At 45.4% G+C, this 67,097-nt stretch overlaps 3 protein-coding genes across 3 annotated transcripts in view; 2 read left to right on the top strand and 1 right to left on the bottom strand.

Moving 5' to 3' along the window:
* Positions 1 to 6,790: 6,790 nt before the first annotated feature.
* Positions 6,791 to 43,864, bottom strand: TRIP4 (thyroid hormone receptor interactor 4). Its single transcript, XM_015818452.1, has 13 exons — positions 43,750 to 43,864; positions 42,940 to 43,106; positions 42,304 to 42,440; positions 41,500 to 41,727; positions 40,294 to 40,372; positions 38,893 to 39,022; positions 36,461 to 36,676; positions 34,797 to 34,920; positions 33,222 to 33,409; positions 29,319 to 29,443; positions 26,995 to 27,086; positions 13,495 to 13,597; positions 6,791 to 6,884 (listed from the first exon to the last, which is right to left on the bottom strand). Exons 1-13 carry the CDS (start codon positions 43,839 to 43,841, stop codon positions 6,817 to 6,819), a joined length of 1,749 nt encoding a protein of 582 aa, XP_015673938.1. The 5' UTR covers positions 43,842 to 43,864; the 3' UTR covers positions 6,791 to 6,816.
* Positions 43,865 to 49,984: 6,120 nt separating this feature from the next.
* On the top strand, positions 49,985 to 55,224 carry PCLAF (PCNA clamp associated factor). The gene is made up of 4 exons (XM_015818451.2): positions 49,985 to 50,067; positions 51,136 to 51,213; positions 53,045 to 53,210; positions 54,484 to 55,224. Exons 1-4 carry the CDS (start codon positions 50,016 to 50,018, stop codon positions 54,542 to 54,544), a joined length of 357 nt encoding a protein of 118 aa, XP_015673937.1. The 5' UTR covers positions 49,985 to 50,015; the 3' UTR covers positions 54,545 to 55,224.
* Positions 55,225 to 63,443: 8,219 nt separating this feature from the next.
* CSNK1G1 (casein kinase 1 gamma 1) overlaps positions 63,444 to 67,097 on the top strand; it is a 20,537-nt gene continuing 16,883 nt past the window's right edge. Inside the window, exons 1-4 of the mRNA XM_015818443.1 lie at positions 63,444 to 63,830; positions 65,384 to 65,424; positions 65,734 to 65,803; positions 66,530 to 66,681. Of these exons, the coding sequence (XP_015673929.1) occupies positions 63,653 to 63,830; positions 65,384 to 65,424; positions 65,734 to 65,803; positions 66,530 to 66,681 (441 nt within the window). The 5' untranslated portion in view covers positions 63,444 to 63,652. The remainder of the gene's footprint in view (positions 63,831 to 65,383; positions 65,425 to 65,733; positions 65,804 to 66,529; positions 66,682 to 67,097) is intronic.

The following is a 67,097-nucleotide window of genomic DNA, read 5'->3' as shown; positions in this document are numbered from 1 at the left end:
TCACGTGATCCCCTTTTGCAACTTTTTGACAAGCGAAGTCAATGGGGAAGCTGGATTCACTTAACAGCCGTGTTACTAACATAACCTGCAATGATTCACTTAACAAAATATGGCAAGGAAGGTCGCAAAATGCTGCAAAACTCACTTTAGAACTGCCTTGCTTAGCAACAGAATTTGGGGCTCAGTTGCGGTTGTAAGTCGAGGATTATTTGTATTAGAAGGACAATACCAAATCGGTCAGACTATAGTAGTCCTGGGTGTGTTCCTGCCCTGTTTACCCACATTTTTAATATCTATCCCACAGTATCACTGCGTGCCATCAGGTGGCATTTAGGTGTAAAGCACTTTTAAAAACATAATTATACCTATCAGCAAGTAATGAGCCAACTCATCATCTTGTATTTGTTTGGAATTCATTGCAAGATGTTTGAGTTGTAGTTGAGGTGCTGCAACAGAAAATTAGGGCGGTGTTTTGTTTTGTTTTAATGAGGATTGCTTCATTTTACAAATTCATTTGCGGGAGGAACTTTTTCACCTTCTCCTTAGGAATGCTAACTTAGATAGTTCCGTGGGGTACAGCTGATCGGTCTCTAGCACAGGCATTAAAAAAAACAACACCACCACACAAGTCCTTAGGTCTGTCCCTCAATGATGCAAGAATGTTGGTCTGGTTTTATTTATGTAGAGTATGGCAAAAATGTTAAAACACCCATCCCAATTACATTCTCAGTGAGCAAATCTGAAACTATTTACTCTAGAGATTCAAAGGTAGCTGATTCATATAGTCAATACGTGATGGAGTTGCATAAAGTCTCTAGGATTTCCTTGATATGTGGGACAAAGAAGACTCCCTGAATTGTGCAGGAACCCTACACTTGGGCATCCCCTGGGCAACAGCATAGAATCGGCTCATTCTTCCACAAAGGCAGCCAGACAATCCTTGTGATCTTCTGGCTTAAAACACATCACGATGTCAAGGCCTCAGGAAAACAGCTCTTCCGAGGACGTAGCATAGAGAGGTCTCAGACCAACCATCCAAATAATGGAAATCTTGGTGTGGGTACAGGAAGCTATAACGTTACTGAACCGTGTGCCCATCCCGGCTCAGCACCCCGATGCCCTCTGTCCAAGATCAGGTGCTGGCACTGAAAAGAAGAGGGGATGGAGACTTGTCCGTTTTCCTGACTCAGCATTGAAGACTGCCCAGCTGAGAGCCCCTTCAGGGCATGATTTACAAGGCTGATTGCTGATTAGATTGTTCTGTCCAGTTGCACCATAAATAAAAACTGCTTACTCTCCTAAGGGGAGTCATGTGGGCCGGCCTGACCTGCAGCTGCGTGCCTCTTCATAGCCCTGGGAGATTTATTGCTGTTCCAGAACTCCACCGGACGTCTTTAAATTAGTCCCGTTTGGCCTTCCTTCAGCTGGCAGTCCATTATCCTCTCTGGCAGCCGTTTGGGGGAGTTCTGATCTTGGCATCCCCTCCTAAGTGCTCTTGGCCCATGGAAACCTCTTCAACCAGCACCTCACCAAATCTATTTCGGGTGCTTGAAACTGAAGTGGAGGCCACAGCCTTAGTGCAGGTGGTCCTCGACTTACAACTGTAATCGAGCTCCAGATTTTTGTTGCCAAGGGAGACATTTGTTACGGGAGTTTTGCCCCGTTTTACGACTCCTCTGGCCACAGTTGTTAAGTGAATCATTGCAGTTGTTAAGTTGGTAACCCTGTTGTTAAGTGAATCTGGCTTCCCCATTGACTGATGGTCAGATGGTTGCAAAAGGGGATGACATGACGCCGGGACACTGTGACCGACATAACTACGAGCCAGTTGCCAAGTGTCCAACTTTTGATCATGGGACCACGGGGGATACTGCAATTGGTCATAAGCGTGAAAAACGGTCACAAGTCAGCAAGAATAATATTTGCGCCATATTGGAAAAATGAAGGAATACCACAGGATGAAGAAATAATTAAAAAAAAATACTAGAAAGCACAGAGATGGATAGATTGACTATGGGCCTGAAAGAAAAAGAAGAAACAGAATATTATCAAACTTGGGATTTATTTTACCGATGGCTAGAGGGAAGAATAAAGGATTAGGAATTAAATATGTATTAGCTTGTTCAAACTCAGACAGCACCTTGGTGGAAAAAGTATTATTGTATGTATGGAAAAAATTAATAAAAGCTTATAAAAAGAAAAGAAAAACGGTCATAAGTCACTTTTTTCAGTGGCGTAACTTTGCACGGTCACTAAATGGACTCTTGGAAGCTGAGGACCACCTGTACCTCCGAGTAACCGGCTCTCCATTTGGATGGATGTATCCCAAATGAGATCAGAGGCGTTTGCTGTCCTGTCAACCTGGGTACGATGGCCGCCCAGCATCACTTGGACAGCGTGAGAGGCCTCCTGCAAATTTAATAAATGTGTTCGGTGTAGGACAGGCCTGCACGACAGCGAAACATTCAGCTTTTCGTGTCTTGCGCACCTAGCTTGCCTGCTCAGTTCGTGGTTTGTGTGTGAAGTGAAACCACAAAAATGGGGTTGGGTTGGCTGTGATTGAGTTATGTGGAGAATGGCACGGGTGAGGGCAGATTTTTGTGGGCTTTCTTTCAAAAGCGCTGGCAGCCACCTCGGTTCAAAATGAAACGAACACATAGGCTGTTATTATGTAAGCAAACAAAAGTTTAAGGAAGCAAACTAACCTACATACCTGAAGCGCATCGGGTGACAGCTGGCTTGGAGCCGAGGCAGTGTCTAGGTCAGGGGTAGGCAACCTTGGCTCTTTTATGACTCGTGGACTTCAACTCCCAGAATTCCTCAGCCAGCAGGGGTGGGGAACCTTGCTGATCGGCCATAGTGTGGCCAAAACATTCGATGGTCAAAGCTGTGGTACCCCACCAGTGTCTATTTGTGTATTGTAGAGTTATTCTTGTCCGTGAAAACTGATGTGCGGGTTCTTTTCCAGGCACAATTGATCACATCGTGGTCGTCAGCCCCCTGATCCCCACACCCTTTTTTAATGTGCAACTTTACTTTTTTAGGAACGCAACCAAAATAAATTCGTATTTTTGGGGGGGTAACTTAAGGTCCTGTTGATTCTTTTTCAGAGAATCATAGTCAAATGGGACCTAAGAGGTCATTACGTCCAACCCCCTGCCTGCTGGAGGATTCACTACACCAAGGGTCCCCAACCTTGGCAACTTTTTAAGACTTGTGGACTTCAATTTCCAGAATTCCCCAGCCAGCATGGCTGGCTGGGGAATTCTGGGAGTTGAAGTCCACAAGTCTTAAACGTTGCCAAGGTTGGGGACCCCTGCAGTACACCATCCCCAATTTTCTTTTAATTTTGCAGATTTTCAAATGGCTGCCAATCGCTTAGCCCCCATGTTGTACAAAGATAGGAAGAGATTCTTGCACCGTAGGCTGTATTGCTTCCTGGCAGTGAAATTGCTTGTCTCAGGAATCTGATGCCCACATGAGTGTATTCATTTATCATTCAGGTAAATCTATTTTCCCTTCATGGGAAGAAAGCCTATTGCAGAAGAAGCAATTTGGGGGGGGGGGGCTGTAGAGGAAAGGACATTCAGAGGGGGAAAAAATGCTTTTTGTTTTTGTTTGATTTCACATTCTCTGTCTCCTCTCCCAAACACTATCAACCTTCTGTTGGGAATTCCATACAGTATTGTCATTTAAAATAGTGTGTGTGTGTGTGGGGGGGGGGGGAATCAAGCAGATTGTCTCTCCTTGGAAGCATTTTGCAAAAGGACTCCCCCTCTCCTTTTTTTTTAGCATCTTATTTGTGAGTCTTCCCCAACTTTCTGGATAGTTTAAAGCAGCATTCATTGGGATCCAGATCCTATGGGGCTGCTTGGAGGGCAGATCCATGCACACCATGCAGCAGTAGGGATGTTGTCAGAACATCTGTTTGCTCCCCTAAAACCATCAGCGCATAGTATTATCCATCGGATACTCCTGAATTTCTGAACCCCTTCCTTGTGTCCCGGCTTTCCTTCGCTTTTTTTTTTTTTTAATTACTTCAAGCCATGTTTGGCTGTTAACACCCGAACTGGCTGGATTGCATCCACCATCTGGAGCCACAGCTGGTTTAGTAACTTGGTTTGGTCACTCAGGAGAGCAGATCATGTACTGCTTTGACAATAAGGAAGGGGAAATCTCTGTCCTTCTAGACCTGGTTGAGCCATAGCTCTTTGCAGACCCTAGCACTGATGTTTTTACCTAGTTTGGTAATGAAACGTCTGCAAGAAAACAAACTCAGAGAGCACCAAGGACCCCACACTTCTGCTCCTTCCTCCATGTCCTCAAAATCTCCCCCACCTCAATAATAATATATAATAATGGACCTTGGAGGTCATCTAGTCCAACCCCCTGCTCAGGCAGGAAACCCTGTACCATTTCAGACAAATGGCTGTCCAGTCTCTTCTCAAAAACTTCCAGTGTTGGAGCATTCACCGCTTCTGGAGGCAGGTTGTTCCACTGGTTAATTGTTCTAACTGTCAGGAAGTTTCTCCTTAGTTCTAGGTTGCTTCTCTCCTTGATTAGTTTCCATCCGTTGCTTCTTGTCCTGCCTTCAGGTGCTTTGGAGAATAGCTTGACTCCCTCTTCTTTGGGGCAGCCCGAGATACTGGAAGACTGCTATCATGTCCCCCCTCGTCCTTCCCTTCGTTAAACTAGACATCCCCAATTCCAGCAACCGTTCCTTGTATGTTTTAGCCTCCAGTTCCCTGATCATCTTTGTTGCTCTTCTCTGCACTCTTTCTAGAGTCCCAACATCTTGTGGATGGAGTTCACGGCCCATGGCATTGGAAAGTGTAGTCTCCAATGCAAAAAGAACACTGAACCACAATAGGCAATTACAGCCCTTAAGCCCAATAATCAATGTGCCTCACAAGGCCCCTCACCCTGTCCTTCACAGCATCCCGCATATCCTAATAGTTGTAGCTTGTGAGAAATGGCACTGCGGCAGTTTCGACAAGGCAACCTTCCGACTCTTATTTGGGGAGGGGAGAAGAGTTGGGGGGGGGGATATTTGGAAGGAGTGTCTGGATAAAGGGTGGCAAAGGCTGCCAAGGGGAGGCAGCGTGCCCGTGCACACGGGTGTCCATAGTAACTCCAAATGTCACCAGGAGGCAGAGAGCATCGGCAGGAGTAGCTGCCAAGGGAAGAATCTTTCAGTTCAGCTCATCCGGCTGCGTTTTGGCTGGCAGCACTGGATCCTCTCCAAATGGGCAGGTTGGAACGGCAACCTTGCCATGAGCTGCAGTGGGCAGCAATGGCACTTGGCCTGAACATTCATTCCAAGAATCCAGGCGGAGCTGTGGGGAGGGAGTCTTCGGTTTCCTTCTCCCCCAAAAGTTCCTTCCTCAAAACATCACCCAGCCCTTGGCCCCATCGTTCCCAGTCCGCCACCCCTCCTCACACAGGCTCCAATTCCCTGCTTTCCCGCCGTCTTCCAAAATTGGGAGTTGCAATCCCAACCTAGTGCAAGGATACCGGGCTAAAGAACACCGGTGCGAATGAACCAGAGCGTATCAACCCTCAGTCTCTTGCAGAACAGTTCCGTGAATCCATCCGTTGAAGAGAGGGAGCGAAATGCACTTTTCCACCTGCGGTGCAGGGCATTTCAACTCACACGCACAAATCCACCCTTAGCCAGCTCTTCCAGGCTTCTCTGCCGATGCCCACGGGCACAGGGGGTGTGTGTGTGAATAAAAGCAAATGATTTAAGGCGAGGTGTCGGGTTAGGAACAGGAGGAGAGCCGTAGACAGCCCACCCTCCACACTACTCTTGACCCGAGTCCCACTCTGTAAATTAATGAAAGGGATGAAGGCAAGTTGGCTGGCTGCTGCATTATACAACTCTGACACGTCTTCCCAAGCCAGGCGCTGTTGGGATCCCCTTTGGCGACCCTCTGACAGGCAATGTCAGTGGGGGAAGGTAGATTCGCTTTACAGCCATGTTACTAACTAGCACAGTGGTTCTCAACCTTTTTAATGCCGCGACCCCCCAACCGGTCGTAAGTCGAGGACTAAACCGGTCGTAAGTCGAGGACTTTCCCTGCCCGGGAGCGCCGCACATGCGTGGTTCCGCCCCCTGCGCCGACCGAGGCGTAGCGGGCAAGCGGCAGAGACGGAGCAGGCCGACCACCAGCTGGCCCAGCCCAAGGGAGGTAAGGCACCCGCCGGAAAAGGGGAAAAAAAAAATGGCGGACAGCCTTGCTTGGCGACTCCCGTGAAATGGTCGATCGACCCCAAATGGAGTCGCGACCCATAGGTTGAGAACCGCTGAACTAGCAGCTATAGTGATTCACTTAACAACTGTGGCAAGAGAGGTCGTAAAATGGGGCCAAGCTCACTTAACAGCTGACTCGCTTTGCCACGGAAACTTTGGGGTCAATTGTGATCGTACGTTGAGGACTACCTACATAGATCCCAACGTCCGTAACTAGGAGAAAGGTGGAAACTATAATCCAAAGAGGACCCCGAACAGTGTCCAGCTGGTCTAAGACCACCCCTCTAAATCCTGGGGGAGATGTTGAGGCATAATTCCACCCTCTCCAAGGACCCCCTTTGGTCACAAACAATTCAGCACATTTTTCTTTTTCTTTTTTGGCTGCGATTATAATGATGCAAGATAACAGCAATTTCCTTCTTTGTTTTCTTCTGCTTGGAAGCCTTCAGTTCCTAAGGGGCTTCCTCATCAGCCCTCCTGGGGCCTCCTCTCCTGTTCTTCTCTGGGGTCCAGGAGAGTAGGGTGGGGACTGTAGTAGAGGAGGAGGAGGAGGATTTGGGAACTCAGATGGCTGCTTTCTGCTTCATTAACCCTTTCTTGGCTCCCTGGTGAATCTTGGAATCCAGCTTCCCTGAAAAGAGAGATGGGAAAAGAATGGGGATGGGAGGGTGGGGGAAACTATTCAGTACTTATTCTTCAAGGCTGTTTGTAATTCAAATCCACTGCAGGCACTAAGATCTCTCTCTCTCTCTCTCTCCCAGCCAGTGGGCTGCTATCATTGGATTTTTCCCATTTCAGACCACAGGGCAATTCCCCAAATCCAGCTGTGGAGCAGAAAGCCTTGAGAAGAAGGCAAGAAGCAGGGAAGAGCAAGAAAGAGGACTGAGGCTGCCTGTATGCCAGGCAAAATGGAATGAAAAGGGGCAGTCTTTGCAAAACAGGTCCCAAAAAGCGAACGTGCCACTTAATAAAGCTTGGAAACAGCAGGCAACAGAGGATTCTGGATGCAAACATCAGGACAAAAACTTTCATGTACCCTTACAGTTGCATTCTGAAAGTCTATGACAGTTTTTCTTAACTGTGGCAACTTTTAAGATGGGTGGGCTTCAACCTGCTTGCTGCCTCGGGAATTCTGGGCGTTGAAGTCCACTCACCTTACAGTTGCCACGGTTGAGAAATGTATTTAACTGAATCCTGAAGGAGGCCCTCCAATTTTTCCTTCTTCGCCATCTCTTCTCTTCGTCTCTCTTCGCTAGGCTAAGCCAACAAGTAGGTTTGTTCCACTCCACTCAGGACGGCGAACCGTAACCCGATGATTTAGCAACCCAACCAACTCTGGCTCAGTCGATAAGCCACGGTGAAAACAAATCTGGCTTTGCTCACTGTCAGGTCCCATTTCTTTTTCATCTCCCTCAAGGCAAGCTGCTTACTAATTTCACACATTTGTCCTTCTTTTGCTCAAACCCCCAAGTTGATTCAAAGCCGGCAAGATGAAGCAGTGGAGAAGAATGAAAAGCCGATGAGGGGGGCGTGATGCAGCTGAAGTCCAAAACATCTCCTGGGGGAAAACACTTGTTATCTGGCGGAGATTGTCGCCAGCTTAACCACAATAAGCAAATGGCCCTATAGATGCGGGTTTGAAGGACAAAGCATCCTATACAAAGAGGATTAGGGGACTGGAGGCTAAAGCATATAAGGAACGGTTGCTGGAATTGGGTATGTCTAGTTTAATGAAGAGAAGGACGAGGGGAGACAGGATAGCAGTCTTCCAGTATCTCAGGGGCTGCCCCAAAGAAGAGGGAGTCAAGCTATTCTCCAAAGCGCCTGAAGGCAGGACAAGAAGCAACGGGTGGAAACTGATCAAGGAGAGAAGCAACCTGGAACTGAGGAGAAACTTCCTGACAGTGAGGACAATTAACCAGTGGAACAACCTGCCTCCAGAAGCAGTGAATGCTCCAACACTGGAAGTTTTTCAGAAGAGACTGGACAGCCATTTGTCCGAAATGGTGCAGGGTTCCTGCCTGAGCAGGGGGTTGGACTAGATGACCTCCAAGGTCCCTTCCAACTTTATGATGATGATGATGATGATGATGATGATGATGACAAATTACAGGCTGCCGGTGCCCTGCCAGGAACTATCACCCGGTGCCATCACACCGTTCAACCAAGCAGTCTGCCTTCTGCTCTCTTGGACCGCGCAACTGGACCCTCTGCCATAGGGCTTCTGCCTTGCAATGCCCCACCTCATCTTCCTCCCCCACTAGAAGGATGGCCCCGCCATTTCAGTAGCTCTGCACGGCACGTCAAAGGAAAGGGCTGCCAAGAGAAGATCCTGATATTGCCTAGCTCAGTGGTGGCGAACCTACGGCACTCGGAGCCCTCTCTGTGGGCACACGTGCCGTTGCCCCATCCTCGCCTCCCCCCGCGACCCCTTCCTCTCCAGCAGCCCCCCTGAAGGAGAGTCGCCCTCGAGCGTGGCCCACGCGGAGCAGCGCAGCCAAGGACATGGCAGCCAGGCAGCGTAGACAAGACTCTGCCCTCACACCCCATCGTGCACAGCTGATGCTGCAGGGCATGGGCAGAGGGCGTGACCGCCATAGTGCTGCTGGGCTGCTTGGGCGATCTGCCGTGGGCCCTGGAGGCGGTGAGTGGTCCTGTGGGCAGGCGGGGCGGGGGGTTGAGTGGGTGCAGGGCAGGGGGTGGAGCGGGGGCGGGGCCAGTTTTTGGGCACTCGGTCTTTAAAAGGTTCGCCATCATTGACACCTAGCTCTTTTTTTCTTGCTGGATGAAAGGCAGATAAGAACCTGCTGGCCCGAAATGACCGGCCATCTGGCGGTTCGAGCCCTGGTAGCACCGTGGGACGGGGTGAGCGTCCGTCCCTCGCCTCTGGCTCCTGCCCTGCCCACCCAGCAGTTCGAAAGCATTATTTGCGAGTAGATAAATGGGCACCATTCTGGTGGGAAAGGCTAGCTGTGCGAGGAGAATGGGAGCCGGTGTTGGACCTGCCTGAGTTCAAGGCAAGATTGGCGGAAGAGGCCCTGGAAGATGTCATCAACCTGAACGCCGCTAGCCAGCTGGGGCAAGCTACTTTGTGCAAGGGACACACAGTGGATAAACATGCAGGCACAAAAGCGAAGGAACTAGCAATTAGGCTGCCAGGACTCCTCTGTAAAGTGTAAAATCTCCTTGACAAATGTATGCCAGGGCAGATATTTCCCTACAGGAGGAAGAGTGGTGGGGGTGAGGAAGGCACAGAGTGGGCCTTAGTCCACATCCTTGGTGCCCAGGCTTTAATTTTTGCATGCTGGATACGTACTTCCCAATGCTAGCTGTATTTTTTTCTCACCTGCCCTAAGCAACGGTTGGTTCTTGGCCCGATGTCTGTCTAAAACGGAGCCAGGAATATCTGTCAACAGCTTGCCAGGGACCCTCCTGTCAGAAGCCAACCAAGCCCTCTGGGAGGTGAGGAAAACCATCACCGACTGATAGATAACAGACAGGAATTTGATTCTGGAAGGGAGAAAGTTGATCTCCCAAGGAGAGAGGCATGCCACACACTCACTGCTTGAGCAAACAGGCGGGATCAAGATTTGCCAGGCGCATTCCTGTTCAGGGCTGTCTCGCCACAGCTGCCTGATCAGCTCTCACAACAACAGGCTCTCTGCTTCGCGAGACAAAGCCACAGTGGACGTCAGGAAATCAAGCCACATCAAGTCACACATACCAGTGTGTCTACTACAAACACAGGAGGGCGAGCCAGTTGCTGTAAACCAGGCCACCCCTGCAGAGGTACCAAGGCTGTTTCCCAATAGTGGAGACTGCAGTGATTTTACCATGCGCGTTTTTTTGACTATAATAATATAATGGCAGGGAGGGGGATGCCTACAGCAGGTTCACTAACAGGAGCAATAACGAAAAAGGAACCATGTATTCCACACCAGAATGACCTCCGATGTTCACGTAACACCTCGGACTCACTATTTAAAAATCCCCCCTCCTCTGAAAGCAGGAGGAGGTGATATTTTGCTGATTGCCCAGGAATTTGGTTGCTTTGAGGGCTCAGAACAAAAGGCCACGGATTTCGACATTCAAACACTCTGGAGATGCGGAAGGAGAAGCAGCCTTCTTTGGAAATCAGAACTTGGCACTTACTGAAATCCTTTCTGGCATTATTCATCATCTCCTGAAGGCAGAGAGCATTCATCACTCTTTAAAGGCAGAGAGCCAAAAAAAAAGGGGTGTGTGTGTGATTGGGTCATCTGTGCACCAGGGAAATTGGAGATTAGGTGACACAGCAGATTAGAAGTCAAATTCGGACATCTCAGCTGACCCTCAGTGGGTTGTTTTCCCCTCTTAAATAAAGTCAACAAAAATTACTTCTCCATCAGGCAATGGTTAGGATTGAAAGACCGAAAAATCCTGACCCCTGAAGTTACACTGACTCCAGTTCCTCAAATCAAACCACGTGATTGTATAATGTCCTTTAGAGACAAATGATAGTCCATCATTTGTCCATCATTACGAGTCCAGTTCTACAATTACCGTGGACCAGAAGTGAGACACGTTCCTTTCTCCCCTTCCCTTTGAGGGTCTGCCTTCAAGGGACATTTTGTGGTTTGTCAAACCCCCGTTTCCTGCAATTTCTAAAATAGGAAACTGCTGTAAGTACCACTTACAAACCAAGCCAGAATTTTTCTTGAATTAGGACACCTAAAGATGAAAAGAAAGAAAAAAGAAAGAAGGGCTTGCGGAAACCCAAGGCTTATTTCTCAGGACTAAGATCACCCCATTTCATTTAGACCACCAATGTAGGAGATGAGCAGGCTGAGTTTGAGGAAGGGGTCAAATGCGTCATCAGTCACGAGTCCCTTCCCGCCCGGTAAGAGATTTAAGTCCAGCTTACCATGAATTCCTTCTACTCTTATCACCTGCTAATTTCCCTCGGCTGCTAGTAGCTGAGATTCTTGTAGAGAGCTTAAGCTTACAACAAATCTTTATGCCCTTTTTGAACTGCCTGAATCTCCTGGTTTTCCAGGCATTTGACAACTGATTAAACGGGAAATCTGCACGCTTCTTTCTTTCTTTCTTTCTTTCTTTCTTTTTCTTTCTTTCTCTTTCTTTCTTTCTTTCTTTCTCTTTCTAATAATAATAATAATGATGATGATGATGATAATAATGATAATAAAGTTGGAAGGGACCTTGGAGGTCATCTAGTCCAACCCTCTGCTCAGGCAGGAAACCCTATACCATTTCAGACAAATGGCTGTCCAGTCTCTTCTTAAAAACTTCCAGTGTTGGAGCATTCACCGCTTCTGGAGGCAGGTTGTTCCACTGGTTAATTGTCCTCACTGTCAGGAAGTTTCTCCTTAGTTCCAGGTTGCTTCTCTCCTTGATTAGTTTCCATCCGTTGCTTCTTGCCCTGCCTTCGGGTGCTTTGGAGAATAGCTTGACTCCCTCTTCTTTGGGGCAGCCCCTGAGATATTGGAAGACTGCTATCTTTCTTTCTTTCTTTTCTTTTCTCTCTCTCTCTCTACTTCCTTCCTTCCTTCCTTCCAGGACAGTGGTGGCGAACCTATGGCACAGGTCCCAGAGGTGGCACTCAGAGCCTTCTCTGTGGGCGCACGTGCTGTTGCCCCAGCCTTGTCTTCCCCCACGACCCCCTCCTCTCCAGCAGCCCCCCTGAAGGAGAGTCGCCCCTGAGCGTGGCCCACGCGGAGCAGCACAGCCAAGGACATGGCAGCCAGGCAGCGTAGACAAGACTCTGCCCTTACACCCCATCGTGCAGTTGATGCTGCAGGGCGCGGGCAGAGGGCGTGACCGCCATAGCGCTGCTGGGCGATCTGCGGCGGGCCCTGGAGGCGGTGAGTGGCCCTGCGGGCAGGCGGGGCGGAGCAGGGGCGGGGCCAGTTTTTGGGCACTAGGTCTCTAAAAGGTTTGCCATCACTGTTCTAGGAGATGATTTCAGTTTTGGGAAGTTTCACAGTTTTGTGGCGAGCAAAGAATATGGATTGTCCTGAGGTACTTGGTACATTTGAAATTTGGGTCAGTGTATTTCTGTGTGTTCTAAAGTGCAACGTAGATATTAAAGTCCTTTTTAAATTGTAATGCGAAATTGGACACACCATGCTATCCAAAACCACCGTCTTGCTCCCACATCTCTATAGCACAGTCCTGTTGAGTTCTAGATTACAATCATGGGTCTAGAGATGTATTTTGAGCAAAGCCTGCCTTCTTCATAAATACAGGTCTCGGAGGACCACTTAATGTGCAATATATCGTTGCTTCCTCAGAGCAAGAAAGCACAGGGATAATCTCACATGTCAATAACGGCAGACAAATCCTTTTATGTGCCATCAATGCTGGGTTGCTTTGAGAGTTTCCAAGGGATGCACAACAAAACAAGGTTAACTCACTACGCAAGGAAAAATTAAACACGGTTTAGTTCTGCAGAAAGGATATCTGTGTCAGAAACTGTCACAAGTGGAGTAACTCTGGTGCTTCATAGGAAATATAAGACCAAATATCTTGTCTGAGATGGTATAGGTTCTCCTGCTTGAGCGGCGGGCTGGACTAGAAGACCTCCAAGTTCCCTTCCAGCTTCTATTCTATTCTGTTCTGTTCTATTCTATTCCATTCCATTCCATTCCATTCCACTCCATATTTTCTATTCTATTCTATTCTATTCTATTCTATTCTATTCTATTCTATTCTATTCTATTCTATTCTATTCTATTCTATTCTATTCTATTCTATTCTATTCTATTCTATTCCATTCCATTCCATTCAGGCCAGCCCCTGAGATATTGGAACACTGCTATCATGTCCCCCCTCTTCCTTCTCTTCGTTAAACTAGACATACCTACCCAATTCCAGCAACCATTCCTTATATGCTTTAGCCTCCAGTCCCCTAATCACCTTTGTTGCTCTTCTCTGTACTCTTTCTAGAGTCTCAACATCTTTTTTACATCACGGTGACCAAAACTGGATGCAGTACTCCAAGTGTGGCCTTACCAAGGCCTTGTAAAGTGGTATTAACCCTTCACGTGATCTTGACCTGGGTGTCTGGGGAAGTTGCTGGCACCACTGCTGCTGCCTGCCCCTAGTCCCACACTGCCTGCCAGGACTGTGTAGCTGTCAGGTAAGTCTAGGAGACCCCCTGAAGAAGGAAGGACACCCACCCTCCACCCCCAGTCATTTTGCCAGCCTCCTCCCTCCTTCAGGAATAGAGACCCGCTACTTACAGATTTTATGTTTGCCCTTGATGGGAAACTTAATCACCATCTCCTGGGGGTTAGAACAGATGAAGACAAATGGAGAAGCCGACTCCTGGCTCAGCTGGGGATACTAGAAGGAAAAAAGAGGAGGGAACAATAAAACATCAGCATTACAAATAGGTTATCAGCAGCCACAATAAATGAAGGGAGGAGAACTACCTACCAGGGAAGACTACAGGAATTGAGGGGAGAAAAATGTTTCAAGCCCTGCCACAACATTTCTTGAAATCTATTCAGAAGGAAGGCCAAGATCAAAGGGGACCACACTGTGCATAGACAAATCTCAGCAGCCTCTTCAAAAACAGCGCTAGAATTAACCTTAGGAGAGATTTTATACTGCAAAATTGCAGCCTGGCGGGGGGGTGGGGGGGGGAGAGCCGGTGCACCCCTTCCTTTCTTCCGAGCGTCTTCAAAATAACAATAGCAGGCGTAATTATCCCCAGCCTTCTGATTAAGAGAAGGTCTTTGGGGAAAGAAGCAGGTTGAGCTAAACAGGGGCAAAGATGCCACCAAGATGATCCATAATGATCAAGTGGGCACCTTTTAAATACCCCAAATGGTATCACAGAAGGGGAAAGCTGAGAAGACTGTAGTTCCGTGATCCCTGACAACACAGCGTAGAATAAATTTAAACGGCAGGATTTAAAGTTACAGGAAGACAAGAGTCTGGCTGAATAGCAGAAGACCTGTTCCAAACACAAGGAACAATTGTGTTAGCATCAACCGCCCAAAAGTGGTGGCCTCCCTTTCACCCAATTTATCCAAGCAGAATGGAGAATAGTTTAACGAAGAGAAGGACGAGGGGGGACAGGATAGCAGCCTTTCAATATCTCAGGGGCTGCCCCAAACAAGAGGGAGTCAAGCTATTCTCCAAAGCACCTGAAGGCAGGACAAGAAGCAACGGGTGGAAACTAACCAAAGAGAGAAGCAACCTAGAACTAAGGAGAAACTTCCTGACAGTGAGAACAATTAACCAGTGGAACAACCTGCCTCCAGAAGCGGTGAATGCGCCAACACTGGAAGTTTTTAAGAAGAGACTGGACAGCCATTTGTCTGAAATGGTATAGGGCAGTGATGGCAAACCTTTTAGAGACCGAGTGCCCAAACTGCAACCCAAAACCCACTTACGTATCTTCAGGTGCTGGGTGGGTGTGGCCCATTGGGTGGGCGTGGCTGTGATGGTAACGGCAGACTGGGTGGGACTAAAAAGTTTAATCAATCAATTCCAACTTTGCGAGATCTTTTTTTCCCCGCGAAAAGTTCAAATTGATTGAACCTTTTTTTTTTGCACACGGCAGCGGAGGCCTAAAGCGAAAAGGTTTTATAAAACCCAGCTGAAGGCCTAGGACTGGGGCGATGGCGTGCGTGCCCACAGAGAGGGCTCTGAGTGCCGCCTCTGGCACGTGTGCCATAGGTTCGCCACCACGGGTATAGGGTTTTCTGCCTGAGCAGGGGGTTGGACTAGATGACCTCCAATGTCCCTTCCAACTTTATTATTATTATTATTATTATTATTATTATTATTAATTTGAATTTAACTTGGATTTGTGCAGTGAGTAAAGGAGGGGACTTCTCAATTTAAAGTGTCCTTTCCAACCCTATAACTCTACAACCACTAAAAAAAATTAAATGCTATACAGAAACAACGGTAGTTTGGTGCCATCATCACCATCTCCTCCACCTATTCCAAAAGACCTGTGATTCTTAAAAAAATGATAAAAAGGTAAGAAACAGATGGCTATTCTCCCTCCCCTCCCCAAAACTGGCCATCTTCTGAGGTTCTTCTCTGGCAGGGACATTTCCTACAGAGCAGGCACAATCCTGGGGGGCAGCAGATCACCCCCTCACCCCACGAAGGACATCCAATCTGATGCTTCTTTGGGGCAAGGAGCACTGCAAGGGTGAATCTCCCTATCCCGGCCACCCTACTGCCAACTTCAGAAGGTCTATGCGCAGGGTGGTTATGGAGAGAGGACCTTAATGCTTGGCCAGATGGCTACAGCAGAAGGCCCCCATCAGGCAGCTAGGCCTCAAGCCACTGGGAACAGGAAAGTCTCTTCAACTGTGAAATGTCAGCTGGTGGAACGTCACGTGCGGGCGGCCTTCAGAGCCCCAACGGGGAAGCTGCAAAAGGCAGCTGCGTTGTGAAGGCCCACTTGGTGAGATGGCTTTTCACTTCTTCTCCCGTGGGGAGATGGTTAGACCGCGGGTCTTCTCCACAGCATATGCAGAGAACTGGCTCGTGGAGTGAGCAGGAAAAGCAACAGCAGTTAGCACTTACATACCGCTTCATAGCCCTCTCTAAGCGGTTTACAGAGTCAGCATATTCCCCCCCCAATAATCTGGGTCCTCATTTTACCGACCTCAGAAGGATGGAAGGCTGAGTCCACCTTGAGCCGGTCAGGATTGAACTCCTGGCAGTGGGCAGAGTTTGCCTACAATGCTGCATTCTAACCACTGTGCCACCAGATAGATAGATAGATAGACAGATAGATAGACAGACAGACAGACAGACAGACAGACAGACTAGATAGATAGATAGATAGATAGATAGATAGAGCAATAGCCCTTAGACTTATATACCGCTTCACACTGCATTACAGCCTTCTCTAAGCGGTTTACAGAGTCAGCCTCTTGCCCCCAATAATCTGGGTCCTCATTTTACCGACCTCGGAAGGAGGGAAGGCTGAGAGTCAACCTTGAGCTGGTGAGGATCAAACTGTTGGCAGTCGGCAGAGTTAGCCTGCAATACCACATTCTAACCACTGTGCCACTTGTAAACCATTGGATTTTTTTTGGGACCATTTCAAAGCAAGTCAGCTCTCAAAAAGTTCAAGAGAGGATCTGATAAATCCAGGCAAAGGCCTGCTTGGATCAAGGTTCTGGATCACTCCTGGGATAACTAGAAGCACGTGTGAAGCCCAGAAGCAGAGACTCCTTCAACTCCTGCCCTCAGCAACTGATTGAGATACGTTTCCTGTGCATACGGTGGAAACCTGACTTGGTTAATTCAAAGAAGCATTTCAGGGGAACAAAAGAAAGGGTGCCACCCCCAAAAGGCAAGGAAGGAATCCATAAAACGGAGCAACTTTCCACAAGAGAAAAGAATATAATTTTGACCGTTGGCACCAGTGAGCTCAGCCAGAAAGCCTCAGCATACTAAAATCACCCCCTACAAGAGGCATTTCAGAGCTCGATGGATTACTGAAGGAATTCATTTTAAGACAGAATCCCATACTTAACTGCCAAACGCTGCAAGGAACAAAGTCTGAATTCCATTAACCTACGATTCCCCCAAATCATCCTACTTCTCCAGGGCTGGCTGCGTTAGTCTTGTGCGCGTCTTCAAGGCTAACTGATTTCGGGTGTCAGAACTTCAGAATCAAAATCCTGCCGGCAACTAAGCTGCTGACTGAGCACAACAAAAGCAGAATTTCCACCAAGGCAGAATTTCTGTGTCACACATCCCTACTCAGCAGCATCGGCACAAGTCGCCCCCCACAGCAGGTCTCCAGCCAAATACCGACTATAGCTTGAGAGGAGAAAGAGATGAGGGTTATCCCCTGGTGGGCACCTGTCCGCTACTTTAGCTGGCACCATTCTGAAGTGATCCACCAGCTCTCCCCACCGGAGCTCTTTTGTTGGACCAGAGATGACCAGAACCACGCGCCATGAAAACTGCTCAGCCAGGGTAGCGAAAGGAAGCCTGGGGCTACCCATTCTCAGAAAAGGACAATTTCTTCTCCGATGTCCTTTTGCTTCTCTCAGCATTAGTCAGGCCTAGAAGCCAGGCACCCAGACTAAATGAAGCGAAGGGTTTCCCATCTGGGGAAGAATATTCTATTCTGCCAGTGTCGTTTAAATTTAGCCCGCAGCCGGCTTTCACTCTGTCCACAAGCCAGCTTATAAGTTGGAACCTAATCTAGTTTACAGCACATCAAGACAGAAGAGAGTGACAAACCCTATTCCCCCCCCCCCAAAAAAAGAATAAGAATTGGCAGAGGGTGACTGACGTGTACCCCAGGTTTTGGTAGTCTCTTTCTTGCAAACTGAGTAGGTGGGCAGGAGAGAGAAGTCCCGTTTCACGCCCCATAAAGCTGTGCAGCTGCCAGGCTAATATTTCAGGTACTTAATTACTGAGTAGGTATTTTCGCCTCTGTTCTGGCAGGAAATTGCTTGCTGGTCCAGCAAGAAAATTGCTCTTTTGCTATCGAGCAAAATAAAAATACAATGAAGGGTCCCGTTCCTGCCCCCGCCTCTTTTAGCAAGCAGATTAAAGTGCTGGCGCCAGGGACAACTGTGTCCACCTTTCCAACCAACAAGTCTCTTGAGAAGAAGCAGAATCGACCTTCCAGACAAAGAAGGAACTTGGCTCAAGTCCACTGGATCCTCTGGGGAAGTCCGCATTGTCAGGAAAATGGACTTTCTTGGTGCTTTCTTTTGCTTTTTTTTTGAAAACGCTTCGCTTTTCATCCAAGAGCTGAATTGAAGAACCTCCTTGGATGAAAAGCGAAACATTTTCAAAGAAAACACCAAGAAGGTCTAATTGTCTTTTTTTGGGGGGGAAGGTCAGGTGACCCTGGGGATGCTGCAACGATCGTGTGACAATCAGCCGTAAGTCACTTTTTTCACAGCTGTCACTAAACGGTTGCTAAACAAGCTGTTGTAAGTCAAGGGCTACTTGTGTATACCAACTTGGGTTTCTGAATGAAAAACAGGATTTAAATCTAAGATATAGAGCAGGGGTCCCCAACCTGTAGGCCGTGGTAGTGGGACAGGCTGGCCAGTGTGGACATGTGCGTGCACACACACCCTTACTTGTGCTAGGGCTGCGGGGTGCAAAAATGGGCTGCCACTGCACCACGGGGTGCAAAAACAGGCCGCCGCCACACTGCAAGGCGCGAAAGTGGATGCAGCCACACCACGGGGCACGGAAACAAGCCACTGCCACGTCATAGGGTACAAAAATAGGGCGCCGCCACGCTACAAGGCGCAAAAAGGAATGCTGCTGCACCACGGGGCACGGAAATGGGCCACCGCCACATCATAGGGCACGGAAATGGGCCACCACAGGACAGAAAAATGGGCCACCACAGGACAGAAAAATGGGCCGCTGCCATGCTGCAAGGCACAAAAATGGATGCCGCCGCGCCACGAAATGGGCCACCACCATGTCACAGGGCACAAAAATGGGGTGCCACCATGCTGCAAGGTGCAAAAAGGGCTGCCATCGTGCCGCCGGCTGCAGAAACAAGGCACTGCGCCACACAAAATTGGGGCAGGGCTAGTATCACACGGGTGCTAGCCTGCCGTTTGCGGCGCACACGTTTGTGCCCCTGTGCGCATGCATGCACATGCACGAATGTAAAATGCTTCCCCCTCCCTTTTCCTCCAGTACGCCAACCGACAAAGGTTGGTGACCTCCGATGTAGAGAAAAAGACGCAGCTGCCCCGAGATCTGACAAACGGTTGCTTGAGTTTTGACCAAGCCATCTGCCCGCTAGGCCTCAGCGCGGTTGCCTCGGTTTTGACCAAACACGACCAGAACAGCGTCTCCAATGTACGGGTAGCCCTCAACTTACCACAGTTCATTTAGCGACCGTTCGAAGTTACAACAGCACTGAAAAAAGGGAATGGTGACCGTTTTTTTCAGGCTTACGACCGTCACCGCCTCCCGTTGGTCAAAATTTGGCCGCTTGGCAACCAGCTCATATTTACGACAGTCGGGCCACGCGATCCCCTTTTGCGACCTTAGGTCCGCGGGGAAGCCAGATCCGCTTAACCACCATGGGACTAACTTAACAACTGCAGGGACTCACTTAACGAGGCTGGCAAGACAGGTCGTACGAAGGGGGCCAAACTCATTTAACCAATGTCTCGTTCGGCGGCATAAATTTTGGGGCTCAGTTTTGGCCGTACGTTGAGGACTACTGAGTATTCCGGGGAGGAGGGAGCGGGGTGGAGTTTTCAGAATGTTTTCAGAATGCCTGGATGTGAGGAAGTCTGCAGGCAAGGACCAGCGAGAAAGGAACTGTGCAGAAATGCCGCCGCTGCCGCCGCTAATGGTGGGGCAATCAAAGCGGCTTTGTTCCGAAGCAGCACTTGCAACCTCCACCGCTGAGGTGGCAAAGCGCCGTCTTGCTGTGCTATTCAAGGCAGGCAGCATCTCCCCTGGAGGCTGTCAAGAGCCTCTCTCTGCTGCTCAAAGATAACAAAAACAGGCCGGCAAGTGCTTTGACTGCTTTGAAGGGGAGGTGCAAAGAGCCCCACCAGGCTACTTCGCTTGCCTTTTATCTGGCACTCATGTCAACTCCCTTCGCGCTCTTCTTCGCTGCGGCCAGCCTCCCGCAAAGTGCCAGTTCCCTGAGCTGGAACAGGGGCAAAGGAGGCGAGCCTGGGAGAGGCACCCCGGCGGCTAATCTGCCTCTCCTTCACCCTTATCAGCGGAAGGCGGGATCCGGAGTTCCCGGGGCCAGGATCAAGGGAGGATCTGCAGAGGCAAGACGGGACTGGAACCCAGGGAAGCCTTCTTGCTCGCTTCTAAACAAGGGGAGCTGAGAATGTGAAATGAAAAGAAGGAGTGAAGGGAAGCCGTGTCCAAAACAAGAGATGGTTACCACATACATCAGCACAGGAACAAAAGAGAACAACCCCATTCTCCTTTTTCCAGCATACCTAAAGTCCAACACAAAGGCAAGAGGATTTATCCACAATAGGATTTTTTAAAAAAAGCTTTTTACAACAAAAAGATGGAGTGAGGGTCTCAGGGAGAAAGTTTTGCCTGATGGGGCTGCTGGTGAAAAGGTCTTGTGGCCCTTGGGACTCTCAGGCTGGCTAATTAGAAAGGACCCCAAAGACAAAGTAAGGCATGTTCACCCAAAAAAAACACCCAGGGGGGGTTTCTAGGTTGTTTAAACAACTGGCCTCAGCCTGGCATTTTCCAGACGTGTTAGGTTACAACTCCCACTGGCATTGGCTTCATTGGCTGCGGATGAAGGGGTGTGATCTCTGAGCTTGGTTATTTGCTTGCAGACATTTCATGACCTGACTAGGTAACATCATCAGCGCTGACGATTAGTGTTGTGCTTTGCCCTGCCAGTGTGGATGGAGGTGTGGTTTTCTCTTTGCCGCTTCCGTGAGTAAAGTATTGCAATTGGGAACAACCGAGCAGAAAACCACAGCCCCATCAACCTTGACAGGGCAAGCTGCTGTATATAAATGGGGAGCAAACCCCACAATTATCTGCACTGATGATGTTATCTAGTTGGGTAATAAAAGCGAAGTCAAAGGGGAAGCCAGATTCACTTAACAACCGTGTTACTTAACTAATAGTAGTAGTAGTAGTAGTAGTAGTAGTAATAATAATAATAATAATAAAAAAGTTGGAAGGGACCTTGGAGGTCATCTAGTCCACCCCCCTGCTCAGGCAGGAAACCCTATACCATTTCGGACAAATGGCTGTCCAGTCTCTTCTTAAAGACTTCCAGTGTTGGAGCATTCACCGCTTCTGGAGGCAGGTTGTTCCACTGGTTAATTGTTCTAACTGTCCAGAAGTTTCTCCTTAGTTCTAGGTTGCTTCTCTCTTTGATTAGTTTCCACCCGTTGCTTCTTGTCCTGCCTTCAGGCGCTTTGGAAAATAGCTTGACTCCCTCTTCTTTGGGGCAGCCCGAGATACTAGAAGACTGCTATCATGTCCCCCCTCGTCCTTCTCTTCATTAAACCAGACATACCCAATTCCAGCAGCCGTTCCTTATATGTTTTAGCCTCCAGACTTCTAATCATCTTTGTTGCTGCAGTGATTCACTTAACAGCTGTGGCAAGAAAGGTTATAAAATGGGGCAAAATCCACTTAACAACGGTCTCACTTAACTACAGAAATTTTGGGCTCAGCTGTGATCGTAAGTCAAGGGCAACTTGGATTCTAGCTGGTGGCTATTACTTCCTTTATTGGTACTTCCTGTTTGTTTGGATCTTTTCCGCCTTAAGTCAGCTCAAGTTTTAAACCAGCCTACAACATGGCGATATGGAAAATGCAGATACAGCAACAGATTAACTAGTTCTTGTTTCACTATTTCTCAGCGACCTATAGTGGTTTTCTTGTTGTTTGCAAACCAACAAGGTTGTATAAGTTTAAAAAAAAAAAAAGTAATGCAACAGGTGGAAACTAATCAAGGAGAGAAACAACCTAGAACTAAGGAGAAACTTCCTGACAGTGAGAACAATTAACCAGTGGAACAACCTGCCTCCAGAAGCGGTGAATGCTCCAACACTGGAAGTTTTAAAGAAGAGACTGGACAGCCATTTGTCCGAAATGGTACAGGGTTTCCTGCCTGAGCAGAGGGTTGGACTAGATGACCTTCAAGGTCCCTTCCAACTTTACTACTACTACTACTACTACTACTACTACTACTACTATTATTATTATTAAGTCCAAGTGATGCACCCTTTCTTGAAAAATGAAGTGGCAAGCAAACTCCAAGAGGGGGGAAAAAAACCTACAGCAATAGCTCTTTTATACCGATGACAATTCTGCAAATGCATACATGTAAAGGCAGCTGAATGCATGAATAAAAGGGACACTTTTACTACTCGGTCACATACCGGTATGTTGGCGGCGGCTGCAATGAAGGAAGCAGCACACTCGGTGTTTGTGGAATGGGGAGATAAGGGCCAAAATAAGACACGCATAAGGGGATCTCCCCAAAGCAGCGGAGAAGTGCCTTTTAGCAGTCTGCATGGCTTTTATCCAACAGATGTAGAGCAGCAGGGAAGCCTGCATGAACCCAGCAGCCGATCCGCAAAATTCAGCCGAAACCGGGGAAGTATAAATAGAGACTCACATCATTACAGGCTTCCAAGCATCAGAGTACCCTTTGCTTGAGAAGCAGGACACAGCCAGTTGGCTTGATCGGCCATCCAATTTCTCTAACATAAACTGCCTGCTGATTGTCAAGATGTTGAGCGGCTCCGATCTGACACTCTTTCAGGGACGTGTTTAATCTATTAGCCTCTCGCTGAAAGAGAAAAGGAAGAAGAATCTGGCTTCTTCTCACCACAGAATGCTTGATAGGCTTCTAACGAGCCCGGCTACTTTGAAGAAAAGACAGAGGTAGGGGATAAGGAAAAACGTTCTTATGTGGTAACAAGAAATCACCGGTTGGACCAAGACCAACATTCTTAGCAATTTCTGGAGGAAGCAAATGGGGCAAGTGTGTGGCCAATGGTGGGTTTTGGGGTTGTTGGTTTTTTTGGCAGATTAAGAATATATGGATTTGTGTTCCGTTCCGTTTTTCCTAACTGCAGGCATTAAGAGGATCTCCTTTGGGGAAGGGCTTGCAGTAAGGAAGTCTAGTCCAGGGGTCTTAAAACATGGCCCATTTATGACTTGTGGACTTCAACACCCAGAATTCCTCAGCCAGGCACGTGTGGAATTCTGGGAGTTGAAGTCCACAAGTCATAAAAGGGCCAAGTTTAATAATAATAATAATAATAATAATAATAATAATAATAATAATAATAATAATAATAATAATAATAATAAAAAAGTTGGAAGGGACCTTGGAGGTCATCTAGTCCAACCCCCTGGTCAGGCAGGAAACCCTATACTATTTCAGACAAATGGCTGTCCAGTCTCTTCTTAAAAACTTCCAGTGTTGGAGCATTCACCACTTCTGGAGGCAGGTTGTTCCACTGGTTAATTTTTCTAACTGTCAGGAAGTTTCTCCTTAGTTCTAAGTTGCTTCTCTCCTTGATCAGTTTCCACACATTGCTTCTTGTCCTGCCTTCAGGCGCCTTGGAGAATAGCTTGACTCCCTCTTCTTTGGGGCAGCCCCTGAGATATTGGAACACTGCTATCATGTCCCCCCTCATCCTTCCCTTCCTTAAACTAGACATACCCAATTCCAGCAACCGTTCCTTATTTGAAGACCCCTGGTGTAGCCTATCCCTGAACAGCTGACCTCTAAAGCGGGAATAGGAAAACTACAACACCCAGAAGCCCCTGCCCTTAACAATACAATCTGGAGCCCACAGAAATTAGTTACATACCAACGTAACTGAGTAAGACATGAAAGGAGACGGGAAAGCTCTCAGAACTTGGATTCCAATCATGGCAGATGAACCAGTCTGGTTGGTCACCCTGTTCCTTAGGGAGCTGCTTATTAACGCAGCGCAAGTGACGCTGCAAGTTTCAGTGGCAAAAGCAAGCAAAGCCCAGCCAAGGCTGTGCTTCCACATGAAGCCAAAAAACGCATGCCGCAAATTTGCAGAGCTGTGGAATTCACACAAGACCAAGCAGGAAAAAAAATCTCTCATTTCAGAAGAAGGTTACGTAGGACAAAAAGTGTGGGTGTAACAAACCTTCCTATCCCTGCCAATTCCCCAGGCATCTGGAAATGGAGGCCGGGAGAGGAGAGTCAGGGGGCTCTAACAAATAGGAACTGGGGCCTGGTAACTTAAGAGTAGAGGCCCCCAACCTTTTGGGCACCAGGGACCGGTTCCGTGGAGAAAGATTTTTCCATGGAGCTGGGGAGAGTGTAGTTTTGTGTGCTGCCTGCATCCCGCAGATGGGGCTTTGCTTGTTTGTGTGGACCGGTTGCTGACATGCCGCAGCCCGGTACTGGTCCACGGACCAGGTGTTGGGACCCCTGTCTTAGAGTTTGCATCACGGAGACAAATATTGCCTGCCCAACTCAAAGGAGTAGAAAACATCTGCTGAGTGTCTCAGGAAGTGCAAAGGGAAGAGGCACATGTGCTTTGTGACAGCTCCCAGCTTTGGAACAGCTTACCCCCCCGCCGGCAAGGAAACATTCCCCCCCCCTCCCTGCTTCCCCAGCCTTCCAGAGAACAGTTAAGATTTGGCTCTTGCAGAAACTCTTGGAGGTTAAAGAGCTGGACTCAGATCTCCCCCATGCACGGAGTTGCTGCTGTGTTGTGGGTTGACTCTCACAGTGCTACTGCTGTATTGCATTATTACCTGATGTCATCCAGGGCCTAGGGCAGGCAACCTTGGCTCCTTTATGACTGGTGGACTTCAACTCCCAGAATTCCTGAGCCAGCCATGCTGAGGGGAAAGGGAGAGGTTTCCAAGCTGAGCCATGCCGGCTCAGGAATTCTGGGAGTTGAAGTCCACAAGTCATGAAGGGGCCATAGTTCCCCCATGTTAACTTAGGAATTCTGGGAGTTGAAGTCCACGAGTCATAAAAGGGCCATAGTTCCCCCATGCTGGCTCAGGAATTCTGGGACTTGAAGTCCACGAGTCATAAAAGGGCCATAGTTCCCCCATGCTGACTCAGGAATTCTGGGAGTTGAAGTCCACGAATCATAAAAGAGCCAAGGTTGCCTACCCCTGGCCTAGGGCCTTGGAGCCAGACAGTGGAGAAATCTTACACATCACCAAACCGACAACAGATCTAATACAAAAGTCCCCCAGGTTGTTGTCACTCAGAGGAAACGGAAACCCCAGACGGCGGAGTGGAATAATTTGCCAAGTATCCTGGGGTCACCGATGGAGGAGTTTGCTTTCAGGAAGTGAAGCTTAGGAGGCAGTTTTGTCTGCCTTCCTGAGGGAGGGCCGCAAATCTCCCCAGGGAAAACGTTTCTTCTGGAAATCAACAACCGGCTGACCCAGATGGCAGGAGCCTTCTTTGACAAGAGATTTCCCTGACTCAGGGAAGCTGAATTGGCTAAACCAGGGGTAGGCAACCTTGGCTCTTTTATGACTCGTGGACTTCAACTCCCAGAATTCCTGAGCCAGCATGGCTCAGCATGGAAACCTCTCCCTTTCCCCTCAGCATGGCTGGCTCAGGAATTCTGGGAGTTGAAGTCCACGAGTCATGAGGGGGCCATAGTTCTCCCATGCTGGCTCAGGAATTCTGGGAGTTGAAGTCCACGAGTCATAAAAGAGCCAAGGTTGCCTACCCCTGGGTTAAACCAACCGAGAGAGATAGGAGAAAGATTTCAGATCTACCCTGAAACCTGCTTGCAAAGGAAACAGAATGAGACAGGAAAGAGCTTGTGGTGGGGTTTTTTTTGTTTTGTTTTTTTTCATTTCTACCCAAGGTTCTAGCTCTCAAGACACCCCCTTGCTGAGAAAGGCTTTCTAGAACATCTGAGTGGGCGGAAGGTTGGCGTTTCATTTAGTGCAACCCAAACGTGGTATTAATTTTTTCTCCTGTTCCTAGAATGGCTTGCCCAGCCCTGCTCAAATGCCAGGAGGCTGTTCTGAAGGCAACCTATGAAACCTAAGTCCCAAATTTCAATCTTTAGTCCCTGGATCTCCTGAGAGATTCCAGTGAATGGCTAAGGAATTGTGGCTGGCGAAGGAGAAGAGCCTTTTCTGTCGTGGCTCCCACTCTTTGGAATATCATGCCCTGCAAGGAGAGATTTGCCCACACCCCCTGGCCTTACCAAGGACCCTGGAAACCTGGATCGGTCAACTGGCTTGGGGCCCGGATGGGGACATCCCCCCACTTTGCAGTTGGCTAGTAAATTAGAAGATCCCGACCTCCGTCCTGTCCATACCCTGGTTCTTTTTATCAGTTTTAATATTAATTCTAACCTTTTAAAATTTCAAATGCCCAATGTTTTAATCTTCTAATTGTTTCAAGGCCATGGTGGCACACTGGTTAGAATGCAACATTGCAGGCTGATTCTGCCCACTGCCAGGAGTTCGATCCTGACCGGCTCAAGGTTGGCTCAGCTTTCCGTCCTTCCGAGGTCGGTAAAATGAGGACTCAGATTGTTGGAGGACGATATGCCGACTCTGTAAACCGCTTAGAGGAGGCTGCCACGCACTGTGATCTAAGTGCTATTGTTAGTGTTATTATTCTGTTATTTATGGCGTACTAAGCAACCCAGAATTGCTTGATAGTGAGATGGGGGGGGAGGCTACAAATTTAATAAATAAGCAAGTAAGTAAGTAAATAATAAATAGGTGGTGGAAGAACTCAGCGGACCTGTCAATCAAAGCAAGACTGTGGGAAAAGGAGCAAAGATGTAACGCTCAGCTCCCCAGAGAAGTGGGGTAGAAGGACCTAACACAGGGGTAGGCAACCTTGGCTCTTTTATGACTCGTGGACTTCAACTCCCAGAATTCCTGAGCCAGCCATACTGAGGGAAAAGGGAGAGTTTCCAAGCTGAGCCATGCTGACTCAGGAATTCTGGGAGTTGAAGTCCACGAGTCGTAAAAGAGCCAAGGTTTGCCTACCCCTGACCTAGCAGAACAATCTTTACATTTTCTGCATTCAGGTCCTTTCAGGATGCAGCTGTCTTCAACTGCATTGATTTTACAACTCTTTTGAGGACTGGGGAGAAACAAAAAAGGCCACTTATTTTTAAAGCAAGTGACAAAAGCGACTCAGCTTCATTCACCGGAAAATCCACCCCTCAAAACAAAACAAAACCTCCTCCCAAAAAACAAGTAGGGGTAGGGTTGGGTTTGGTTTTTTTTTTTTTTTGTTCATTCACCTGTTCCTGAAATTGCTCTTGTGACAGGCAGTCAATCAAGTCCACGCAGCCGAGCAGACAGCCGGAGGGATAATCCTGGGGAAATTCCAAATCTGCGGTAAGCAGGAGAGAAAATTATAAGGCAAGCTCACGCATGTGCCTCGAGTTTCTGCCGTTCTCCACATGGTCCTGATTAGCCTTTGCCAGCCCTCGCGTGCGCTCACTCCATGCTACTTTCAACTGCTAATTTAATGGTTTGGATCAAACACAGGCCTCTTAGGGAGCACTGCCTGACAAGACACACTTGTGGAGAAGGGAGTTCATGGCTGCATCACAGGAAGCAATTCTCCATCAGGACCTTAAGCCGAGAACTTCCACGTTTCAACTGTTACCCTTCCAGCCACACAATAATCTCCCCCAGGTTATGGTGACCCTTCAAAGGTTAATGTTGTGTCCTGCAGGCCCTTAACACCTTCTTCAGGGCTAAGAAACAGCCCTCTCTGTGGAACCCATTTCCTGCAATCTGATGGTCAGATGTAGGTGATAGGCTTCTGTCTTGAGAAGCTCACAATACATACTTGAGGGGAATTGAGAAATAAGAAACACAGGGTGACAGGATCAATAGGCTAGCAAAAAAAAAATGGGGCTCTGGAAAAATCGTTTGTTGGGCTATAGTAATGCACAAAGAAACAAGATTTGGAGTCATGCAGTGAACTAATAAGCCAGAAAATATGTGTCGAGTTTCAACCCTGCTAGAGTGGTTTGTGGTTTCACACACTGCATAACAGCAGTCAATTTTAGGTCAACGTTCATTGTTAAATAATCCACGGTTTTACATGACATAAATGTCACACTTTCATAAATAACGCATACATGGTGTCTTTTCTCTCTTCCTTCAGGCTTCCTGCCCCTGTGGCTATCTTTCTCTCAACATCTCCTTTCCCTTTAGAGCAATTTCTTGACACCTATTTATCCAAGCTAAGCAAGCTCGGTTGTTTTGAAACTCTTTCCCTTGGGGGGGGGGTCCTTTCCATACATCGGAGAGTCAAACTGAAATGTGATGTCATCGCGACAATGGAGAAGGCAAGAGAGCACGGACGTAAAGAATGGCACACAAGGAAAAAAAGCACAAGGTTTTCATGGAAACATTTTGAGCGCTGTCTTTCCAAAGCCGCTTTGCCCTACAAGCTATGAGCATAAAACATACCAAAAAAGGTAAATAAAAATAATAAAAAAGATGTAAAACAGACACAAACTGTTTCAATTCCTTCCTTCGGGACGGTTCTATAGGGCAGGGGTCTTCAAACTTGGCCCTTTTTATGACTTGTGGACTTCAACTCCCAGAATTCCTCAGCCAGGCATGCTGGCTGAAGAATTCTGGGAGTTGAAGTCCACAAGTCATAAAAGGGCCAAGTTTGAAAACCCCTGCTATAAGGCATAGCATGCCAAGACAACTAGACACAGGGACTGTTTTTTTCCCCCTCTTGTGCCCTCACTCTGCGGAATACCTAATTCTCACAGTTCTGTCTAATGTGTATGTCTATTAAGCCATACATTATTATTTATCCTTTCTCTTTACTTCCTCCTTTTATTATGGTTCGGTGTGCAGTCAGCCAGATGTTCTGACTGGATTAGGCATTTTTGTCTACCTCTCGAGTCGTTTCCAAGGACCTAGGATAGGCAGATGTGGACTGTTACTATCATTACCCTGTCTGCTGCTTTGCATGTACAGTGAGTGCTTCGGTACCAGAGTTAAATTCCTTGTGGCTCTATCAATCAGTCTGTTTATTACAGCCGTAAGGCCAGACATAATCAAAATGTATAACAACAGTAACAATTTTACTTCCGTATTTACAGGATATAAAACCACCAAACAATCAATATAGTATAATCCAAAATTCTCAAAATAAAACATCATATTAAAAAAAAAATATCAGACCTTAATAATGGTGCGACGTGTTGTGCAAATGGTAGCACAAAATTGGGCAACTTGAATGGATATTTTCGGATCCTTATCCGAAAGTAGCAACTTTAGATAAAATTCATATCCCCTGCCTGGAAATTTCTTCAATATCGGCTATATAAGAATCTGTCTAGAGTCTTTATATAAAGAGCAATGAAGCAACATATGGCTTAGAGTTTCTATAGAGCCATCACCACATGGGCACAACCGAAGGTGCATAGGAATGCCCTTAAACCGTCCAAAAAGGACTGCCAAGGGCAATGCACCTTGCGGCTCTAATCACTTGGCCGAAGAAAGTATTCCACTTCCACTTTTTCTTCATTTTCCTTCTGGCCTTCCAGGGGAAAAAAACCCCCAACAAAGATAAAAGGATAAAGCTCACCTTCCTGGAGCAATGTTCTGTAGGTGGCCTCCAGCTCAGAGATTTCCTGGGGGGTAGGTCTTTTTGCGGTGGCTGCTATCCATAGCCGGCCTCTGTGGGATGTGTACCAAATTCGGCCTTCCACCCTGTGGAACAAAAGGGAAGGATCAGAAACGGAGCCCACCTCCCCGTGGGTTTCTCTCTCTTTTTTTTATAACAAGTTTTATTAATTTTTCAATGTTTACATCCAAGTAATTAGGAAGCAGCGTGGTGATAGGGTAATCAATAGTCCAATAACAAAATCATTCATGTATATCTCAGGTTACATCATTAAAGGTTCCCTCTCTATTTCCCTTAATTATTATATCATATTCAAGTTATTTCATTTCTAGATAAAGCTCAATCAATCAATACATCTATCTATATAAATAAAAATGTAAATGTTCGTTTGTTCAAAATCTTAAATCTCCGAAAGTTCTTCACCGATTGCTTTGAAATTTTGACACAACGTTGCATTCGAATACGCGTGTGTTTTTATATACCTACTATTATATAGATGTCACATCTGTGACAGGTAAAAACATGCTTTTTTAAAAAAAAAACAGCGCCATCTGTTGGACGTAAAAGCAACACATGCTTTTACCAGACTGAGCCATAGCAACGCGTGGCCGGGTACAGCTAGTTTATCAATAAAATTTTACTTATACATATCAAAGTCCTGTTTTTTAAATTTTACTTAATTCCAATTACCATGTTCCAGTTTAGCCTTTAATAACCATAATGTTTAAACTTCAGGTAGCCCTAATTTCCCTCATTTCATTAAAAGATAATTATCGTGTCTAGAATACCCATATTGTTCCGAAAATTACATTCTTACTTTATTTCACAAATATATTCTATTTCTTGTCCTGGTAGCTCCTCATTTGCTAATAAAATATCTTTCACTGTCACAAACCCATTTCCATATTACAATTCAAAGCTGTAATCTAACAGTTAATTTTCATTTCCATTATAAATCTAGGTCCTAAATATTAAATCAATCAATATCTCTAAAAATCCCCTTAACCCATTAAGTAAAATTTTAAGCTATTCCATCATCCCGTGGGTTTTTTGACATGTCACTCAAGGAACATTTTCTTTGGAAACCACGACATGAAAGCCTGGGTGGACCTCTAAGCCAATCTGAGTCTCAGAATGAGCCTCAACCAATGAAGAGGAAATGGCCGAAACAAAAGGGCAGAGAGTCCTTAAAAAGCTTGACCACCAAGGAGACTCCGAAAAGAGCAGAGATCTTCCAAACAGGTAGATACAGTTTTACACCTTCCCAGTTTTCCAACAATAACTGAGGTTTATCCCTGCATATTTACCAAGGAATAAGAGAAACGTTTTTTTTAATATGGAAAAAAGGGTTCTTTGAAAGATTTTTTTTCTTTCCCTAGAGTTCTTTCTGGTGTCAGGAGACAACCAAGAAAGCCAATATATAATGGGTATGGGTATCACTAAACCCAATACAATGAGGAAAGTCCAGGGCTTAATTTGTAAAATAGATAAAAGTCAGAGTCCAAATGTACTTCTAAATGCATGGGTTTTTTCCCCCCCACCAATGCAAAACTGATGGGATGGTTGGGCTTTTCATTTCGAACCACTGACCTCTAAAATAAGAAGGTTGTCTCAAAATGCCTGAGAATCTAGGCTAAGGGGTGGGGGTGGGGGAGGGAGGAAAGGACTGTCTTACAACCATGGTCATTTTCTTTGGGGGGAAAGGAGCTAGGGAAGAGTTACTCTGCTTATACGTAGCTGCTCAGCTGGCATTAAGCCCTTTCCTCTAAGGAGCTTAGAACACTAAATACAGCCAAGCCATTTTTATCATTTTGTAACTGTGGAAGAAAGACAGCGAGGAGGGGCCCAACATAATACATTTCATTTAATGACAAAGCAGCCATTTGAAAGAAAAAAACAAAACCTCTAGCCTCTGGGTCCAATAATATCTCCCCCAATATATCCCAGTGGGTCCTCGTCCTTGTTGCTGCGAGTGTGGCCAATGATCAGCTGATTGTCCATTAGATTTTTGTTGACATCCAGCCTTACAAATCTCTGCTCTCTCTAGGGGTTGCATGGCTACACTTACGACCCCAATATAAAAGCGATGGGAATTATAACTCAATGCATTAGAAAGCACCAGGGTTGGGGGGAAAGCAGCATTAGAACATGCAGCAACTGTGTTCAACACACACCCAAGGGTGTTTTTCCCCCCCTTCAACTAGAGAGGTGGAAAACAGCACCACCTGGTGAATTGATCAGAAGGGTTAAAAAATGTTCAGGCTAGCAGTAGAATTTCTGGGAGTTGAACTCTACAGGTTTTGAAGTTGCCCTGGTTGGACTGCCCTTTGTCTACAGGTAGTCTTTGGTTAATGACTGCCCTGTTTAATGACGGCTTGAACTTATGACGGCGCTGAAAAAATAACTTTACAATTGGTCCTCGCACTGGGCCACAATGGCCCCAGGGTTGAGTGGTTACAATCTGGAGGCTTCGCAACCCACAGATGTTTACGCCCGTTGCGGCGTTCTGGGGTCACGTGATCACCTCATGTTGTAGACATGTGATGTTTTGCTTAATGACTGTGTCACTTAGCAGCGAAGTTGCTAGTCCTAATTTGGGGACCTATCATTAGCCTCTACCAGAAATTTGATTCTGATCATCTTCTATGTATGAAGTATTAGTAAGATAATGTAATTTAAAGAGGAGGGTGCATCCTGCTCTGTGGAAAATAACCAACAGAATAAAAAAGGTAGAATCAATTCTTGAACATCCTCAGAAAACAAAACAAAAAAAAAGATTGCTGGTGGCTATCAAAAACCTACTCCCATGTGGCAATTTTTCCAGCCTCCCCCTGCGAAAAAAAAACATTGTGCCATATTAAGCCCCCAAAGGATATTTTTTACAGGTTAGGGCAATCCCCAGGGCTTACAAGCCACAGGGGGAGGAAGAGAAGCACATGAATGTCACAAACATGAAAAGAAAGCAGCTAGAGCTCATTAAATAACACCAGCAGCCCCAATTAAAGAAACGCCAGCGTGTTTTCCCTAAAGCTTGCGCTCCTATAAAATGGTAACGCCACTTAGGTGAGGCCAGTCAACCTGATTTGCAATAGCAGCTGGGCAAACCTGGTGTCACACAAATGGCCCATTTTCAGCAGAAGGCAGTGGGGGGGAAAACGTGTTAAATTCAGCTTGCGACTATTGTGGAATTCCTCTGTTCACACCACGATGCTGGGCAGATGCCGCTGGTATTCAGTACAGCCCCCCAATTTCTCCAAAGAAAGCTCACCTGAGTAGGTTCACGTGTTATGCCACAAAACAATTTCTTTGGCTTATGCTTAGGGTGCCCTAGGACACTGGCAATTACAGTTGATAAACCACACTTATGGCTTAATGTTCAAAGCCTGCCCCAGAAGCTTATTCAAACAAACCTTGGATGCAGCAAACCATGATCTAGGGCAGTGATGGCGAACCTTTTAGAGACCGAGTGCCCAAACTGCAACCCAAAACCCACATGTATCGTCGGGTGCCGGGTGTGCGTGGCCCATTGGGTGGGCGTAGGTGCGGTGGTAACAGCAGACTGGGTGGGACTAAAAAGTTCAATCAATTAATTCCAACTTTGTGAGATCTTTTTTTTCCCCGCGAGAAGTTGAAATTGATTGATTGAACTTTTTTTGTTTTGGCAAACGGCGGCGGAGGCCTAAAGCGAAAAGTTTTTATAAAACCCAGCTGAAGGCCTAGGACTGGGATGACGGTGCGCGTGCCCGCAGAGAGGGCTCTGCGTGCCACCTGTGGCACGCGTGCCATAGGTTCGCCACCACGGATCTAGTGTAATAATACATGAACTCAACCTCAAAGTGCTCCTGGCGACAGATCTCTGTTTACCTCTTGATCCCTTTGACCAGCAAGGAGGCCCAAGGCTGATGCAGGCTCAGACACCAGCCGTTGTCTGAAATCTCCTGGATCTCTCGATCCTGAATTCGTAAGCGATTTCTTTCTGAATCTGCGAGGCTCCCACTCTCTGCAGAAACGTCCATTTTCCGGTATGGGAGCAAGCCAGCTTGGTCCACCCACTTCAATATAATTTAAAAGAGAACAAAAGACATTTTTATACTCAGAATTGTACAACGGAAGATAGGGATAGAAAGGGGGAGGGGGGGTTGACTTGGGCCTAAATGCCACCGGCGTTCCTTACTGTCACTGAACTGAGCAGAAGGAACAAAAGGTAAGTTATTGTGAGGACTTAAAGGCACCTCGTTAGCTATAAAACAAGAAACTGGTTGCCAATGCAGCAATCATATACCAGTTCATCTAGGTTTGTATTCTCTGGCTGAACTACTGTAGGAAAAAAAAAACTAGAAATACTATACAGGCAGTCGGTGACTTGTGAGCACCACAATTTCCATTGCCAAACAAGACAGCGGTTAAGTGAGACAATGGTTTTCCTTTTTTTGGCCACCATTGTTAAGCAAATCACTTGTACGTGTTAAGGGAACCATGAGGTCATTATTGAATCTAGCTTTCCCCACTGACTTTGCTTGTCAGAAGGTGTCAAATGACGATGTAAGCCACTTTTATTCAGGGCCGTCGTAACTCTGAATGGTCACTAAGTGGACGGTTGCAAGCTCAGGGCTTCCTGCACCACAATGCAAAGGAGAAGGTCCAAAGGTGAAATGCATCTTCTGATCGGTTTCACACTCAGCACCATCTGCTTATTTTCTGCTAAACGTGACGGGCAAAACTTGCCACTACGTGAACCCAGACACTGAGGTTTATTCAGTTGGCTTTAGCGTAGCATTATCTGTCAGCCTTTCCGACAGATTTGTTGTTGTTGTTAATTCCGAAGTCGTGTCCAACCCATCGTGACCCCATGGACGACGTTCCTCCAGGTCTTCCTGTCCTCTACCATCTTCTGGAGTCCATTGAAGCTCACGCCTCCTGCTTCAGTGACTCCATCCAGCCACCTCCTTCTCTGTCATCCCCTTCTTCTCTCGCCCTCCATCTTTCCCAGCATCAGGCTCTTCTCCAGTGAGTCCTTCCTTCTCATTAGGTGGCCAAAGTACTTGAGTTTCAACTTCAGGATCTGGCCTTTGGTGATGCCCAAAGCGACGGGTCAGAAGAAAAGTTATATGGAGGGGGGAAAAAAAGAAATCCTAACCCTAGGACGACAATCTCCACAATCTATTCCTGAAAAGACAGACATTAGATCAGGGGTCCCCAACCCCCGGTCCATGGATCAGTACTGGGCTGCGGCATGCCAGTAACCGGTCCACACAAACAAGCCAAGCCCCATCTGTGAGATGCAGGCAGCACACAAAACCACGCACTCTCCGGTCCACGGAAAAACCTCTCTCCAAGGAACCGGTCCCTGGTGCCCAAAAGGTTGGGGACCTCTGCATTAGATTATTTGGGGGGTGGGGAGGCAGTTCATAAGAAGGAAGAGAAAGAAAAATTACTGACGACAGGAGCTGGCTGGAGAATGTGTGGGTTCACCAAGACTCCCAATTCTTCGAGTTTCCCGTCTGGATTTTGCTTCGCCTTGACCAGAGTGCCGCTGCTGATGGCTTCAACCGTTTCATCCAACCTGCAAGGACAACCAGCCAGTTTTCCTCCGATTCCCACGATAGATATTCTCTTCACTCATCTAGCTACGGCTGAAAACGCCCTTCCCAGGCAAATGTGGACCTGTGTTCTTAATGAGCTGCAAATGCTGAGCAGGCATTTGCTCAATTATTTAACAGCATCCTCAATTACCCTGGTTAGCAAGTCAGTAGTAACCCTCTTAAGGGTTTGAGCCTGCTCTTCCGTTCCCCCGCAGGAGCTTTTAGGGAAGCTTACTATTCGGCAGAACAGGATGAATTAATGAAACAGACAAATCCATCATGGCAGCTGATCTTTTCCTATTACAAGGGTGGGACTATCGTCTTCGCTGCCTGCTTATTAGCCCACGGTGTGGTTGCAGAACCAACAGGATGTTATCAGCCTGCTGTAAATTACGAAGGTTTCTATCTGTGGCTGAAATATTAGTCTCTACTGACCCAGCCCAGCAGGGAGAGATGCAGAAAAATAGCTTAGCACAACAGAGTCCAAAATCTCTTTTGCTAAGCAAGATAGGGAAGTGAATTTTGCCCCATTTTCTTGCCACAGTTAAGTGAATCGCTGCGGTTGTGAGGCTGTTAAGCACATCTGGCTTCCTCCATTGACTCTGCTGGTTGGAAGCCAGCGAGGAAGATTACAAATGGTAATCACGTGATTCTGGGACACTGCAACCGTCATAAATATGAATTCGGTTGCCAAGAGTTTAGATCAGTGATGGCGAACCTTTTAGAGACCGAGTGCCCAAACTGCAACCCAAAACCCACTTATTTATCACCGGGTGCCAGGTGGGAGTGGCCCACTGGATGGGCGTGGCTGTGGTAGTCATGGCAGACTGGGTGGGTGTGGCCAAGGTGGGCGTGGTCACCTCGATGTTGCTTGTGGGGAGGGATGCCTGTGGGGGCCGGGCAGGGTTGGGGGAGATCCAGGGGGTGTCTGGCAGGTGGGCAGTGGGCAGGAGGCTCGTCCTGTGGGGTGAGGTGAGGCAGGGTGGGGTGGGGAGGGAAACCAGTCGTGCTGGGATGCATCTGGCCACATGGGACCTTGATGAATTAGCGGGCGGCTAGTTGAAGAGGGACGGTTGCCATCTCTGGGGCATGGCGCACGTGCCCACAGAGAGGGCTCTGAGTGCCGCCTCTGGCACGCGTGACATAGGTTCGCCACCACTGGTTTAGATCATATAACCATGGGGATGCTGCAAGGATGGTGTGAAAAATGACCACGTTTCTTTTTTTTCAGTGCCATTGTCACTAAATGAATGACTGTAAGTCGAGGACTACCTGTATTTGAAGGGGCACAAGTCCTTCCTTTCAGTCATTCATAGAAGACCCTTTCAGGGATGCTTAAACAAGGCTCCATGAATGAATGAATGAATGAATGAATGAATGGAGGAACAGAGAAAAACTCTAAGCCCTTCCCAACAGATCCACTCCCACCCAAAGCACACCCACCCTTTCCAGAAGGACTCGCCTGTCCCAATCGTGACCTTGAGTCGACCTCCCACCCCCCCACTGCCCCAGGATCCTCACTTGCTGTGATAGTCCGCCATGTTGTCATTTTCTTCGCGGACCTGCCGACCCGCAAAGTCGATGGTGACCTTCCTGGACAGCCGCGAGGCGTGCCGCAGTTCGTACAGCTCCTTCGCTCTCTTCTCCAGCACCTGCCTCTCCTGCTTGGACAGCCACTGGTTGGAGTCGGTAGCAAAGTAATCAGACTCGTCGTCAATTACCTGAGTTCGTCGCACACTGTGGGAACAGAATGGAAGAGGAGTGGCACCGTTACTACCATCCACTACGGCAGAGGCCCCCCAAACCTTTTGGGCACCAGGGACCGGTTCCGCGGAGAGGTTTTTCCACGGACCAGAGAGTGCGTGGTTTTGTGTGCTGCCTGCATCCCACGGATGGAGCTTTGCTTGTTTGTGTGGACTGGTTGCTGGCATGCCGTGGCCCAGTACTGGTCCACGGACCGGGGTACGCTCTCAGCATTTGGGAAGCAGTCTTATATCAATCCAGACTATTGGCCCAGAGGCCTCTACAGTCTTCTGAATGGCAGCATCACCCAGGGGTGTTTCCAATCATTTGTCATTCAATCCCTGTAACCAAAATGAAAATTGGGACCCCCTTCACGATATAAAATAGGTGTTCTTTTAATAAACCATGGGTACTTCAAACGCATATTTGATACATGAGGGCTCTCCAACTTTTCAATGGAGTCCTCCATGATGAACTTAGCCAAACCTATTTATTTATATCCTGGCCTTATTGTTATAAAAAATTCAAGGTGGCGAACATATATAATACTTCTTTCTCCTGCTATTTCCCCCACCTGTCAGGTGGGGTCGGCTGAGAGAGAGAGGGGGGGGACTGGCGCAAAGTCACCCAGCTGTTTTTCATGCCTAAGGCGGGACTAGAACTCACCGCCTCCTGGTTTCTAGCTTGGTGCCTTAACCACCCACTGTTTGTTTTCCTGTTCCAAGTTAAAATTAATCGAAGTACAGTAGGATTTTACCCATAATGGACAGTATAAGCAGCCTGGGGCTACAGAAAGAAGCATTTTTCTTAGTCCAGGCGCCCAGGCCCTTCTATCAAACTGCATCACCCACTTGGCGTTCTCCTGTCAAAAGGCAAGTCCAGCCAGCAGAGATTCTCACTGTTAATGATCTGCCCAGCGGGTTTTTTCCCCCCTCTCTTCAGGAAAGCAACTTCAGGTTTTCCATTAAAGGCGACCTGCTGACTTAAAGCTGAAGCCTGTGTGGCTGCTTTTAATAGAAAGCACAAGAGCAAGGCTCAGTGGCCAAGGGTGTAAACTGCAGGTGTGATTCTTTCCAGCACAGCTGTGAACACTGACTTGGTGCCCGCCAGGCACCTCAATTGTACAGGCTAGGTCAGGGGTCCTCAACCTTGGCAACTTTAAGACTTGTGGACTTCAACTCCCAGAATTCCTCAGCCAGCAAAGCTGGCTGAGGAATTCTGGGAGTTGAAGTCCACAAGTCTTAAAGTTGCCAAGGTTGAGGACCCCTGGGCTAGGTAGGAAATCGGGGTGTCAAAATCCAATACATTTTGGAATGTACCATACCCGTATTGTTTCTATTTTTTCCTTATCTCTATAAACTCAATAAAATATTGTTAAAAAAAAAAATCCAATACATTTTGGGAGCCCTCAGCTGGGGAAAGTTAGTCTATTCCTCCTTTTCTACGTCAGGGCTTTTCAACCTTTTCACCCATTGTACCACTATAGGATACGGCAGTATCCGAGTACCACCAGTCGCCTAGCAAGGTGTCAAAAACTTGATGACCCCCCCCCAAAAAAGGAAAAAAGTGATAAAGTACAGGTAGTCCTCGACTTACAACAGTTCACTTAGTGACTGATCGAAGTTACAATGGCACTGAAAAAAGTGCCCCCCAAGCCACAGCCGAGCAAGACACCTGCCTGCCCGCCCGGCGGTGCTCTTCCTCCTGTCCGAGGTTTCCATTGTTGTGAGCATTTCTGTTGAGGATTGGCAGTGGGGGTGGGGTGGGGGGGTGTTTGGTTTTTATTCCCCCCGTCTGCTGGGTGGTTGCAGCAGGTTTTGGTCAGTTCACATGACCCTGGGACACTGTGACCGTCATAAATATGAATCAGTTGCCATGCATCTGAATGTAAATCACAAGACCCTGGAGATGCTGCAACATTCTAGCTGATCGGCGCTTCTTCTGGGCTCAGCAGAAGCACCAGGATCAGCGCCGAGCTCCAGCTGGAGCCTGGCGCTGATCCTGGCGCTTCTGCTGAGCCCTGACATCCCTGCAGCTCCAGCCGTCTCTCGCTCAGGCTTGTGTGGTGCTGCCACTGGTTCAGCTCATTCCCCTCCCCCGCTACCACTTTTCTAGGATGGTTGCGTACCACCTGCCAGGTGCCAATGTACCACAGGGGGTACCCGTACCACTGGTTGAAAAGCCCTGTTCTACGTTACTCGGACACATACCTGGTTTTGTCATACTCCAGCAGTTTGTCTTTGTGCTTCACGGCCATCTCCAGACCTGACTTAAGTCGAGCTTCCCGAAGTTGGAACACGTCTTTGTCATTTATGTCCACCTTTCCAATATTTTCTGCACCTGAGGGAACGCCCCCCCCCAGCCCCAAGAAAAGCTCAATTTAATACAAAGGAGAGGGAAGCCTGACATTAAATGTTTACCTTTACTACTTTTAGGGGGGTGTTTTGTTCTTAACTTTTATAAACAACGATATAGTGGAGATTCTGGCATTATAGATAGTCCTTGACTTACAACAGCTCATTTAGTGAGCAAAGTCACAACCGCCCTGGAAAAAATGACTTGGGACCGTTTTTCACACTTACGACCCTTTGCAGCATCCCCATGGGTCACGTGATCAAAATCCAGCCGCTTGGCAACAGACTCGTATTGATGACGGTCGCAGTGTCCTGGGGTCATGTGATCATCCCCCTTTGGCGACCTTCTCACAAGCAAAGTCGATGGGGAAGCCAGATTCACTCAACAGCCGTGTTACTAACTTAACAACTGCAGTGATCCACTTAACAGTAACAGGAAAGCTCATAAAACGGGGCAAAATTCACTTAACAAATGTCTCACCTAGCAGCAGAAATTTCGGGCTCCATTGTGGTCGTTGAGGACTGCCTGACTGTTCAAATATCTGTCTATTCATAGATAACGTTTTTGCAAAATATACCTTTGGTTTACTAATTAAAACAAAAGGATTATAATACAAAATAAGAATAAATCGTGCCAAGAGTACTGTTGATGCACTTCTTAAAAGAGGGAAATGTACACCTCTATATTTATGTTCTATCATTGTTCATGTTTTTTAAAAAACACGTGCAGCTAGAGCAGTGGTGGCAAACCCATGGCACGGGTGCCAGAGGCAGCACTCAGAGCCTTCTCTGTGGGCACACGCACCGTCTCCCCAGCCGCCTCCTCCCATGGCCCCCTCCTCACCAGCAACTCCCCCGGAGAGTCGCCCCTGGGCGCAGCCCATGCGAAGCAGCGCAGCCAAGGACATGGTAGCCGGGCAGCGGGGACAAGACTCTGCCCTTGTGCCCCATCGCGCGCAGATGATGCTGCGGGGCATGGGCGGAGGGCATGGCTGCCATGGCGCTGCTGGGCTGCCTGGGTGATCTGTGGCAGGCCGTGGAGATGGTGGGTGGCCCAGTGGGTAGGGTGGAGCGGGAACGGGGGTGGTGGTGGTGGTTTTTGGGCACTTGGTCTCTAAAAGGTTCACCATCACTGAGCTAGACAATCAGCCCAGATTTTTGACCACTGCAGGGTCCCCTCATCACGTGATCGTGATTTGCAACCTTCCTTGCCAGCTTCCCATAAGCAACGTCAATTGTCCTTCAAAAAATACCAACCTCCCAACAGCTTCTTTAACAGCTTTTGACTCTTATTGGAATCCCGCTGCAAGACATCCTGCTCTTCTTTGGTGCACACCTACAAGAGGAGAAGAAACAGCAGACTGAACTTAAGTCTTCCAACTGCATGTACAGTGGGAAACACCTTTGCTCATTGTTATCCGTGCATAATTTATCCGCTATTAAGATGGCTCTCAAAACTGTACCTTCATCTCCATTTGATGTGAACACGTTTTTAATTAAAATGAAGCAGATTAAAAACCACAAAGCACCAAGGTAAGGCTTCACTGCCTTTTAATGGTCTGTGGTTTCGTCCTAGACCAGTGGTGGCGAACCTATGGCACACATGCCAGAAGCAGCACTCAGAGCCCTCTCTTTGGCACACGTGCCACCACCGCCAGCAGCAGGTGCATCAGGCCACCACTGCCGCCCGGAGCAGGAGCCCCGCCCAGCACAAAGGAGGTGAAGCGGCCGACTAGCAAGCTCGAGTAGAGATGGTGGAGCAGAGGTCACCAACCATTGTTGATTGGTGGACTGGAAGAAAAGGGAGGGGGAAGCATTTTACATGCATGCATGCGTGCATGGGGCCACGAGCACACACATGCTGCAAATGGGGCGGGGCTAGGACCTGCGTGATACTCACTAGCCCTGCCCCGTTCTTGCATGGTGCAGCGCCTTGTATCTGCACCCCATGGCATGGCCGTTTTTGTGCTTGCAGCACGGTGGCCCATTTTTGCGCCCCCGGGTTTTGCGTGCCAGAGGCGGCACTCAGAGGTGCCTCCCTGCCCCCCCATGAGGGCACCACAATGCTGATGCGGCCCTGGCACTTTGCGATAAATAAGTGGTTTTTGGGTTGCGGTTTGGGCACTCGGTCTCTAAAAGGTTCGCCATCACTGTCCTAGACACATTTCCTGACTGTGTTATAACTCAGTGTATGTGGCCTCTCTAGTTAGGAATACATTTCTCTATTTTTTACCAGCATATATGACTGCTATGTTACAGTGGGAGCTTCTGTGCTGTAGGCAAAGGAGATTTGGAGTTATAAAGAGGTAATTTCTTTCTTCTTAGTGTTAAATGTGTATTTAAAATATAACCTAAAATGTAATCTTTCAAAGAGGTTTATCCTTAAAACAACAGCCTTGTGTGTATATATATATATATATATATATATATATATATAAAAACCTACAGGGAATTTTAGCATACCAGAGTTCCACAGAATAGGCAAGGCCCAGACCCCTCTTGTTCACAAACGATCCGCCCGCACGTCAAACAGTTGTTGATGAGCTTGTGCTTCTGGGCCAAGCATTCACAGGAATGGCGCCCTGGGAGCATGACAGCCAGCTTGTCCTGGCCTTCCTTCGTGTACAAATTAACGTATTTTGCCTTCTTCTTGGAGGAAGAGGAGCTGCTGCCTCTGGGGATCTCCTGGGCCTGTTATTATGGCGGAGAAAGAGGGATAAAATGAAGAGAGGAAAACACACCAGAGACCAGATGCACTATCACAGACAATATGTGTGTGTAGATAGATAGATAGATAGATAGATAGATAGATAGACAGACAGACAGACAGACAGACAGACAGACAGAGATATAGATGGATAGACAGACAGACAGACAGAGATAGATAGACAGACAGACAGACAGAGATAGCCAGACAGACAGGATAGATAGACATAGACAGACAGACAGACATAGATAGACAGACAGACAGACAGACATAGATAGATAACCTCCTGAATTGAAATTGGTTCCCCATTTTCCTGAAAGATATGCATTATTTTCACAGCAAAATAATGGGTAAACATTATTTTATATTTATTAAAAACAATTTTAACTACTCATCCATCCAGGGTTTTGTGGTATTTGGATTAAGTGAGGCCTTATTATGCACCATGAAGTGCAGTGGCCCCTTTAAAAGCACTAAGTGAAATAATTATAATCAATTGCATAAAAAAAGGACTCCCAAATGAATGTGTTCTAATAACAGTAGACACCAAACGCACCTACCTTGGCTAAATCAAGCGGTGTTTTTACTTTCTCTACAGGCTGACAGGCTTCAACATAAATGGGTGCTTCCTGTTTATTTCTCCCTTTATGCCTTCCTCTCTTTGTCTGGTCTCCTGGCCGAGGTGTATCCAAAATATCTAAAGAACAGGAAAAATATAGCAGAAACTGTTCTTGGTCCAGAGTTTTTCCTCGCCCTTCTGCAAATATCTAAATCTTGGTTTCCCCAAATGGTTAATATCAAGTCCCCCCCCTCCCCAAGGATCAATGGGACAATCCAAAGGATTGATAAACGCCTGGGGGTCAAAAGGGGAGCAGTAAATATCTGGAGGTCAATAGATCATCAATAAATGATGGGAGGTTGATTGGGGTCAATTCATCTTTTGGGGTCTCTGTAGAACTCCATGCCATTCCCAGTCCTGAAGGTGAGGTGGCTAGTGGCAAGAGTGTTACCCAGCACTGGATGGTCAGCCACCAGCAAGACTAGCCTTGAGTTGTCTCTGTTGTTGTTACTGTTATCATTGTTGCTAATGCTATTATAGTAGTATTTATTAAAGTTGACAATTTAACAATGATTTGTTAACATTCTCTTTATTCCTGAACACATTTTTTTAAATCTCATTTTCTGCTCCCACTCACCATCTTTTTTCTGATGCAGCGGCAAAGGATCCAAAGTTGTAGAAAGGGATTGTTTCCACCTTGCTACAAGCTCATCTATGAAGAACTTCTTCTGGCCATCTCTCCCTTGGATCAAGTCGGCGACATACTCCCGAATCTCTTCCTCATCCTCGATAGACAAAATATATCTAAAAATATACAGAGGATTATGTATAGGTGCCTATGAAAATACATTCTGGGGGGGATTCAAGATTGAGAAGCATTGGCCTAGACCAGGGGTAGTCAACCTTGGCTCTTTTATGACTCGTGGACTTCAACTCCCAGAATTCCTGAGCCAGCCATGCTGGCTCAGGAATTCTGGGGGTTGAAGTCCACGAATCATAAAAGAGCCAAGGTTGCCTACCCCTGGCCTTGACTTTGTTACCAGGATCTCTTATTATTGTAATGATCATTGTTACGTTTACTTGCAAATGCCCACAATCACACAATAAGGCATTGCATGAATGCAGTGGTCATTCTCACAGACCCAGGCACAATTACCCAAGGCTGTCCCCTCACTGGGTTAAAAGGCCGGGCCGGCTTCTTCCATGCCCCGCACCTGTTGAACTTCTGCCTGTTGCCCAAGGGGCAAAGCAATACCCTCGGTATGGCAACTGGCGTTCTTGCCCTGCCGGGGCCAAAGGAAGCCAAACGGCAAGGGGGCAGGCCGGAGGGCCATCCCCCCGGGCCCCCGTCCCGAGGCAAGCGGGGAGGGTAGCCCGTGACGAGAGGATATAGCGGGGGACGGTGGCTCTGCCCCGCTTCCCCTTTGTCCCCGGCTTCCCAGCTCACTGGATAATCTCCTCGCTGACATCCAGCCCAAAAGTGCCGCGCAGCTGCCCCATGCACCACGACACGAGGGCCGCCCCCGCTGCCGCCGCCATCTCCGCTTCTGACAGCGACGCCTTCATGACGGGGGAAGAAGAAAGCGGGTGCACACACAAAGACACGAAAAGCCGGCCAGGCTTCGCCTCGGTGCACCGCACAGAGGCGCCGGCTGGGCAACGGTGGCCGCGTATTTCTAGTTCCGGTGCTGATCCCGTCTAACTACAGCACAGCGACCTCGAGGTTAGAGCAGGGGTGCTCTAACGTGGCCACTTTAAGACTTGTGGACTTCAACTCCCAGAATTCCCCAGCCAGCCAGCCAGCAAGTCCACAAGCCTTAAAGTGGCCTAGTTTTGGGAGCCCTGGGCTAGAGGATTATAAGAGCAGTTAAGGCTGCTGGGGAGTCTCAGGTTTGGTCTGATTCCTGTTTAGTTCTTGAAGCAAGACAGACAAACAGCCACACACCCACACAACTTGACCAATTTCATTGGGGATGCAAAAAGGAGAGTTGTGTTCAGGGGAGGCACTGAACCGTGGCAAGAAAGGACGTAAAATGGGGCAAAACTCACTTAACAAATGTTTCACTTAGCAACATAAATTTTGGGCTCAATTGCAGTCATAAGTCAAGGACTACCTGTAATTAAATAATATACTCAACTGAACTGAAACTAAAACCATATTAACCACTGAGCCTTGATGAAGGCTGCAGATGAACACTAGAGGGAACTAAAGGATTAAAAGAATAAAAATAGTTAAGGGCAGACAACTCTTTTTTTTTCTTAAAAGCGTTTATTTTAAAATATAGACTGAAATATTAATAACAAATGTCTCAGAAAGGATGCAAATGTCTATGGGTAAACTTTTAGAAGATAAGGAACAAGACTTTACTTCGACATAGATGTTATAGAGTATGAAAGCATGGAAGATAACAAAAATGAGATTATCAGCAAATAACAAAAGTCAAAACTAGAAAAGGTCCAGGATATGGGACAGCTGTTACAAAAATCCTGGACATTTTGTGGTTCTGTTAGAATGTAAGTAAAAGGTTAACCAGCTCCTTTTTTTTCTTTTTTAATCAGGAACCATTCGGAGAGGGGGAAGGCTGAGAGGGAGGTTGAGGAGAGATAATTGTTAACTGGGGCAGAATACAAAAAGGGTGGGGGAGATAAAAGCTAACTAACATCTAAAGCAGAAGAAATGTTCAGTTAACCCCTTATGACAATGGGAAGAGTAATTCTGTAAGAAATTATGGAGAGGTTTTATGGCTGTAACACAATACAGGACGTAATACAGGTAGTCCTTGACTACTTACAACAGTTCATTTAGTGACCGTTCAAAGTTACAACTGCACTGAAAAGGGTGACTTATGACCGTTTTTCACAGTTACGACCACTGCAGCATCCCCAAGGTGATCAAAATTCAGATTCTTGGCAACTTGTTGATGCTTAATGGGGAAGCCAGATTCACTTAACAACCGGATTACTAACTTATCAACTGCAGTGATTCACTTAACAACTGTAGCAAGGAAAGTCGTAGAGTGGGACAAAACTCACTTAACAAATGTCTCGCTTAACATCAGAAACTCTGGGCTCAGTTGTGGTCATAAGCTGAGGACTACCTGCAAACGGTTTCTTTTTATCTGTTGCTAAAGAAAATTTGGATCTCTTACATTCAACTTATCCTGCAAATACGTGAAAGAATAAAATGTAATTCTACCTTCTCCCAAGATCACAAAGGAAATAATAGATAAGAAGGGCTGGCAATATTCACAAAACGGGTGAATATAAGACCAGATGAATTCCATATATGAACCCTAAACCTATCAGTTTTGGTGTAATAAAAGCAGAAAGAATAAAGAACATTTATTTCCAAAAGAAACTTAAAATAAGTTATGCCACTTCTGTTCAAATAAAACTGGGTTTTGATACACGGGGTGTTTAAAACTTGGTAAGCCAGGGACTCTGCCGATCAATGTTCCAAGCAACATATTTTAAGTTGCTTGAAAATTCAAAAACAGGACATGATAGTTATTCCAAAGTGGGTAACCTGATGCAAAAATACATACCCCCACACAAGAAACCCTCCCCCCTTGCCTTCCTGGATCCCACTCCTCCATAGATATTAAGGCACATAAAGCAGAACAAGAATCTGACCCCCAAAAAGTATAAAGATCTGAGCTGACAATGCTGGAATTTGCAGGAGAAAAAAACAAACGAAAATGCAGCCAAGTAAAATTGGGCACAGGAAAGAAACAAAGAATCTTGCAGGATTTAGAATAAATGCATTTGAAGAATAATCCAAAAGAACAGGAGAACCAGAAAGAAATTAAAAAGACAAACCAAAAATTTCTCTCCTCAGTTCTTACCTTCACGTTGTTTCTGGACGCCTCTGAAGCAACTGTTTCTGTATCCTGCAGGAAGTGAAGAAGAGTGCTGCAGTCTGCCCCTTAAAAATGATCTTATCTTCTTTGAGAACCTTGAAATAAGCAAAGGCAGTTTGCTTTTAAACCTTTCAAAAGGAGATTGCCGACTCCAAAAGGTTAAAATGCAGAGCGAAGGGCTTATCTGAGGTCTTGAGGCAGCTATTGGGCAATGTGGAAAGCAAAGGGTGTTGCCCACGGTTGTTCCCCTTAATGAAAATTGTTTTCATTAATAACTGAAAGCTTGGATGCTGTCCAAATATTAGTACGCTAAAGACTGCTCATAACTGAGTTCCTTTTTTTTTAAAGGTCTTTGTGTTCATCCTTTTGGGGTTTTTTATTGATTATTGTCTCTGAATAGGTCTTTTATTCTTGATTGTTTTATCTCATGTTGTTCTATTGAATCAAAACATCTTAGTAGAGTTGGATAGGATCAGGAAAGTCCGGTGTTTCTCAAACTTGGCAAATTTAAGAAATGTGGACTTTAACTTTAAGTCCCTAAGGGTCATAGCTTACATTTCTCCCTCTTGAAAAATATCTTTATTTTCTCATCTCAGTCTTCCAACTTGCCCAGATTAAATTGCAAATTCTGTTATCCTGGTGTTGGCAGGACCACCCAATGTTGTGTCATCCACAAACCTGAAAATCAGCACATTAATCCTATGATCTAGATCCGTGGTGGCGAACCTTTGGCACGCAGAGCCCTCTCTGTGGGGACATGCACCGTCGCCCCAGTCCTAGGCCTTCAGCTGAGTTTTATAAAACCTTTAAGCTTTAGGCCTCCGCCGCCGTGTGCCAAAAAAAAAGGTTCAATCAATTTCTCACGGGGAAAAAATAGATCTCGCAAAGTTGGAATTGATTGATTGAACTTTTTAGTCCCACCCAGTCTGCCGTTACCACCACAGCCACGCCCACCCAATGGGCCACACCCACCCAATGGGCCACGCCCACCCGGCACCCGATGATACATAAGTGGGTTTTGGGTTGCAGTTTGGGCACTCAGTCTCTAAAAGGTTCGCCATCACTGTTCTAGATCATTTTAAAACAAACTATTTATTTATTATCGTGGTTTTTAGTATCGCCTGTTCACCGCCCTGAGTCCCGCAAGGGAGATAGGGTGGTATATAAATTTAATAAATAAATAAATAAATAAATTCATAAAAATGTTGAGTAATACTGACTCCAAAACATGTCCCTATTAGACCCTCCGTGTTTGTGTGTGAAATATATATTCTACTTTAGACTCCTTTGGGGGAAGGAGGATTAGAATAAAAATACCTAACATTGATATTAGAGCCGCATCACACAATTCACAACGGCTAAAAACAACCATATGGATTGGCAAACTAAAATCTTGGTTGAAACCAATTATTTTCTCCAGGAATTTGAAAAAGAGAAAAAGGAGTAAAGAAACCAAACTAACAATCCCCAAAATCTCAAAGTCAAAAGAAGCAGAGGGAAAAAAGACATATACTTGGAATATGTAAGTAGACATCCTCATTCTCTTCTTGCGAACCAGCCCCTTCTGACACCATCCCAACTTTTCTGTAATGGGGTTCGTTATTCATCTCCATACCGATTAAATTTGTCTCATACCTCAAGGCCCAACCTTGAGATATAAAATAAATTCAACTTTGTAGCATCAAAATCTCCTCCTGCCTAAAAATAATTCTTTGTAGTTTTCATCAAAAGGAAAATGTCTCTTTTTTTAGAAAAAGTTGAGTCCCTAAGCTGTGAATATTATACAACTTTCCTGCTAGGACATTGCTCCATTATTTATGACTAGAAAATGGCTGACTGCAGATTGCTGACTTCTTGCAGCACTTTTATTGTTATACCCAAATCTAACCACAACCAGAAAAGCTAACATAGCCTTCATAAGTTTTAGTCTCCAGGCCTTTAATCATCTTAGTTCCTCTTCTCTGCACTTTTTTTCAAAGTCTCAGTATCTTTTTTGTAAGATGATGATCGAAACAGGATGCAGTAAATTTGGAAAATTGGATGAATTGGGTGAACCAGCAGACATTTTGCGCAAACCCAGCTCCCCTATGGGATTCTCATTACATAATGCTAAAACTCAGTTAATGGTGTTGGGAATTTCTAGGGAAACTTCCAAGCTTGCATTGTTACTGTTCTTTTTTTTTTTTTAAGTAAGTCTTAACAGACTTGCAATTGTCTATTTTTTGGGGATGTGCTTATCAATACTTACTGGAATGGACCACCCAATGACTTAGATCATCCTTCATAAAATGTGTTTTCCCCAAATTGACATGATCAAACCAACAAAGACATTTTGTTTATTTGTTCCCAGAAGCAGTTTATTGCAATGATTAGCCAACTGTTGGAGAAAAAGGCAGTGGAAACCTTTGCTATCAAGTGGAAACACAAGTATAACTTTTAAACATAGAACATCAGGAAATTCCTGCCGCTTTTATTTATCTTGTTGGCTTCATGAACAAGGGAAGCACTAGGATTCAGTTGGACTGTCTATACTCAACTTCCTTTTACTGAAGCAAGAAAACAATTGCAAAGAAAATAAAAATGTATTTAGAAAATAAATATTAGACAATCACTGTATATTCCATTTCCTATAAGCATTTATCTCAGGCCTGGGAAGATGCTTGTGATAGATTTCTCAATCAACAAATTAACCCCAGTTGTTCTTGGCATTTTGCTGCTGGTGAATGACAATGGAATTCAAGTGGCTTAACATCAATTAAGCTTTGAGGGTTTTATTACTATGATAATGGATAGAGTTGCAGAAGCAAGCTGTCTTTTATCACTTTCAACCAAAGTTTGATGGGTTTAGATTGGCTGTATTGTAAATCTAATTAAGTTGAGCTTTGATTGGATGTGGAATGGAACTGTTTACTTTTCCAGATAGGTAACAACAACAAAAAAGGGTTTAAGGAGGTGTTTATTCGGTAATTAGTAGGGGTGTTAAAGATAAGGAATGCATTCTCTTTGTAATTGCAGATTTAAACAAGGGGATTGTGCTTCTAATTTATACCCCATTTTCCTTGAGATTTATTTAGCATAGATGCTATTAGATCTCTACAGGATTATCCTTGGTATGCATGTTTTTTTCAGAGTAATATCTCACTAGCTGACTTCGTATAATACACTGGGCTAAAACATGGTTAGCTAGTGCAGCACTGCACAAACTCAGCCAGCGTGGTCAGTTCATAATCTGGTGTATTACACACTTATATTTTTCATACCCTTGGATTCCATTCTTTACCTGATTCCATTCTTGACAACTCCTAGAGAGGTGGACGCGTCGTGCGTTGTTCTCCTTTTCTTCATTTTTTTTCTTTTTTCTCCTTTTCTTTAGATTTGCTTGTTACTTTTTATGTAAAATCTTCAATATATAATAACTATATTTTTTTTAAAAAAAATCATAACGTTCAGTTATGATTGCCCGCCTAGGCGGAGGCGCCCTTCCCTCGATTCAGACCCAGAGGAGCCCAATCAAACTTCCCCCGATCCGGTTCCTTCGACCTGCGGCGGCCCGGGGCTCGGGGATCCCACCTAAGGGCGATCCCGGTCGGCGAAGAGAGCCAGACGCGGCCGGAGTTTTGAACCGCGGGTGAAAGTCGCGGGCTGGCTCGTGATTGGCCGCTCGCCTTCTCCGCCTCGGCCAATGGGAGCGCGGCGCGCGCGCGGGAAGCCCGAATATTGCGGCAGAAGGAAGTAGCAGCTCGGCCGCTTGCTAGAAAGTTGCGCCTTTTGCCTTTTATTCCGCTTTCCTTTCCTTTCCTGGTTTTATTCCTTTTTCTTGGGGTTTTTTTTGGTGCGGCGGCAAGGGACGGGCATGGTGCGGACCAAGGCGAACAGCGGAGGCACCGCCGGTGCCTATCGGAAAGGTAAAAGCATTTGCACATGCTTAACCGGGGTGCAGAATTAACCGGGATGCAGAATTAACCGGGATGCAGAAGTGAGTGGGATACAAAACTAACCGGGATGCAGAATTAACCGGGATGCAGAATTAACCGGGATGCAGAAGTGAGTGGGATACAAAACTAACCGGGATGCAGAATTAAGTAGAATACAAAACTAACCAGGATGCAGAATTAACCGGGATGCAGAATTAACCGGGATGCAGAATTAACCGGGATGCAGAAGTGAGTGGGATACAAAACTAACCAGGATGCAGAATTAAGTGGGGTACAAAGCTAAGCAGGATGCAGAATTAGCCCAATTGCATAAGGCCTCCAGCAATTACCTGCTTAAAAAGGTTAGGTTCGCGCATGATGGTTAGCCAGGTAAAAAAGAAAGAAAGGTACAGCTAACCCACTTAAGCAGTGTGGTTTGTAGCTTCCTGGTTAAAAGAATGGTGTGAATTGTCATATTTAAAGCGGCTGCCTTGCATTCCTCCATTTTCTTTCTAAATGGGATGGATTTTAACTACGTTTTTAGGCCATTAAGCCGGATTAAAGACACAGCAAGCTGTAAAAAAAGGCAGCTGAGGTTAGCATAGGGTGCACAGGCCCGTTAGGTTGTCAGCTTGACCATGTTGATTGACTGCTGGGGCTGGGTGTGTATTGCAATTCCCAGTGCAATCCCTTTGGAATGTAGAAATGCTCTTATTCAAGGTAGCCCTACTTTGCATGGCTGCTGTGGAGGTAAAATACACAAAAGTCAGCCTCCTTAAAGGGAATGGGGTGCTGACTTTTAATTCAAGAAGACCAAAGATAAAGGGCTTGTCTTGGGCTGCTTTCACACAGCATGGAGAATGGCATCCAGTCAACTTCCATTAGCTTAGACTGGAAACACCCTGGAGTAGGGCACATTCAGCCTTCTTACCGTTTTAGCATCTGCATTTTTTGATTGTCCTACTGTGTGCGGAATGACAGAGGAGCAACTGGTCTGAGGCCTTCGGACTTTATGGAATCTTTAAGTATAAATAATCTCTAATCCTTTTTTTGTGCCAGTGGTAGCTGCTAGGGCTCCGCGGAAGGTGCTGGGTTCTGGACAGGCGAATGTTAGCTTGTCTCCTACATCAAGGAAAGGTGAGTGTGTATCTCTGACTGGCTTTAAATGCTCCTTTGGACAAAGGCTGAAGGCCGATGGTGTTTTTCAATTTAGAATGGCTCTGCAAGTACCTCGACTTACAACCACAATTGAGCTCAAAATTTCTGTTGCTATGTGTGATCTTTGTTAAGTGAGTTTTGCCCCAATTTACGACCTTTCTTTCCATAGTTAAGTGAATCACTGTGGTTGATAAATTAGTAACCTGGTGGTTAAGAGAATCTGGCTTCCTTATTGACTTTGCTTGTCAGAAGGACACCAAAGGGACACAGCAACCGTCATAAATATGTAGCAGTTGCCAAGCCTCAGAATTAGGATCCAAGTTGCTTCCGAGCAAAGCTCGTAACTTGAAAAATGCTCATAAGTCACCTTTTTTTCAGTGCTGTTGTAACTTTTTTTTTTTTGAAACACATTTTATTGGTTTTTTTAATTCTTAAGACAAAGTGCTCAGGACACACCGTGGTGTTGGGGTAGTCAAACATGCAAAAATAAAACCATATATAAATCAACTTGATACATTCAATGTCCCCTCTCTATTTCCCTCAAATAGCATAATACGTTTAAAATATTCCATTTCTAATTTAAATTTCTATAAATGCTAAGCCTGTTTTAAAACTTTGTGAATTTACAATTACCATAATCATATTTAACTTTAAATCAACAAATTATCAATTCAGGTATCCCTTCCAGATATATTCTAATTCTTAATCTCTCACATCCCTCATTTTATGCTGTTGTAACTTTGAACCAGTCGCTAAATGAACTGTTGTAAATTGAAGGCTGCCTATAATCCGTCTGAAGCTCCACTTACCTCCTTCAAGGTGCTTGGTTACTTTCCTTCAACATTGTTTAAACCAGGGGTCTTCAAACTTGGCCCTTTTACGAGTTGTGGACTTCAACTCCCAGAATTCCTCTGGCTGAGGAATTCTGGGAGTTGAAGTCCACAACTTATAAAAGGGCCAGGTTTGAAGGCCCCTGGTTTAAATTAACAACACTATGCTGCAGCTGTTTAATCTAAAGCTGCAACACAGCAGGGCTGCTGCCAAATATAACACGGTTGCTGGGCTTTTCTGACATTCTGCTGTTTCTTCTGGAGTAAATATATTTGAGCTGGGCCTAAAATATTTTGCGCTTTTAATGTTCTGGGCTGAATTCCTCAAATGTTTTAAAAATAAGTAGCAGCTCCACATACACTTCCATGAGAGCAGATCCTCGAAAACTGCTGATCTGATGCATTCTGGCACGCTTGCATTACATTTTAGCAAAGATGGCTTGTTTTAAGTAACTAGAGATAGTTTGTGCATTTAGAGATTTATCCATATGGGGGTTAGAAGCCTTTGTAGCTATTATTGGTTGTCTTTGATTTACGGCCACAATTGAAACTGGAATTTAAGTCGCTAAATAACACAGTCATTAAATGAGTTATCCTGTTGCCAGACCTGACTACAACTATTTTCACCATGGTTCAAGCAAATCACAGGGCTGTTAAGTGAATCTGGCTTCCCCAATTAACTTTGCTTCTAGGAGTTGGCTGGGAAGGTTGCAAATTGCCATCAGATGATTGCAAGATGCTGCAACTGTTGTAAATGAGAGAAGGTTGCTGGGTGCCTGGATTGTGGTTGTGTGACCCACACGGGATGTGCAACAGTCAACTTTGAGGACAGGTTGCAAATCACCTTTCCCGGGGCCATCCTAACTTCCAACTGTCATCAAACAAATGATCGTACATCGAGGATTATGATATGTAAATTGGATATGTTGCTTTTTTCTTTGTTAGCTGGGCACTGATAAATTCTGGTTTGCTTTCTACAGCTGAAAGTAAGTATGCAGGAGGCAATCCGGTATGTGTGAGGCCAACTCCACCCTGGCAAAAAGGAATTGGAGAATTCTTCAGGCAAACGCCAAGTCGCCTGGAAAAGGAGAACCACAACTCGGAGGAGGAGCCCGGGTGCAGCGAAATAGGAAAACGCAGAAAGAAGTAAGGATGGCTGTCTGCGCATTCCTAGTGGCAAAACACCTGCCACAGTAGCCAAGGTTTAATGTTCTCTAGAAGAATTGGTGAAACCTGTTTTCAAACTTCTGCCTCACTTGATCTAACCATTTTAGTTACTGCTCAGTGAAATGACAATTCACTAGCCTAGTTCACTCAGTACAGCATGAGTTTGGGGGAAGATGTCCAAAACGGATTTTTATTAGGCATTAGGGGCAAAAGTTTTGGGAAACTTATTTTTTCATAGTGGGGCCACGCAGTGACGCATTGTTTCATTGCTTTTTGCAAGTGATTTTAATAATAATAATAATAATAATAATAATAATAATAATAATAATAATAGTTGGAAGGGACCTTGGAGGTCATCGATTCCAACCCCCTGCTCAGGCAGGAAACTCTACACCATTTTGGACAGATGGCTGTCCAGTCTCTTCTTAAAAACTTCCAGGGTTGGAGCATTCACTGCTTCTGGAGGCAGGTTGTTCCACTGGTTAATTGTTCTGTCAGAAAATTTCTCCTTAGTTCTAAGTTGCTTCTCTCCTTGATTAGTTTCCACCCGTTGCTTCTTGTCCTGCCTTCAGGTGCTTTGGAGAATGGCTTGACTCCCTCTTCTTTGGGGCAGCCCCTGAGATATTGGAAAACTGCTATCATGTCCCCCCTCATCCTTCTCTTCATTAAACTAGACATACCCAATTCCAGCAACCGTTCTTTGTATGTTTTAGCCTCCAGTCCCCTAATCATCTTTGTTGCTCTTCTTTGCACTCTTTCCTAGAGTCTCAACATCTTTTTTACACCATGGTGACCAAAGCTGGATGCCGTATTCCAAGTGTGGCCTTACCAAGGCCTTGTAAAGTGGTATTAACACTTCACCTGATCTTGATTCTATCCCGCTGTTAATGCAGCCCAGCACTGTGTTGGCTTTTTTGGCAGCTGCAGCACATGGCTGGCTCATATTTAAGGGATTATTTCCAGCATTGCCTAGATTCACTGACCTAGATAATAGAATTTTCGACCTGTCCTTTGTTTCAGTAGACCACGTTCTGAAATCTTTATTCATGGCAACACAGAAAAAAGGAAGTGACTGTGTGACGAGGGAGATTAGGTTGCTAATCTGACTGGAAAACAGATTCCAGTTCAAGATGAAGGCTGCATGCCTTTACAATATTTTTAGTCTCTTCTAGTCCCAGTTGTTGAAAATACAGGTTACTGGAATTTTAAAACTCTGAATGATTGCTGACTTGTATTTCCTTTCCATTGACAGAGCACGTCCTTTGCCTCCTTGTCCTTCAGAACAGGAAGAATCTGAAGATGATCAAATGTGAGCTATCCTGCTTCTGGCAAGCAGATCTTGTGTGCTCAAGAGTGTTATGTATAGGCTGTATATATATATTGCATATATTCCGTTTGAATTTGAGCCTTTATGTTTATAAGCATCTAGCATGCTATTCTGTTGACTAAAAAGTGGACAGACTAAAAAAAGGGACAAGTCATTGATACAATGCTCTTAATACTTAAGTGTTTTAATGATTCTTAACTAGTAACTACATGCTTTGTATTAAATCTCGTTTTGCTGCTTTATGCACTTCTGTGCCATATCGGTGTTAAATAACATCCTTATGCTTCTGTAAAAAAAAGTCTATTTGATTGTTGCTATGCTGAATACCGAGTTTTTTCTGTAAACTAGAAAATGCTGAATAATTCTTTTGGATTTAAAAGAAATAAGGCCCAAGAAATGTACCTCATTACAGTGGCGGAATCATAGAATTTCTACATGGCTCTGTATAATAGCTCAAGTAGGCCAAATTGTGGTACGAAGGCAACACGAAGCACAGAACCGCTGATATTAGAAATAACGTATTAATGCTTCTAAAGATTTTCCAGTTTGCTTCCATCTCTGTTTTGCGGCACTGGGGGTGGGGTTTTCTAGTTAACCAATTACTACATTACTTGTAATTGTGGAATTGGCGTAATAAAGATACAATGCAGAGTTTTATAGAATTCAGCACAGCTATTCTTGCTTTCTTTGTAACTAGTTTGTCTATGTGCAGACTACAGTTAGTTCTTAAATGATGATGGATTATGAGTGTTCATACTTGTATCGAATTTTGTGGCAGCGGGAAAGATGGAAAAGAGGTTCATTTTCAACATATTCCGGCCCAATATTCTTCAGTTGTGTTGAGATTAGAGTTTCCAGAATTCCCATTATCTCTAAAGGCCATTGCGTTTGAAGTCAGAATAAATCTTTTCTGCTCCTTTGTAAGCATACAGAGAGATGCTATAAGTTTCTTAGCTTTTAATGTAGGATGAGATTCTTACGAACTCAGCAAAACTTGTGCTTATGAAATGTTTAGGCTGAAGTTGAGCAATGTTCTAATTAAGACCCTCTGAAATGCCACAGTGATGTCTGTGGGGTATTTCCAAAAAGTCAAGATGGCCACGTTATTTATTTATTTTTTTAAAAAGTGGGATTCACATTTAAAAAGTTGTCTCTTCAGTTGGACTATTGTGGCCATCATCTTGGATGACGGAATAATTCTTGGAATTGAGGTCCACCCATCTTTAAAATTGCCCAGGTTGAAAAATCCTGCTCTGAAGCATGATTGCCTCAGAGGACACTTGATGCACAAACGCCAATCTTGCGCAAACAGTGGAAGCCAGTGTGCAAGATGGATAATTTGCATGACGACAACACTTGTGGCGTGCAGAGCTACCTCTCCCTCGCCCAGCACCCTTTATTTTAAGGAGGAGAGCCTAGCACAGATTTGCCTCGGTCATCCTGGATATTCCCCACTTCCTGGGATTTCCCAGTGGTCTCCCATCCCTGCTCAAGGCAGGGATTCCTTTCCAGGATCAGCGCAGAAACAAGTCACGCGTCTTCTGGCTGAAGGAAACCTTCCCGCCGCCGCGCGCCTGCGCAGCCCCGTCGCCTGAAGCCCCGCCCTATTCCGCTTAGCAACCGGACGCGGTTGCTAGGGCGCGTTCGGGCCGGACGGGCCCCGGAAACACTTTTGTGACGCGCGCCTCGGGCCGGCTGGCGTCTCTCCGATAGGGCGCCGGCGGTCGTAGGGCGTGTCCGCGGGAAGCGCTTCCGGGGTGGCCCGCTCCCCCCCCTTTAGAGCGCTGAGCGAAGGAGGGGGCAGTGGCCCCGGGTTCGCGCCCCCTCCCAGCCGGGAGAAGCGGCTTTTCCTCGGGACGGTAGGAAGGCCGAGCGCCGGCCCGCCTCGTGCTGGCTTTCTGGGCGGGGGCGCCCGCCGTTAACTGTAGCCGACGGGAACGCTCGCGAGAGAGGGCGGGAAGGGGGTCGCTCCTCGCCCTGCGCTGCTGAGGGGGCGCCCCGCAGGCCCGGAGCTGAGGGGGGGCACCCGAGTGGGGGGGGCTCTTACCCTCCCCTCCCCCGCCTCGGGGGCAGAGCCCTCCGGCCATGCGGAGCGTTTAAACGCCGGCCGGGCTGTCCCTCGCCTCCCCCCCCCTCATTTTGGGTCGGGGGTCGCTCCTCTCCGAAAGCAGCCCCTTCCCCTCATTTCCCCCCCCCCAGGCCCGGCAGCCTCTCTGTGTGGCGGGCTCTGCCTCGGCTGCGACCTGGGAAGGAGACAAAGGAAGGGAGAGGCAGGCGAAGCCCCCGCCCCAGCCCTTGTCGCGGCCCGGGCGCTGCACGTCTGAACGGACACGTGGAGAGCCCGCGGGGGGTCCGCGTGGGGAGGCTCGGACGAGCATCGCCTCCCTCCTCTCCCATCCCCGTCTGTGGGATGCCTTCCCGTGGGTTGGCTCTGTGTGTGTGTGTGTGTGTGTGTGTAGGGTGGGGTGAGAAGGCGAGGGGTCCTTGGGGGCCTCTGAGCTTGGCTGTTTTCTTGGAGACGTCTCCTTGTTCCTTAGCCTCGTTTGCAGATGCCCCCCCCTCCCTGCTGGCACTGATGGTGATACCTAGTGGGGTGGTGAAAGGTCTGCCCGGGAAAGCCCAAGGAAGCTCAAGAGAGCAGCAAGGACTCCTCCACGTGTCTATGGAGATTCTCACATACGCAGGTCACATATGTTGGTCCCAAAGGTGCTTTTTCAAAAGGCAGCCGGACTTCCCTAAGGTTTTTCCTTGAAGACGTTTCGCTTCCCACCCAAGAAGCTTCTCCGGTTCTTCTGAGGAAGCTCCTTGGATGAGAGGTGAAAGATCTTCCTCAAGGAAGGAAACATGGTCCCAGTTGCCTTTGGAAAAAGCACCTTTGAGGCAGAACTCCACAGTTCAACCCCGAACTATAAATTCCCTTTTCTATTGGAAAAGAAAGTTTCTGTCTTCTCTTGACTCTCCACATTGGGCTAGGAACCTGTTTACGCCTGAAGTTTGAATTGCAACTGGGATAGGATAACTTTTAGCATGGGCTCCCTCTGGGACAAGCCAAAGTAAACCCTTTGTAAGGATGTAAGCACCAAAGGAACGTGGTTTTTTTTTTTTCTTTTTTACTTTCGGGTTTCCTCTTTGCGTCTTCTTGATTGCCTTGTTTTTCTTTCAACCTGGATGACTCAGTGCTTAAAGTGCAGTGGGTTTATTACGGTCTGTAGCTGAAAAGGATGATCTTTTTTTTGCAGTACTTCTCTCTGTTGGACGTAACTCTGACGAAATTCCTTTTTGACTTTTGGAGAGTTAGGTTTGTTTGGTAAATATCCATCTGGAGACCTTGCGTCCACAAATTAAAATGCTGCGTATGAGGTTGTTGAAATAGGTACACTTGAAAAGAGGTACAGACTAAAATAAGGGGAATGTTAAATATAGTTGACTTGGAAATAATGAATTTCTCAAATCAAAGAAATATTGTTGTGTGAAAGAATAAACACAGGTTTTGAAAGTGGAGCAAAGTATAAGTAGTAATTTTTAAAAGAAAATCCTAGATTATACCTTTTGCTGGAAGTTCAAATTTTCATGTAGATACAAAATATCTTTAGGTATTTCTGAGGAACTGTACTTTTAGAACTAAGACACATTTGTTAGGGAAGCTTGCTTTTCAGTAGCAACTGATATAAATACTTTGACACTGAAATGTATTGTTTTGCTTTGGTATAATTGTTCCATTTTAATTTCCTGGTACTCTAACACAGTCATGATATGTCTCTTCTAGACGATGTGCTAATCCTTCCTCCAATTCTGCACATATGGAACACCACTTCTTCCTGTTTGGCAGAAAAAAAAATCTGCAACAGATAATTGGTATTTTGACAGTCTGGTGTTATATGGACATATATATATGCCTTTGATTTTGGAGGAATGTGATTAAATGTTCTTAAAATTATGGAATACAATTTTATGAAACACTTGGACTTATAAATTACTACAATAAAGATATTTATATAGCTTCCTTTTAAAATACTTCTTGATAATAAATATTTATGGAGATTCTCAATCATTCAGGTCATGATTGTCCCAAAGTTGCGGTTCAAAAGTCTATTGGGCTTGGTTTTTCCTTGAAAATGTTTTACCTCTTATCCAAGAAGCTTCTTCAGTTCTTTATAATATATTCACCACGACTACGGATTACAGTGTGGTATAGTCATATCCGTTCAGTCAGTAAGTTGGGAATAAAAAGAGGAGAAATATTGTTTATTAATCTCTGTTATTTAGGGGTTACTCAGGGCAGAGTAAAATCCAGTGGTGCTTAATTCTCCTTTCAGCCTTTTTGCACTATCAATTTCTCCTGTAGCTACTTGTTTTCAGCTTCTCAATGCTGTTGCGTGGGCACAGCTATGTGCCACTTCCATGGCAACCATCTTCGGTTGTTGACTGTTCTTCAAAATTGGTGGTAAATCTATTCAGATTAATTGAAAACATATATAATTGATATGTATTGATGAGTCGGTGGTTGCATTAGATCATGGTATTTACTTAGTAATTCATTTGAAATGGATGCATCTTAATATGCTTAGTTGGCTCTTTGATTTCAGAACCAAACTCTTAAGAGGTTATAAACTCTGTTCTTTCCCCCCCCCCATTAGTTTGATGTTTATATAAGTAATTCCAAATATAACCCATCAGCAGTTTTCTATTCCTTGCTTACTGTAGTGGCATTAATTATCTGAATGTATTTCTGGCACTTTTTCTTTTTGCTTTGTGGCAGTTGCATTATATAGTTAATAATATATCATGGGATACTCAACTGATTTTTTTTAAAAAAATAACTTTAATATTCATCCAGCATACATTTGAAATGTTAATATGATATAGGACAGAGTAAAAAATATTTAATTGGCATTAAATTGGTCCCAGTAATGAGTGATTTTCTATTTGTGATACTCAAAATATTGTCTCCCCTAAACAATCAGGCAGTGTCCAAAAATTGCTGTAATACAGAATGGATCTCAGATGTTGTTCCTTAAAAACAAAAAAACTTGAGTTTCTGCTTAGGTCCCAAATTTTGATATGTTTAATGCATCAGAATATTTAACTTCTTTTATTCCAAAACACCTCTTTTGTTTTAAGTCACACTTGACACCAAAAGATTAAACTGTTTTGTTTTGCTTTCAAGGCAAATTTCTTATGAGACCACACAGTTCAGACTTGGTTGAAGCTGAGTTTTCCCTCCGTTTTCAATGCTGCTGGCTTGAATAGGAGTAGGGGGAAAAATCGCTTCAACATAAAAATATTAGCCGTTATAGGTAGTTATCTATATGTACAGCTCAGATGTGTTATTTCTGGCATATTTTTTACTTCATGTTTTTGTATACTTTATATATTTTCTTTTGCCAGATGATTTACAATCTTACCCATTGTTACTTACTATTTTAAAAGACAAAAGAGGGGATTCTGGATTATTCAGGGCAAAGGTGCCTTTCCTTAATGGTCCTGACAACTGCCACTACTTTTCCTGAACTCCTGTAAAGCTCATTGTGTTATCACAGCCACCTAAGTTCCATGAGGTTCTTACATTCTAGGGGGAGTGTGTAGTGACTCAGTGTCAGCCAGCCAGATTGGTTTCACCACAAACATGTAGTTGGAACAAACAATTTTGGGGGGTTGAACAGCAAAATGCTTTTATGCCTTTCCTTTCCAGGCCAGGTAGGATCCTATAATTAGGTTACAAGTAAATCACAAACCTGTAGTATTAGGGATCGGTAACTTCGACATAGTTTGTTTTGGCTGTCTAGTCCAGGGCTTTTCAACCTTTTCACCCATTGTACCACTTTTAGGTTATGGCAATATCCGAGTACCATCAGTCGCCCAGCAAGGTGCCAAAAACTTGATGACCAAAAAAAAAAAAAGGAAAAAAGTGATAAAGTACAGGTAGTCCTCGACTTACAACAATTTGCTTAGTGACTGTTCGAAGTTACAATGGCATTGAAAAAAATGCCCCCCAAGCCACAGCCGAGCAAGACACCTGCCTGCCCACCCGGTGGCGCTCTTCCTCCTTTCTGAGGTTTTCATTGTTGTGAGCCTTTCTGTTGAGGATTGGCAGCGGGGGTGGGGTGGGGGGTGTTTGGTTTTTATCCCCCCCCCCCGTCTGCTGGGTGGTTGCAGCAGGTTTTGGTCNAGGTCATGATTGTCCCAAAGTTGCGGTTCAAAAGTCTATTGGGCTTGGTTTTTCCTTGAAAATGTTTTACCTCTTATCCAAGAAGCTTCTTCAGTTCTTTATAATATATTCACCACGACTACGGATTACAGTGTGGTATAGTCATATCCGTTCAGTCAGTAAGTTGGGAATAAAAAGAGGAGAAATATTGTTTATTAATTTCTGTTATTTAGGGGTTACTCAGGGCAGAGTAAAATCCAGTGGTGCTTAATTCTCCTTTCAGCCTTTTTGCACTATCAATTTCTCCTGTAGCTACTTGTTTTCAGCTTCTCAATGCTGTTGCGTGGGCACAGCTATGTGCCACTTCCATGGCAACCATCTTCGGTTGTTGACTGTTCTTCAAAATTGGTGGTAAATCTATTCAGATTAATTGAAAACATATATAATTGATATGTATTGATGAGTCGGTGGTTGCATTAGATCATGGTATTTACTTAGTAATTCATTTGAAATGGATGCATCTTAATATGCTTAGTTGGCTCTTTGATTTCAGAACCAAACTCTTAAGAGGTTATAAACTCTGTTCTTTTTTCCCCCCCATTAGTTTGATGTTTATATAAGTAATTCCAAATATAACCCATCAGCAGTTTTCTATTCCTTGCTTACTGTAGTGGCATTAATTATCTGAATGTATTTCTGGCACTTTTTCTTTTTGCTTTGTGGCAGTTGCATTATATAGTTAATAATATATCATGGGATACTCAACTGATTTTTTTTTTTTTAAATAACTTTAATATTCATCCAGCATACATTTGAAATGTTAATATGATATAGGACAGAGTAAAAAATATTTAATTGGCATTAAATTGGTCCCAGTAATGAGTGATTTTCTATTTGTGATACTCAAAATATTGTCTCCCCTAAACAATCAGGCAGTGTCCAAAAATTGCTGTAATACAGAATGGATCTCAGATGTTGTTCCTTAAAAACAAAAAAACTTGAGTTTCTGCTTAGGTCCCAAATTTTGATATGTTTAATGCATCAGAATATTTAACTTCTTTTATTCCAAAACACCTCTTTTGTTTTAAGTCACACTTGACACCAAAAGATTAAACTGTTTTGTTTTGCTTTCAAGGCAAATTTCTTATGAGACCACATAGTTCAGACTTGGTTGAAGCTCAGTTTTCCCTCCGTTTTCAATGCTGCTGGCTTGAATAGGAGTAGGGGGAAAAATCGCTTCAACATAAAAATATTAGCCGTTATAGGTAGTTATCTATACGTGCAGCTCAGATGTGTTATTTCTGGGATATTTTTTACTTCACGTTTTTGTATACTTTATATATTTTCTTTTGCCAGATGATTTACAATCTTACCCATTGTTACTTACTATTTTAAAAGACAAAAGAGGGGATTCTGGATTATTCAGGGCAAAGTTGCCTTGCCTTCTTCATGGTCCTGACAACTGCCACTACTTTTCCTGAACTCCTGTAAAGCTCATTGTGTTATCACAGCCACCTAAGTTCCATGAGGTTCTTACATTCTAGGGGGAGTGTAGTGACTCAGTGTCAGCCAGCCAGATTGGTTTCACCACAAACATGTAGTTGGAACAAACAATTTTGGGGGGTTGAACAGCAAAATGCTTTTATGCCTTTCCTTTCCAGGCCAGGTAGGATCCTATAATTAGGTTACAAGTAAAATCACAAACCTGTAGTATTAGGGATCGGTAACTTCGACATAGTTTGTTTTGGCTGTCTAGTCCAGGGCTTTTCAACCTTTTCACCCATTGTGCCACTTTTAGGATATGGCGACATCCGAGTGCCACCAGTCGCCCAGCAAGGTGTCAAAAACTTGATGACCCCCCCCCCAAAAAAGGAAAAAAGTGATAAAGTACAGGTAGTCCTCGACTTACAACAGTTCGCTTAGTGACTGTTCGAAGTTACAATGGCACTGAAAAAAGTGCCCCCCAAGGCACAGCCGAGCAAGACACCTGCCTGCCCACCCGGCGGAGCTCTTCCTCCTGTCTGAGGTTTTCATTGTTGTGAGCATTTCTGTTGAGGATTGACAGCAGGGTGGGGTGGGGGGATGTTTGGTTTTTATTCCCCCGTCTGCTGGGTGGTTGCAGCAGGTTTTGGTCACTTCACATGACCCTGGGACACTGTGACCGTCATAAATATGAATCAGTTGCCAAGCATCTGAATGTAAGTCACAAGACCCTGGAGAGGCTGCAACATTCCAGCTGATCGGCGCTTCTTCTGGGCTCAGCGGAAGCGCCAGGATCAGCGCCGAGCTCCAGCTGGAGCCTGGCGCTGATCCTGGTGCTTCCGCTGAGCCCTGACAGCCCCGAAGAAGCGCTGATCCTGGTGCTTCCGCTGAGCCCTGACAGCCCTGCAGCTCCAGCCATCTCTCGCTCAGGCTTGTGCGGTGCTGCCACCGGTTCAGCTCATTCCTCTCCCCCGCTACCGGTTTTCTAGGATGGTCGCGTACCACCTGCCAGGTGCCAATGTACCACAGGTGGTACCTGTACCACTGGTTGAAAAGCCCTGGTCTAGCAAATGCAGGCGCCCTCAAATAATAGCTTTTTGTCTTAATCTTCCTGACATTTTTTTTTGCGTCTAACAACTTTGAGTCATTTGCTTTTGATACATAAGAAGGACCCTGTTTTGATTTACCTTCTTTCTTCCCAAATTGGATTTTGATCTTGCCCTTTTTGTACTTTCTGCCTCTGCAGGTAGCGTAAGGTTTTCCTCTACCTCGCTGAGGACTCAGTGACGTCATCCCCCGGACCTTCCGTGACAGTGCCTGCCCAGCCTGGATATGATGCCAAAAGATCTCCAAAGTATTTTATAGTTTGACCCAATGATTCTTCTGGATCTATATTTCTCTCTTCAAGAATAAGTGCAAAGACCAAATCCTACTTAACTACCAGATATTTTTTATTGCAAGATCATGGACCATATTACTAGGGAGAAAGATGAAAGGCGAACAGGGAAAGCTAATCCAGGAAGAAGCACGCATAGTTCTCGAGCATCAAGTTCCACTTCGGCGGCCGGAGTGCTCATGGTCGGGCCCAATTTTAGGGTTGGCAAGAAGATCGGCTGCGGCAATTTTGGGGAGCTCAGGCTAGGTAAGAGCATGGCAGGTTCGGGAGCTTCCAGTTCTGGCTAGCAGCTGGTCCTTGTCTTACGAACACAACTGAGCCCCACATTTTTGTTGCTAAGTGAGACATTTGTTAAGCAACTGTAGATCCATTTTACCACAGTTGTTAAGTGAACCACTGCAGTTGTTAAATTAGTAACAGGGTAGTTAAGTGAATCCGGCTTCCCCATTGACTTTGCTTGTCAGAAGGTCACAAGAGGGGAATCGCATGATCCCGGGACACTGCGACCGTCGTAGATGTGAGTCAGTTGCCCAGCGTCTGAATTTTGATCACGTGACCACGGGGATGCTGCAACGGCCGTAAATGTGAAAAACAGTCATAAGTCACTTTTTTTTTACTGCCGTTGTAACTTCACTAAATGAACTGTTATAAGTTGAGGACTACCTGTAATGTGATTATTTAGAATAGGGGTCCCCAACCTGTGGGTCCTGGCCAGTGGCCGTGGCCAGTGCATGCATGTGTGTGCGCACACTCACACTGACCTCGTGAAAATGGGTCACCACGGCCTAACGGGACGTCATGCAAAAAAATAGGACGGGGCTAGTGTGTGTCACATGGGCGCTAGCATTGCCTTGTTTGCATCAGTGGGCGCTAGCGCAGTCCCGTTTACGCATGCATGTTTGTAAAATGCTTTCCCCTTCCTTTCCCTCTGATCCACCGAGAAAGATTTAAAAAATATTGCCAGGGGGAATGCATCTCATATTTATACAAAGGTAGTCCTCAAATTACGAGCCGATGGGGACCAGAATTTCCATTGCTAAGCAGGGCAGTCGTTATATGAGTCATGCCTCATTTTACAATCTTTTTGCCACGGTTAAGAGACCATGTGAATCCAGCTTATCCCATTGACTTTGCTTGTCAGAAGCTGGCTGGGAAGGCTGCAGATGGGGATCACGTGACCCTGGGAATGCTGCAGCCCTCATAAATGCATGCCGGTTGCCAAATACCCAAATTTTGATCACATGACTCTAGGGCTGCTGTGGTGGTCATAAGTGCAAGGATCCATTATAAATAACTTTTCCTAGCGCTATTGTAACTGAGTGATCCTAAACACATTAGGATCCAAGACTACCTGTACATATAAAACATGGCTCGTAGCAACATTTTCCTTTCTTCACCTTTTGCTAAAATGCATACAGGCATCATATAATACATACATGTAACACATGTTTCTGACTTCCTGTTTGTTCAGTTTTAATGAACTTTGGTTTAGAATTCTTGACATTAACTGGGACTTTTGTTGCTTGGACGACACCTCTACTGGTAAAGTTTTTTGAAGAATAATTCTTTCCTGTATATCTGTATTTACTTTCCAAAGTACATAGAATAAATTTTAAAGATTGAATAATTAATCTCAGAAGATGGATTATTGAGGATCACGTGAATTGTAAACAAAAGTTGATAGTAGAAAAAATAAGCTATTGAACCTTTTTTAAAATTTTTAGAAAACCCTAACAGCTAAAAATAACAATTTGTATGTCCTGGTTGGTATTTGAAACACATTTATCTTTCTTTTGCAGGCAAAAATCTTTACACAAATGAATATGTAGCAATCAAGCTGGTGAGTAGTTTTGTGGTTTTTAAAAATTTCTGCATAGTGAAGGTTAACCAACAAGACAATTTTTTGTAGCATCCAGCCACATTTATACAGCCATCCGTCTCACAAATTTGACTGAGTGGCAGAAAATAAAACTTTACAATAGAAAGGTCTTGCTTTGAATGGCTGTGTGTGTGTGTGTGTGTGTGTGTTTCAAACTGGAAAACAAATTTGCAAAATTGATTGAATGTATTCCTGCTCCTACATTGTAATTTAGTGAAACAATCCACCATTAAAAAAAATCAGTCTGTTTCATTGTTTTGTGTTTTATAGGAACCATTAAAATCTCGTGCCCCACAACTGCACTTAGAGTATAGATTTTATAAACACCTCGGCTCATCAGGTGAGACCTCTTTCTCCTAGGAGTTAAAATAAATTGTGGCGAAGGGGTGGGATGAAATTAGGACTTACCCAACCATATATTTGAAAACCACAAATACCCTAGATATCAGAGGTGCAGTTTTTAGCAGTGGTAAATGTAGTGCATATCACCAGATGCAAGACAGGAGCCAAAGTAACATTTGCTGTACCCCAAAAATCTTCACAGTTGTATTTTTAAAGTAATATCTCTCCACGTCGCATTCATCGACTGATTTGAAACCTGGTGGTACCTTTGAAAAGTAGCTGGTGATTTGATTCAGTTTGTCCTAAATGGGAAAAAAAAGTAACCTATCTTAGAGGCTATCTACCTAGCTCAGGGGTAGGCAACCTTGGCTCTTTTATGACTCATGGACTTCAACTCCCAGAATTCCTGAGCCAGCCAAGGTTGCCTACCCCTGAGCTTGCTCTATAAGCCATCATCAAATTTAATGAATTGAATTCTGCCCGTGACATAACTGTGGTCAAGAATGACTGCACTGGCATAGGTCTAATTCAAAATTTGGGGTTCCCCATCTCTTTTGAAAAGGAAAGACCAAATGAAATGTGTTGATGAAGAAATCTGGGATATATTTTTCTAGAACTTTTATTTGGGTGGCCCACACCAAAGCTGTGGTTTTGAGGGGTTTTTTTGTGTGTGATATCCTCTTGATATAGTGTAGTTAATTTTTTTTCTTTGTATTTGTTTCAGTTGAAGGCTTCCCACAGGTATTTTATTATGGTCCATGTGGAAAATACAATGCCATGGTACTGGAGCTCCTTGGCCCAAGCTTGGAAGATTTGTTTGATCTCTGTGATAGAACGTTCACTCTGAAGACTGTCTTAATGATAGCAATTCAGCTGGTGAGTAAAGGAACAACTTCACGTTTGTGTAAACATCCTCCCTTCTTCCAACACAAAGTATTTCCAATTACAGTACGTATAGAAATAGTTCCAATTACAGCCTCTTTTTTTGGCTCTTATGCAAACTTTCCTTTATAAGTTTATTTTGATTTTATTTAGCTAGCATTGAATCAGCAAAGAGTTTCCAAAATGGAGCTCAAGCACATAAGAGAGCACTAACTAAGCCAGGCTACTAGTTTGAGTACAGGTGTTTTGTGGCTAAGATTTGTGGCTGCATCAAATGAGTATTATGAACAGAAATCAGATTATGGGCAATGGCTTTCAAACTGTTTACTGGGGACTGTTAGATAGTTTGGGGCATGTTGTGGCCTTTTCTTGGTTCATTTGGTGTAACAGTATAGGACAGGAGTGTCAAA

Source organism: Protobothrops mucrosquamatus, unplaced genomic scaffold (assembly GCF_001527695.2).
Source record: "Protobothrops mucrosquamatus isolate PMUCROS unplaced genomic scaffold, P.Mucros_1.0 scaffold741, whole genome shotgun sequence".
Classification (NCBI taxonomy): Eukaryota; Metazoa; Chordata; class Lepidosauria; order Squamata; family Viperidae; genus Protobothrops; species Protobothrops mucrosquamatus.
The sequence above is the reverse complement of the archived record's forward strand: the minus strand, read 5'-3'. Positions and strand labels throughout refer to the sequence as shown.

Bases quoted from the DNA above. Each gene is read 5' to 3' on its own strand.
- PCLAF (XM_015818451.2), top strand. From the start codon at position 50,016: ATGGTGCGGACCAAGGCGAACAGCGGAGGCACCGCCGGTGCCTATCGG. The intron at 50,068-51,135 runs GTAAAAGCATTT...TTTTTGTGCCAG, and splicing joins CGCCGGTGCCTATCGGAAAG to TGGTAGCTGCTAGGGCTCCG. The intron at 51,214-53,044 runs GTGAGTGTGTAT...TGCTTTCTACAG, and splicing joins GTCTCCTACATCAAGGAAAG to CTGAAAGTAAGTATGCAGGA.
- TRIP4 (XM_015818452.1), bottom strand. From the start codon at position 43,841: ATGGCGGCGGCAGCGGGGGCGGCCCTCGTGTCGTGGTGCATGGGGCAG. The intron at 39,023-40,293 runs GTTGGTATTTTT...GCGTTCCCTCAG, and splicing joins GTTAAAGAAGCTGTTGGGAG to GTGCAGAAAATATTGGAAAG. The intron at 13,598-26,994 runs GTGAATGAACAA...TTTTCCTTCTAG, and splicing joins AAGAGCAATTTCAGGAACAG to TATCCCCAGCTGAGCCAGGA.